General features: G+C 37.6%; 1 protein-coding gene across 3 annotated transcripts; it reads left to right on the top strand.

Moving 5' to 3' along the window:
• Positions 1–8,527: 8,527 nt before the first annotated feature.
• On the top strand, positions 8,528–22,457 carry LOC142523191 (uncharacterized). Of its 3 annotated transcripts, XR_012814597.1 has the most exons (3): positions 8,583–11,497; positions 12,786–12,875; positions 22,340–22,457. XR_012814597.1 is itself a non-coding variant. In XM_075626847.1 (2 exons), exon 1 carries the CDS (start codon positions 10,142–10,144, stop codon positions 11,489–11,491), a length of 1,350 nt encoding a protein of 449 aa, XP_075482962.1. In that variant the 5' UTR covers positions 8,584–10,141; the 3' UTR covers positions 11,492–11,497; positions 12,786–13,126. The 3 variants fall into 3 exon arrangements, 1 of the variants encoding a protein (XP_075482962.1); XR_012814596.1 differs by lacking the exon at positions 22,340–22,457 and having other exon boundaries at positions 8,528–11,497; positions 12,786–13,126; XM_075626847.1 differs by lacking the exon at positions 22,340–22,457 and having other exon boundaries at positions 8,584–11,497; positions 12,786–13,126.
• The last annotated feature ends 49,632 nt before the right edge of the window (positions 22,458–72,089 follow it).

The raw sequence follows: 72,089 nt of genomic DNA on the forward strand, positions 1-72,089 counted from the left end.
TTAGCGGTAGGAATGATGATCTGATGAGATACAGGAATGTGCCACAAAGTTTTAAGTTTTGATTCACTACCAGGAGGGATGTGGGATGACAAGTGACCGTACCATAAGTTATCCGCTTCAGATATGTTCATCTGTTGGGTCACATGGCGAACTTCCTTACCAGGACGGCTATGAGTGGTGACTTGCTCCTCATGGGAATCAAGGGTAAAGTCAGGATCAACTAGGAAAATCCTACTCTGGCTAGACTCACTAGATTCACTAGACCCCTTGGACCTCTAGGAACCACTCGAATAACTAGACTCAGAATAGGAAGAAGACATAACTATTGAGGATAATCAAATAGATAGGGGAAAAACTGACCCGGAAATAGCGCGGGAGAAGACTCGCGGAATAGGACCAATAGAACAAGCCGGAGGTGGGCGAGCGTGCGGCGGGGTGGCTGGGCTCGCGCGGACGAGCGTGGCAGGCGAGCTTGGGGCGTGGCTCGGCAGGTGTGCGCGCAGTTGGGCGAGCGCTCGGCGCTTGTGTGTGCGCGGTAGGGGCGAGCTCAGGGCACGGCGAGCGTGGCAGGCGAGCTCGGGGCAGGTGCGCTCAGCTGGGCGAGGCGCTCGGGCGAGCGTGCGGCAGGAGCGCTGGGCAAGGTGCTCGGGCGAGCGTGGCTATTGGGGCACTCGGGCGAGCGTGCGGCAGGGGCGCTGGGCAAGGCGCTCGGGCGAGCGTGGCTGTTGGGGCGCTCGGGGCGCGGCAGGGGCGAGCTCGGGGCAGGGCGAGCGTGGAAGGCGAGCTCGGGGCGTGGCTCGGCAGGTGTGCGCACAGTTGGGCGAGCGTTGGGCGCTAGTGTGGGCGTGGCTCGGCAGGCGAGGGCGGTGGGCGAGCGTGGCTTGGCGAGGGAGGCGGGCTTGGCGAGGGTTGGATGGTTGGGCGAGCGTGGCTTGGCAGGCGAGGGCGGTGGTGGTAGACATCGATCCCCGTATTTCATCGATCCCCGTAATTTTCGCAGCGGTGGACATTGTTCGTTAACGGCAAACAAAATAATTTTTCTATTACGGTATGCCCTCGTCGTCGATAAACCAAGGACAACACAACTAATCGAACTTTGAACCTACGATTCAGTTCGACTCGGGAGGGGGAGACTGATGATACCCCATGGATGGGCCTAGCCCAGATGGAAGACATGGATGGACCCACTACCCTTGGTTCATTCCTAGCCCAAATGGAAAACAAGCCCATCAAGAGCCCAAGTATCCTCCTACAAATATCAGGTTTGAGTGTTCAGTTAATTCATTCACTATATTGTTTTCAGCAGCACCCTTAGCTGCTCCCCCCATATATATCCTCAGTCTCTGACTTGAGCGTCGGAGGGGCTACGCCAGGACATCCTCCTGGCCCCCTCCTAACGATCTTATTTGTGATTTCAGGCTCAGGATAATTTCAAAACCTGTGTCTGGACTAGTGAGACTTGCTGGATAAGAGAGAGATATGCGGCTGAACGTAAAATCACATGTAAAAGTCGGTTGTTTTTTTTATCACATACCCCTTCTTATCTTGTCCAGAAGACCGATGAACTATCTCTGAATGCACAAGATTTTTTTAATATTAAAATAAATGTGTGTGACCATGAAAGAATGATCATTCACGAGTCCTAATCAATTGATAATACAACACATTACAGATCATTTAATAAGTGTTGGATTGCATCAATATCCTGAACTTCGAGAATGCGTGCTAGTCCTGTGAAAAAGGCATCTTCCATTTTGATATAATATATAAATAATTTTTAAAGCAAAAAATTAAAAATAATATTGGATACTTCTAGGAATAAGAGTAACGAACCCTCTCATTTTTTAACTATCTTTTCTGATTTTGAAATTCATAATAGGAATAAAATTAACGAACCCTTCCATTTTTTTACCATCTTATTTATTTTTGAAATTCATACAGTTTATTTTTGAAAATAAATAGATGAATAAATAGGAAACTATCATTCAGAAATTTTTTTTCCCTTTTATAATTATAACTTAAAATCTTCAAATTTGGTCAATAATTAGAGGCAGAAAGATCACACTGCAGTGGAACATGTATGCACAAAATTCTGTAGAATACATGTATGTCAGGTGCAAATCTAGCAAATTAAATCAAAATTGTAAAAATCTAACTTCGATGAAGTCAAAAAATGTGTCAAAGTCGACTGTTAGTAATGGTCTCTGAAGCTAAATTCACTCACCAAAATAAAAAATAAAATAAAATGACAAAAATGACAATGGAAAACGATAAAAACAAATTCCCAACATTATTTTATTTCCATAAATCACTAGGAATTTGTAATTATAGAAAATACAACAGAACTTGTTGAAATCTAGAATTAAAAAAGATGTTATATTTCTGGAAATATACTCGAAAAACTAAAAATGATTCAATCTAGATTTTAGAGATTTTGCAGTGTTTTCAAGTATTTTTGAGTGTTGAGAAGTGTTTTTTATTCTTCCGATTGATTTTATTTTTTCAGTTCCTGGATTATTAGAAGCAGAAACTAAGTTGGGGAGAGAGACGGAAAGAAATCTCCATTATCATTTTTCCCAAATGAATTTAAGTGTGTTTACAGTATTTATATGAAAGACAAGAATAAAACTAATGCATATCAGTACAATCAAAATGAAAAATAGAAAATATACTAAAAGCGTGTTTTACAAGTACCTTTTATATAATATTCAATATGCCCCCTCAAGATGGAGCATGTATGTTGATGGTTCCCATCTTGGACAGCAGTAGTTTGAACTGAGTTGGAAGCAATGGTTTAGTGAGCAAGTCAGCAATTTGCAACGCGGACGACACATGTAGAAGCTTAATGATTTTGGCATGAAGCTTTTCTCGAATCAAATGACAGTCGATTTCAATATGCTTGGTCCGTTCGTGGAATACCGGATTGGAAGCAATATACATTGCAGATTGGCTGTCACAGAAAAGAGTGGCTGGTTCATTTTGTGCAACTCGCAGATCCTTCAGCAGTGAAATGATCCATACTATTTCACATGTAACACTAGCCATGGCTCTATATTCTGCTTCTGAAGATGATCGAGAGACCGTCTGTTGTTTCTTGGATTTCCTTGATACCAAAGAACCTCCAAGGAACACACAAAAACCGTTAACAGATCGACGAGTATCAGGGCATGCTGCCCAATCAGAATCAAAGAAGGAATTAATTCAAAGGTCATTAGAGGTGGCATAAAACAACCCTTGACCAACGGTCCCTATGATATATCGAAGAACCTTGTACACTGCATCCAAATGTGCTAGTCTCGGTTTGGCAACATATTTGCTTAATTTGTTAACAGCATATGATAAATCTGGGCGAGTGATGGTTAGATATATGAGTCTACCAATCATTCTCCGATATTGAGAAGAATCTTCAAGTAAGGCACTGTCCTCTTGGTTCAATTTAGAACCAAAATCCATAGGGGTGGAGCAAGGATTGCATCCAAGCATGCCCGAATCAGTGAGAAGTTTAAGGGCATAGTGACGCTGACAGATTGAAATGCCCTGAGCAGACCGCGCAACCTCAATGCCAAGGAAGTATTTTAGATTTCCCAAATCTTTCAGTTTGAACTGACCATCTAGTAGAACCTTTAATTGGGCAGCTTCTTCTACACAATTGGTAGCAATGACAATGTCATCAACATACACAAGTAAGGCCAGAAACACACTGCCCCAAGCTCGAACGAACAATGAGTTATCAGCAAGTGACTGAGTAAAACCAATCTGAATAAGGGTGGATGAGAATTTTTCAAACCACTAACGTGAGGCTTGCTCAAGACCATACAATTACTTTTGCAATCTACACACTGGCTTGTGGTGGTAAAGGCTCCCCCTGGCGTTGATATCCGGGAGGCAATGACATATACACTTCTTCATGTAGGTCCCCATGCAAAAAAGCATTGTTGACATCGAGTTGTATCAAAGAGCCATCCACTGGGAAGCTGCGACGGCTAGTAGAGTTTTGACTGTCACAAGTTTAGCAACAGGGGAAAATGTTTCGAAATAATCAATGCCCTCCTGTTGTGTAAACCCTTTGGCAACAAGGCGAGCCTTATAGCGTTCGAGTGAGCCATCAGCCTGAGACTTGGCCTTGTTTACCCATTTACAGCCAACTACACTTTTTTGGGGGGGAAGGGAGATAATAGGACCACAGTACCATTATGCTCAAGTGCTCGTAATTCTTTATCCATAGCCTGTCGCCACTCCAGTTGAACAACAGCTTGAGCAAAAGTTCGTGGTTCAATGATGGAAGATATGTTATTAATAAATGCCCGATGGGGGACAGACAGTCTATGTGAAGAAGGACAGAGGATAAGGAATGAGCAGTGGATGAAAAGAGGCTAGTGGAGGTGGTGGCATAACAATGGTAATCACGAAGGTGAGGTGGTGGTGTGATATGACGGCGTGAGCGAATGGACTCACGGTGAGAAGTATCAATTGGAAGGCTTCTTTGGGTGGGTAAAATGTTGTCAGAAAAGAACTAAATATCGACTGGAGTGTGGGAAACATCTTTGAAAGGGAATGATTGTTTATGGAATATGACATTCCGATAGATTTAAATTTCATTGGTGTCGATATTGAGCAATTTGTAACCCTTATATCAAGGAGGATATCCTAGAAAAACCGATCTAATAGCACGGGCATCAAATTTAGTTCGGGTATGAGGTAGAGTGGATCCAAAACAAAGGCAACCGAAGACCTTTAGGTGTGAAAAAACAAGGACTTTGTTATGAAGTAACTCAAAAGAGGTCTTGTGGGATAAAAGGGGAAAAAGGTGTCCGGTTGATGAGATATACAGCAGTGAAAATGCAGTCACTCCAATACACCAGTGGAAGATTGGATTGAAACACTAATGACCGGGCCACATTGAGGATTTGTTGGCGTTTTCGCTCAACAATAGAATTTTGTTGTGGTCGATCAACACATGAATGGTAGGAGACAATGCCTTTGGACTGGAAAAAATCAGTAAAATTCAACTCAGGAGCATTATCTGCACGGACAGACTTGATTTGTTTCCCAAATTGAGTGAGGATTAATGTGTAAAAAGTTGGAAAGATATGCAAGACATCAGATTTGGCTTTAAGCATATATACCCAAGTAAATCGAGAATGATCATCCACTATTGTAAGGAAAAACTTATATCCTTCAATACTAATTGGGTGAAATGGGCCCCAAATGTCAATGTGAACAAGATCAAATATAGATGCACGCATAGATTTATTAGAAGGAAAGGGTAATCTCTTTTTCTTGGAAAAATGACATACAAAACATAGGTGTAAGTTGTCCTTTACATGTGTAAGATGTAGTTCACGTCCTAGAACAGATAATCGGGGGAGTGATGGATGACCTAGTCTACAATGCCACAAATCAGTCTTATTGAAAGAAACATTACAGATGGTTGGAGAGTTGTATCGTTCAAGGACATAGAGATCTCCGACTCTTCTACCCATCCCAATTGTCTTCTGCATGCTTAAAGCCTGAATGTGACACAAAGAGGAGGAGAATAAGACAGAGCACTTCAAATTGGTGGTGAGGGAACTAACTGAGAGCAAATTAAAACGAAATTGGGGAACAAAGAGGACATTGTACAACACCAAATGCATTTATAAGCACACGGTTCCAATGTGTGAAACAAGTATAGTGAGGCCATTAGGTAGTGTGACATTGGAGCGAAAGACTGTATAATAACGAAAAAGAGATAATGAGCAGCAGATATGGTGTGTGGCTCCAGTGTCTAATACCTAGCTCTGCTGTGATAGCAAACCAGAATTAAGGGACAAGGAATATATATCATTGAAGCACGAAACTGAAGGCTCATTATGTTGTGGAGTCGTAGTGGATCCAGGAGTGGGCTGAAGGTGAGAGCTCAAGAGTGCAATAAGTTGTTGTGATGCGATCCCGCCCACGAGATCTTTGATTTGTCCCGATCTTTGAAACAAGTAATTGATAGATGTGATAATCGCCTCTAGATCACGCGGTCTAGCAACAATTAATCAACGTTAGAAACAATCGCGTTCAAGAGAACCTCCAAAGAACCCGTCCTTGGCAACCTTTGTGAAAATCGATAGACGAACGACAAAAGAATCCACCTTTGAAAGTTCGATTTTGAAAACACCGAAGTGTATTTGAGAGAAAATCTCACAATTTGATATCAAATCAATAATGAACAAAAGTTTTATTGTTTACATGGTATTCTAGCTTAAATATAGGTAACGAAACCCTAAATATAGAAAATTGCATATTTAAAGATAACAAATCAATAATTAATTTAGAATTTAATTAAACTAAAGAAACTAGGTTAAGAAAATAGTCTTCTGGCGGCTCAAACTTCCCACCACGCGCTAAGGCGCAAGCTTCCAATTCATCATCTACTTGATGGTGATGCAACCCGAACCCCTCGAGCCTTATTTCCAAGCTTTCATTGGTTGAATGAAGGGCAACATTCAACATCTTCAATCGTCCTCTCGGGATTGGTTCTTGGAACACATATGGCTGGCTAGATTCATATCATGTTGCATTGCTCTTGGTTTAACGAAGTCTCGCCCGTGCCAGAAGTTGAATCATTAGTGAGTCCCCGAGCCTGGTTTGCATATGCTTTGCTTGGAAACTGTTTGCTCTTGTACTTAGGATGACTAGGCGGATAACCATGTAACTTGTAGCATTTATCCAAGGTGTGTCCAACACCCTCACAATGAGAACACACAAGTTTATCATACCTGTTTCCTTTGACATTCGAGAAGGATTTAACAGCAGTAACATTCGTTGGGCGTGCCACTGGTGTATACAAATCACCTTGGAAATAAAAGCTGTCGTGTTGTATGGAGCGCTGTCTTTCCTCTTGCACAATCAGTGAGAATGTTTTCGAAATAATAGGAATAGGATCCATCATTAAGATTTGTCAACGAATTTGAGCAAATGACTCATTCAAACCCATGAGGAATTGCATGACACATTTCTGATTCTTAAAATTCATCCAATCCTTCATTGAGCCACAATTGCACACAGAAACTGGTTGGAAGTCCTTCAATTCATCCCATAGCATCCGTAACCGAGTGTAGTAAGTAGTTACATCCATCGAACCTTGCTGTAATCCACTCAGTAACTTCTTAATCTGAAAGATGCTCGGTGCATTGCTCTGGTGGAATCTGTCGCGCATGTCATTCCAGATCCCATGGGCAGTTGGAATGTACATCAAGCTATCGGCTATTTTCTTATCAACAGAGTTAAGGAATCCACGAAATCACCATCGAATTGCAGCGTAGCCACGCTCCATACAAGAGATCATCCAGAGGTGGACGTTGGATCGAATTATCTACAAAACTGAGCTTATTTTAGGCCGTCAGCGCCATGGACATTGCTCAATTCCATGTGTTGTAATTGTTTCCAGAAAGTGGATGCGAGACAAGGATCAATCCATGATTATCACCATTTTGCCAAAAAAAAGGGCTACCAGAATCGTCAATAGCAGTGCGATTCCTCGATCCAATCGTTGCGTGATTTGGAGCCTGATTTGCTTGATTTTCCTTCGCCATGAGGAGGAGGCGTGTGCACCCTTATTGCTCTGATACCATATTAGAAGCAGAGACTAAGTTGGGGAGAGAGACGGAAAGAAATCTCCATTATCATTTTTCCCAAATGAATTCAAGTGTGTTTACAGTATTTATGTGAAAGACAAGAATTAAACTAATGCATATCACTACAATCAAAATGAGAAATAGAAAATATACTAAAAGCGTGTTTTACAAGTGCCTTTTATATAATATTCAATATGGATATTTTCTTTCTCACTCCCATGCTTCCACTATCGCACAATCGTTGGCCATGATCTCCCTGTCTGCGTTGCGTCATTGACAATTTTCATAACCGATGAACTTTTCCGGTTTAACTCTATTGACAATAAAATTCTTTTTGTTCTTGGCTTTGTAAATTTTATTTTTATCACAAACAAATTCCTCAGCAAGTTTTGGCTAAAATGCATCTATTTAAATTGTTCAGCCCAATATGCTCCCAGATACTTTTAGGTACTACCGAACTATTTTGTCAAGGCTATAAATTAAACTCAAAATTTCTTGTTCATTTTCTGCTCGCCAGATTATTCTACATGTTAAAATTCCTAGCAAAATCATTAAATACATTTGACATCCTCAAATTGTTACCTTACATGATATAGTTTTTTAACATAAAAATCATATTATTCTGAAGCCATAATAAAATCTCGATTTAAAAAAGTTAAACTTCCATGTATATGATATTGTTTTTTATCATAAAAAAATATTTGTAAATGTAGATTCACACGTAATAACCACATTTGTAAAAATTAAAAATTAAAAATTAAAAATTAAAATTTTGACCATAAAATTTGACATTAATGTTGACCAAACAAAGACAATCTGGATAACTATTCATCAAACAGAAATATCACATTCTTCCCACACGCACGTTTTTTGGACTTTTTACAACTCACAACTTATACATCTCTACCAAATACAAACATATGGAAAACAAGATTTAATGCTTACAATGACATGCAATCCGAATTGGAATGAGATAAAATATCAACTACTTCCTGGACAATCACCTCAAGACCGTCCAAATTTGATTACAATAATATTTCGATCAAAATTTGAGAAATTTAAGAAAGACATTGTGGATAGAGGGGTTTTAGGTAAGGTCTGCTCTTATTCATACGTCATTGAATACCAAAAAAGAGGGCTTCCTCATGTTCATATGTTAGTGATATTTGAAAATAATGACAAGTTGTGTACTCCCGATCACTTTGACTCAATTGTGCATGCTGAAATACCTTCACAAACAGAAGAACCCAATCTACACAGAGCAGTTGTCCATCATATGATACATGGGCCATGTGGACCAATCAATCCTAATTGTCCATGCATGGTAAGTGGTAAATGTAAAAAAAACTTTCCAAAACCATTTGTAGAATACACATCTCGAGGAAATGATTCATACCCTTTTTATCGAAGACGTGGAGGTGTCCAAGTATCAATTCCCAACAATGACAATGTTTTCATTGATAATGGTTGGGTTGTCCCGTACAATCCATGGCTTTTGTTGAAATATGATTGCCATATAAATGTTGAAGTATGTGGAGGGATTAAATGTGTCAAGTACATATACAAATACATCCACAAAGGTCCTGACCGAGTCGCACTAGAGTTACGAAATAGGCTAAATTGTGATGAAATCCAACAATATGTGGATGGAAGGTGGATTTGTGCGCCCGAAGCATTATGGCGAATTTTCTCATTTGAGTTCAATAGGATGTATCCTTCAGTCATTAGGTTACAAATACATACACCAAACCAACATTTGATTTATTTCGACCCACAACAACATGTGAATGATATACTTGCAGATGATGACAACTCGAAGACTATGCTTACAGAATTTTTCAAAATAAATTGTGAACCTGACTTGACTGGAAAGTATTTATATCGAGAATTTCCACAATATTACACATGGATAAAATCTAGGAAAAAATGGATTCAACGAAGAAGCAGCAATAAAGTGGTTGGAAGAGTATATGTTGTGTCGCCATCTGAAGGTGAGAGGTTTTATCTTCGTATCCTTTTAAATCATGTTAGGGGCCCAACATCTTTTGAAAATCTGATGACTGTGAATGGGGTAACATATTCAACATTTAAGGAGTCTGCTCAAATGAGGGGGTTTCTCCAACAGGATGATTATGTAAAACAATGTCTGCAAGAAGCATGCTCTGTTAGAATGTCATTTTCATTGAGAATGTTATTTGTATCAATACTGGTGTTCTGTCAACCAACAATAGTTCGAGAACTCTGGGATGAGTTCCATCCTTACATGTGTGAAGATTATGGTAAAGAAATTTCTTCAAGTAACTTAATCATCAATAAGTTATTGCTTGAGATACGAAGGATGTTGCATCACTAAAAAAAAAAAACTTGATGATTTTGATTTGCCATTGGTAAGTGCTGAGTTTTTAGAAGACACACCGCTACCAAGAATAATTGAGGATGAACTTTCTTATCATATTTCTGATGATGATTTGAGATCTATTGAACGCTTAAATGCTCAACAAAAGATTGCATTTGACACCATCATAGAAAGTATTATGCATAACCAATCAAAACTTTTCTTCATTGATGGTCCTGGAGGTACTGGTAAGACTTTTTTATACCGCTCGATGTTGGCACATCTAAGAAAAATGGGTAAAATTATAATTGCGGTAGCAACATCTGGGATAGCTGCGACATTAATGCAAGGTGGAAGAACTGCACATTCACGTTTTCAGATTCCACTTAGACCAACTGCATCAACACTTTGCAAAATAAAAAAACAAACCGAACTTGCAGAACTAATAAGGCGTGCATCAGCTATAGTATGGGACGAGGCTCCAATGGCAAATCGCTACGCTTTTGAATCCGTCAGTAAGAGTTTCCAAGATATTATGGAAAATCAAATAGCATTTGGAGGGAAGACAATGGTTTTTGGTGGTGATTTCCAACAAGTTTTACCAGTTGTTAAACGAGGGTCAAAGGCAGAACAAATTGCTGCAAGTATTTCAAGGTCAACATTTTGGCATTGCGTAAAGATAGTACATCTTCAACAGAATATGAGATCTGCTCAAGATATTGAGTTATCGCAATTTCTCTTGCACATAGGTGATGGATTGCAACATACTGTGAATCATGATTTCATTAAATTACCAGATTCAATGATCATACCATGGGAAGGTGAACAATCAATTCAGATGTTGATTGATGCTGTTTTCCCTAATATGATAAATCATGTTAACGATGAAAACTATATGGTCCATAGAGCCATCATCACACCAAAAAATTTTGATGTCGACAATATTAATCAAATGCTCATTCTCAAGTTTCCTGGAGAGGAAAAAGAGTATACATCTTGGGATAGTGTAGAAGACGACAATCACAACCTTTTTCAAGAAGAATTTTTGAATTCCCTTAGTCCAAGTGGTTTGCCACCGCATAGAATCATATTTGAAGTAGGAAGTCCGATCATGCTCTTGAGAAATGTTGCGCCCGAACTTGGTCTATGCAATGGAACAAGATTAATATCCCGCGGTCTTGGTAGAAATTTCATAGATGCCGAGATCATAACAGGTCCTCATAAGGGCACCAGATTCTTTCTACATAGAATGCCCTTGAAAAGTGAAGATAACTCTGGATTTCCATTTGAGCTGACACGTCGACAGTTTCCCATAAGGCTTAGTTTTGCTTTGACAATAAACAAATCACAAGGTCAAACAATCCAAAATATTGGCATTTTTTTGCGTAACCATGTGTTCAGTCACGGTCAGCTATATGTGGCACTTTTCAGAGGAGTCTCACAAAATTCTACAAAAATTTTGGTAAAAGACGGTAATTTACATCGTCGATCTGGTGTATTCACAAGAAATGTTGTTTTCAAAGACATCTTGCTACCTAATAGAGAATGATAAAGTGTAAGTAAATCAACTCTCTTTATTGTAAATTTTAAAAATGCATTACGAACAAATTGTTACATTAATCGTTAAATACATGCTATATGTGGCACCCTGTATTCTATACGTGGTTTTAACTTTGCCAATGTTTATCTATTTCTCATCCTCTATCTTATCACGCCTTTCGAATAACCATTTTTTGCATGGGTATTACACTATCTATATTTTTTTACGCAAATTTGAACATTACTTTCTTAGTGCTTAATTGATAAACATATTATTTGTGTTTTTTTTTTAAATTGATTTTCTTTGTTGTTTTCGAATTTTCATTGCGTTTTTTTCTCAAAAGCTAAAAGAAACATGTTGCAAACAAAGTATTGGTCTTTGATAATTTACAATACATTTATTAGAGATTACTGTTAGCATAGTTACTATCTAAAAATCTGAACTTTTTCCCGACACATTTGCATCTTTACTGATCTCGTATATTTTAATATTTGCTACATCTATACTATTTAAATCTGAATATTCATACATGGTGAACACAGATGATGGAGGCAGGAGTCCGACCAATAGTATCCATAAATAGCCAACGCCATTGAATTTTAAATTCTTTGAAATAAATCATTAAACATGACCTTAACGTAGATTTGCAAAATTAAAATTTTCTTTATTCTATCTACTTAATTTGTTGATTTATATTTCAACTAAAGCAAAAAAAAGTTTGTGTATGCCATAAATGATTTAATATAGCTTAACTACTGCTAGAATTGTATTCTTCAGTTTTATCAAGTTATTTACTTACAATATTTTTCTTTTTTTTGGAAAATAACAGGAGTTTGCCAATTTCTACTTTATTTGCAATGTATTTAGCAAAATTTTTTCAGTAGTTTACATTTTTTTATTTCAATTCAATGTTTTTAAGAACGCCTTAATATATTGATCTACTTATTTTGTATATCTACTATTTTATTAAATCAAATGTGCTCATAAGAACTGCTCCAGCGGACACCAAATTTTTTTTCCCCTTTTTGCCCTTTTGCCTCACCTCCATAATATCTTTCTCTCTCAAAATCAATCCACATCTTCAACAAAACCGTTACACACACCTCTGAACGATTCTCTCATGTATGTATGGTTGGTTCACCTTCATAAACTTCACTTCCCTCTTTCAAATCTTCTCCCTCGAAAATCAATTTATCTTGGAACGCTGAAAAAGAGATTTATTTCCGTCGGGTATATTTGTAATTTTTACCAATCTTTGTTTCTTTTTATTCTTTTCATCTTCTTCACATTTTATTATATGCAGAGATTTCACAAATTGTGCAAGAAGCTCAAAAATCCGTTGGGTGGTTTCAAGAGGATAAGAAATCTCTCTCTGCCAGGAGGTTTCTTTTGTGTAAGTTCCTGTGACATGTTCGTTTCATTCTTCTTGCAATTTTGTCCATGAAATGATAAAGCATAATGGTTTGTATCATTATAGTCTGTCTTTTTATGTTGTTGAAAAAAATTTTCGTGTTACATTCTAAACAACGTATAGGTCGAAAAAATCTTTGGTTTGTATAGCCAAAATGAATATAAATGTGAAGGTTATACTTTTAACTCCCGCAGTGTCCAAATGCAGTAAATACACCGCACACCTTTTTCTCATTTTCCGGTCACGCAGTTGAGTGTATTATCTTAGATAAAAATGAGAAGGCACAGCCTTCATTTATTTTTGATTTGCTGTTGGTTTGTTTGCCTCGCAAAAAGCTCTCTATAAATCGGCTACCGTTGTTGATGCAGTAAAATCAAGACATAAAGAGGAAATTGCTCCTATAAATATGAAGCTTAGCCATGGAATTTCACAGATTTTATGCGTTGTTTTACTGATGCTATTTTGCATCCCACACGATGTGACAGCCGGTGACATCGTCCAAGATAACGAACTGACTCCCAAAATTCCCGGATGCGCGAACTATTTTGTACTGGTAAATTTCTACTTTTACTTCAATTTTTTGGTCTGGCCCAGCAGATGTTTTGGTGGTTTACGTACAGGGTTGCCATACTTTTTATATTCATTCATTAAAGATTGAATCTTGATATTTCATGTTATGGTTGTGTTTGACCTTCATTTGTTAATGAGACTTTTATTCTTTTGATTATGAAATGCTTAGATCTTTGTTTATGTCAATGAGCATTTTTTCTGGCAATTACTGATAAAGAATTTCTCCTTTAAATTTTATTAGTAACAGAGACTCTGCTTTGGTTTCCCTTTTCGGTTCATTAATTCATAAGTCTTTTTTAATTTTTGGTTTGAGTATCGATGCTTATTTTATTTCCGTGGCGCATGCGTGAGAGTGAGAGCTTGCATTGATGCTGCAATGTTCAACTTCAATGCCACAATTATGAATCTTCATCATGTCCATCTCAGGGAGAGTGATAGTTTCTTGGTGTATATCTAAGTGATTTGGTTAAGAACTGATTTGAAATTTCGTTAACTGATTAAATTGGTATCATATTCAACTACTTTTCTATTTCTCTCATGTGTGCATGTAAAGGTGGTCGTCGTGATAATATACAAATTAAAAAAAAATATTTACATGTTACAGTTCTTTGGCACCTAAATTTTTAGATGTAAACTACATGGGCATTAGTTTTGTAAAAGGGCCTAAAATCCTTACTTGGAAATTTGCGGAAAATTTAAAATTTTTCTTTTTAAATAATTAAAATTGTCTTCTTCATAAATGAACTTATAAATAAAGTTTGATGTTCAATGTGGCAGCGGTAGAATTAACATTTTTGAAATAACAGTAAAAAGTTTTTCCAACAATAATTAAAACGTTTGAGCCATCAATTAAAAATAAATGCTGAACTGAGGTCCTCGGGTCCTACTACTGCCGACTCGAGCCTGCTCACTGGTCCCCGCCCTCGGCCCCGGCATCATCAGAACCTACAACAATCAAGTCTAGTGAGTCTAAAGACTCAACATGCATATATCGTAAATAACGAGTAAATACTATAGTAAAATTTCATGGAATAAAAATGTCGTATCATGAGGCATAATGAAAAAGTGTCGTGTCATGATTAATTATAATACGTGCATAACTGAACTGAAAATATCATGGTAAAAATGTTTGCTCCTTGGACCCCTGTACTGAAAATAGCCTGTAATAATTTTCCTGGTGAGGTTATGGTATACGCAAGTGGCCCCTGCACTGAAACTGACCGGTAACTGGCGACCGGATAATAAAATGCTCTCATGACCGGTAACTGACGACCGGATAAAATAGTAAACGTCTGATCAGACTGTAGCCACAGTATACTGGGTGAAACAAACTCAACTGACCGGTAACTGGCGACCGGACCGGTAACTGGCGACCGGATTTAGCAATAATCACATGATAGTGTAATGGCCATAAGCAATATCGCATAATCTCAAAAATGAACATTTTAAATATTTATGCACGTAATATAATTAAATGGCACAATTAAATATCCTGTAATAATTTAGTTCTTGGATTGAATCGCTCCCAGGCTCGCTGCAACCTAAATATATCATGAAAAATATGCAATAGATTTATGGGACCAAACTATGCACTAACATTCTAAAATGTGACAATTACGCCTACCGACTTCGTATTTAATCATGACTCCGAACCAACCCGAACCAACACTGAACCGTCATGTAGTCATGATTAAAATACGCCTAAAAATGATAAAATAATGCTCCTAAAATGGTAAGGGCCGAAATCTAGGTGAATGGAGGCCAAAACAAGAAACGCTCTTTCGAGAGTCAATTTGGCACATCGCACCGTAAATTCTCGTACGACCTCAAAAATGAACCGAATGACAAACGGTCGAAAACATGACCTTCCTAACTCAATGAGACACTGTCCAGTCCAAGGCCATAGCCTAAAAGCAGAACGAGAACTCGAACGAGCCACTGAACCGTCACAGCAAGTTGCTGTCCAAAAATACAGCAGCTGTGCTTTGGTTTGCTTGCGTCGTTTGCGAGGCTAATGGCCATTCGGGCTTGAACCACCGACCAGAACCTCTTATCAACGTCCCAAGGAATGATTTGAACCATGGCTAAGGGCTGTAAACCAGCCACAATTCGGAATATTCCAGCAACAATCGAAAAGATTCACCCGAGAGCACCTTTGCATGCGCGTGTGGTGTTTAGCTTTGCTTGCTATCTCGTGTCGTTCCAGTGGCCATTTGATTGACCATGGCACGACCTAGACATCTAGGGGTATAGTATGAACCATGGCTAAGGCCCATAAGCCAACCAAGATCCACACCATCCACAAGAATTCGAACCATACATGCTGTAAAATGAAGAGGGGCGAAAGGGTGCAGAGCTGTTCTTGGAGTTTTATTTAAAAACCGATTAACCATGGACCAACCCACCAAAAGGGCGACTTTGTCACGTCATAGATATGCTAGGGAAGTGATCTAACCATGGCTATAGGCCCTTAGGGCAGCCAAGATCAGATCCTTTCCCTTGACAGCAAAACCGAATTTTTCGAAAACTAAAAGGGCCAAGATTGAAGAGTTGCTGTCAAATTCGAATTCTATCATGCATGGGACTTGTTTGAATGGACCAACATGGTCTTGACACAGCCTAGTATGTGTCTAGATGTAGCCTAGTGAGCCTGGAGTCGAGCCATCCAACTGAAACATCAAAACAAGAGAACCCGTGAAGAGCATCATGAAAATCGAAAATTCTGCATTCTTATTTTCTGAAAAATTCTGGATGTATTTCGGTTTTTGCTTAATAAAACATGATCATGTAATGAAAATAAATGGTATTAGGACTTGATTGAAGAGTCAAGGAAGAATATATGCATGCCTGGTATCGTTTTGAAAGAAAACGAAAGAACGAGACGATCCGGCGCGGAGGAGGTGGAGCGCTTTCTATTCTACCTTGCTTCTTACTCGATTTTCTCCTATCTTCCTAGCTATGGAACCCACGGTTTTTCTTCTCAATTTCACTCTGAATTTCGAGATTAGGGAGAGGAGAATGATGGTTGGAAAGGTGAGGGGGAAGATCCACTAATAAAGGGATTTAAAATGCAAGACCAAGTCTACCTCTTATTCAAATTTTAAATTTGTTTGAACAAGTCTTCTTGGAGTTGCATGGCCGATTCTCTCATGCAAATCTAGACTAGGATAAAGCTTAATAATTAATTATTTAAGGTTGATTAATAATTAAAAAGATTATCATAAAAAAAATGACAAAGAATGGGTCCAAGATGATGAGTTGGCAAGGCAATACACAATCCACTAGAGCCGAAATTCTCACAAATAAATGGAGGGGAATTCTTTTCTAACTAGTAAATTTATAACCCTTAAAAGCCTCACTAATCCTTTAATTAATTTAGTGAATTAATCCTTTAATTATTGGAACTTAAGTGAACTTATTTCCTACTCACCTCAAGTAAATAAATTAAATCCTCAAACCTCCTTTTTAACTTAAATGAACTTACTTGCTATCTAAAATAAATTCCGGAACTGATTTCTGAATCTTAAATTTTATCTCTAAACTCCAACTCCAGTCTGGCCTCACTGAAATAACTGAAAGAATAAAATTAAAACTATTGAATTGAAATAATTAACTTTAAAGAAAGGCACTTTAAATACTCATGCAATAAAATCAATTTACTTTAAAATACTAGAATTATGCATGGCTTATACGTAGTCTAAGTTACGGGTTCTACAATCCTTCCCCCCTTAAAAAAAATTTCGTCCTCGAAATTCGCTTATCCTTGATAACCAAAAAGTTTAGACTCTTACTTCTAGAATCCTAATAATCCACGCTTCCGATGCGCTACTCTGATAAGATAAGTGTTAACTCGTCCTTACGTCTCCCCAATCCAAATTAAATTTGCCTACCAAAATTCTCGTTTGCGGATCTCAACTTAAAACGATCCATGGTGACTTAGTTCTATTTTTCTATAACCTCGAATTGTGGAATTTTGACTTTACTCACAATTCCTCCTTCTAGAAATGGATGTCCAAACTTATCGCACCTTACTTTTCTTATACTATACTCGTAACCTTAATCGACCTAATATATCAGCATTTATGCAGTTCGACTAAAAAAACCTTTGTACCAGAATTTACTGATCGACTTCTATTCTCAGTAGAACGCTTAGAGGTTATACCTTATTTCAACCTCATAGTAGTATTAGCCTAAAATCCTTGAATCGAATCTTTATCTTACGGCACCAAACTTACGTAACTTATTATTTAGAAGTGCATCCCGGGTGTGAAATCGTTGTAAATCTTAAACCTCGAATAACGTTAATCCATAAAATTCAATTATACAACATCGACCTCGTACCTTAATAATAACACTACTCGCATCAATTACTTGCTCAAAGTATCCTCTCCCCAATTACAATCTACTTGAGGCCTAGGACTCTGAACTTCCTCATTGGAACAAGTGTCGCATTCTTATGTATCCTTAATGTTACTTAATTCTAGCATATAAACTTAATAAGTCAGCCCATGGTAGCATTAGACTAACTTTAATAAATCAATTTCACTTATAACCCATAGAATTCTAGAATCTCCATATCAAGATTTTAGATTTCTTACTTGGCAGAAATCTTAATATTCATCAATTGATAACTTATATTGAACCGAACTAATTACCCTTTTGTCTTTATTTCACCCAAAAATTTTCGTATGAACGCATATCCCCTAAATTTGAAATTCAAACTTACGCAACCCAAATAGTGTTGGATAACATAATTCCAACACACATATTCACTTATTCTCAAGTTTCTTCATGATTTACAAAAACTCCTCAAGACAAGGTGTCTACCTCAATTCTTACATGTCTCTATCAAATAACCTAATCATCAATCATACCCAACTTTCTAGAAAATCAAATTCCAACATAGTTATAAGTTTAACTCTTAAGATCATGATTAAAACTTATGATACACCAAAATTAAGTTCCAAAAATTTTGTTAGCTCAATGTCTAATCTTATAACTTAACTGACTGATCAACTTCATCTTAAATTGTCATCACTTCAAATTCTTAATTTGCCACAAAATTATTTCACTAACGCTTAAATTTTCACGCCTAAGATTGATTCATCCTACAATGTCCTTGGTTACCATTCATTATAACATTATAACCCAAATATCTAAATATTTTATATCTCCTTCGAGCCTAAATAACCGAAAATTCCTATCATTTGAACCGTTAATAATTTCTTAGAAATTCTACAAGTCTCAAAAGCATTCATAATTTTCAAGATTAACTTATAACCCATAAGGAGGATATCAACACTACTGACCTAAAAATTAATATAATCAAATCATTTTCAACCTCTCCTAAAGCCCAATATTCGAATTCTTAGACATGTCCAATTCCAAACGTACCCAACATGCATAATTCCATAATTTATTTAAATTTAAATACTGAGAAATAAAAATCTGGGCGAAAAAAATATCTCATGAAATCATGCTGTTGAAAATAATTCATGCTTTAAATGAAATGCGTAAGTGTAAAACTTACAGACCGAAAACGTGACTTCATGAGCTTCTCGAGATCAGTAGTAGTAAAACCCTATACAGAACCACCGCTCTGATACCATCTGTAAAGGGGCCTAAAATCCTTACTTGGAAATTTGCGGAAAATTTAAAATTTTTCTTTTTAAATAATTAAAATTGCCTCCTTCATAAATTAACTTATAAATAAAGTTTGATGTTCAATGTGGCAGCGGAAGAATTAACATTTTTGAAATAACAGTAAAAAGTTTTTCCAACAATAATTAAAACGTTTGAGCCATCAATTAAAAATAAATGCTGAACTGAGGTCCTCGGGTCCTACTACTGCCGACTCGAGCCTGCTCACTGGTCCCCGCCCTCGGCCCCGGCATCATCAGAACCTACAACAATCAAGTCTAGTGAGTCTAAAGACTCAACATGCATATATCGTAAATAACGAGTAAATACTATAGTAAAATCTCATGGAATAAAAATGTCGTATCATGAGGCATAATGAAAAAGTGTCGTGTCATGATTAATTATAATACGTGCATAACTGAACTGAAAATATCATGGTAAAAATGTTTGCTCCTTGGAGCCCTGTACTGAAAATAGCCTGTAATAATTTTTCTGGTGAGATTATGGTATACGTAAGTGGCCCCTGCACTGAAACTGACCTGGTAACTGGCGACCGGATAATAAAATGCTCCCATGATCGGTAACTGGCGACCGGATAAAATAGTAAACGTCTGATCAGACTGTAGCCACAGTATACTAGGGTGAAACAAACTCAACTGACTGGTAACTGGCGACCGGACCGGTAACTGGCGACCGGATTTAGCAATAATCCCATGATAGTGTAATGGCCACAAGCAATATCGCATAATCTCAAAAATGAACATTTTAAATATTTATGCACGTAATATAATTAAATGGCACAATTAAATATCCTGTAATAATTTAGTGCTTGGATTGGATCGCTCCCAGGCTCGCTGCAACCTAAATATATCATGAAAAATATGCAATAGATTTATGGGACCAAACTATGCACTACATTCTAAAATGTGACAATTACGCCTACCGACTTCGTATTTAATCATGACTCCGAACCAACCCGAACCAACACTGAACCGTCATGTAGTCATGATTAAAATACGCCTAAAAATGATAAAATAATGCTCCTAAAATGGTGAGGGCCGAAATCTATGTGAATGGAGGCCAAAACAAGAAACGCTCTTTCGAGAGTCAATTTGGCACATCGCACCGTAAATTCTCGTACGACCTCAAAAATGAACCGAATGAGAAACAGGTCAAAAACATGACCTTCCTAACTCAATGAGACACTGTCCAGTCCAAGGCCATAGGCTAAAAGCCGAACGAGAACTCGAACGAGCCACTGAACCGTCACAGCAAGTTGCTGTCCAAAAATACAGCAGCTGTGCTTTGGTTTGCTTGCGTCGTTTGCGTGGCTAATGGCCATTGGGGCTTGAACCACCGACCAGAACCTCTTACCAACATCCCAAGGAATGATTCGAACCATGGCTAAGGGCCTTAAACCAGCCACAATTCGGAATATTCCAGCAACAATCGAAAAGATTCACCCGAGAGCACCTTTGCATGCGCGTGTGGTGTTTAGCTTTGCTTGCTGTCTCGTGTTGTTCCAGAGGCCATTTGATTGACCATGGCATGACCTAGACATCTAGGGATATGGTATGAACCGTGGCTAAGGGCCATAGGCCAACCAAGATCCACACCATCCACAAGAATTCGAACCATACATGCTGTAAAATGAAGAGGGGCGAAAGGGTGCAGGGCTGTTCTTGGAGTTTTATTTAAAAACCGATTAACCATGGACCAAGCCACCAAAATGGCGACTTAGTCACGTCATAGACATGCTAGGGAAGTGATCTGACCATGGCTATAGGCCCTTAGGGCAGCCAAGATCAGATCCTTTCCCCTTGACAGCAAAACCGAATTTTTCGAAAACTAAAAGGGCCAAGATTGAAGAGTTGCTGTCAAATTCGAATTCTATCATGCATGGGGCTTGTTTGAATGGACCAACATGGTCTTGACACACCCTAGTATGTGTCTAGATGTAGCCTAGTGAGCCTGGAGTCGAGCCATCCACCTGAAACATCAAAACAAGAGAACCCGTGAAGAGCATCATGAAAATCGAAAATTCTGCATTCTTATTTTCTGAAAAATTCTTGATGTATTTCGGTTTTTGCTTAATAAAACATGATCATGTAATGAAAATAAATGGTATTAGGACTTGATTGAAGAGTCAAGGAAGAATATATGCATGCCTGGTTTCGTTTTGAAAGAAAACGAAAGAACGAGACGATCCAGCGCGGAGGAGGTGGAGCGCTTTCTATTCTACCTTGCTTCTTACTCGATATTCTCCTATCTTCCTAGCTATGGAACCCATGGTTTTTCTTCTCAATTTCACTCTGATTTTCGAGATTAGGGAGAGGAGAATGATGGTTGGAAAGGTGAGGGGGAAGATCCACTAATAAAGGGATTTAAAATGCAAGACCAAGTCTACCTCTCATTCAAATTTTAAATTTGTTTGAACAAGTCTTCTTGGAGTTGCATGGCCGATTCTCTCATGCAAATCTAGACTAGGATAAAGTTTAATAATTAATTAATTAAGGTTGATTAATAATTAAAAAGATTATCATAAAAAAAAATGACAAAGAATGGGTCCAAGATGATGAGTTGGCAAGGCAATACACAATCCACTAGGGCCGAAATTCTCACAAATAAATGGAGGGGAATTCTTTTCTAACTAGTAAATTTATAATCCTTTAAAAGCCTCACTAATCCTTTAATTAATTTAGTGAATTAATCCTTTAATTATTGGAACTTAAGTGAACTTATTTCCTACTCACCTCAAGTAAATAAATTAAATCCTCAAACCTCCTTTTTAACTTAAATGAACTTACTTGCTAGCTAAAATAAATTCCGGAACTGATTTCTGAATCTTAAATTTTACCTCTAAACTTCAACTCCAGTCCGGCCTCACTGAAATAACTGAAAGAATAAAATTAAAACTATTGAAATGAAATAATTAACTTTAAAGAAAGGCACTTTAAATACTCATGTAATAAAATCAATTTACTTTAAAATACTTGAATTATGCATGGCTTATACGTAGTCTAAGTTACGAGTTCTACAAGTTTGATGCGTCACATATGGTTTTTTGTCCTTTTATTGTAATTTTTTAAGTTTTTTACTGGCTTCAAATTTTTAAATGTGATTCGGGGTAGTTTTACGAATAAATTTCAAAAAAATATTAGTATGATTTTAGCATGATTTCATGAATTCGACGTATAATTTGTGTAATTTTCTGTATTTCTATTTTTATTTTATAGGTTTTTTATGGCTTGAACCATTCGGATGTGACATGTATTTGGTAATTTTGATGAAATTGATTTGCTAATGCATATTTTAAATTTACAGTTTCTTCTTTAGATTAAACATGGTTTCAAGAGTTTAAAGTGTAATTACTATAATTTTCTGTCTTTATATTTTTATTTTTGAGGGTTTTTATGGCTTGAAGGCTTTGGATGTGACATGTTTTTAGTAATTTTTAGAACATTGCTTTGCTAATGCATGTTTTAAACATACAATTTTTACTTTAGAATAAACTTAGTTTCATGAGTTTAGCGTATTATTCGTGTAATTTTTTGTCTTTTTATTTTAATTTTATGATTTTTATATGGCTTGCAAGCTTTGGATATGACATGTTTTTGGTAAGTTTTATGACATTGATTTTCTAATACATATTTTAAATGTACAATTTTTAATTTTAAATATATATTCATGATACAAAAAATTACGGTGTCATTGTATTATAATATCATAAATGTTTAATATATTAGGCTCATATATTCATGACACACCCAACGCGTGTGCCTCAGGTTGCTATTTTATATGAAAGACAAGAATTAAACTAATGCATATCAGTACAATCAAAATGAGAAATTGAAAATATACTAAAAGCGTGTTTTACATGTGCCTTTTATATAATAATCAATATGGATATTTTCTTTCTCACTCCCATGCTTCCACTATCGCACAATCGTTGGCCATGATCTCCCTGTCTGCGTTGCGTCATTGACAATTTTCATAACCGAAGAACTTTTTCCGGTTTAACTCTATTGACAATAAAATTCTTTTTGTTCTTGGCTTTGTAAATTTTATTTTTATCACAAACAAATTCTTCAGCAAGTTTTGGGTAAAATGCATCTATTTAAATTGTTCAGCCCAATATGCTCCAGATACTTTTAGGTACTACCGAACTATTTTGTCAAGGCTATAAATTAAACTCAAAATTTCTTGTTCATTTTCTGCTCGCCAGATTATTCTACATGTTAAAATTCCTAGCAAAATCATTGAATCTTCCAATTCCTTTGCCTGCAATCATAAATTTACAGAATCTCAATAACAATCGATAATTTTTTATTCACCAACAACTCAATTCATGTCCGACTGATAACTGCTGCAACGATTTCGCCACCTACGAGACCGATGTCGTACCAGTTTGTATAAGCCATCATCTCTCTTTTCCGATCTTTGTCACTTCTCACAACACAAGCTCTCGCACTCCTCCCCAGCCATGGCCACGCATGCCCTTCTTGGGTAGTCCACCCTACTGCCATCTTGATCCACAATCTCTCGGTCCACTCTCGATTCCTTCTCACATCACCAATCCCCCCGATCTCCTTCTTCTTTTCGTAGATAAACTCCTCTCATGCGATCTCGAGCCACTTATTTGCTTGTCCAAACATCTTTATGGTGTTTGTTAATTTGCAAATGAAATCCACAAATATTTTCTAGGCCCAAATGTTTTCTAATTATCCATACAGTTGTCGCCCCTACTCTTGATATGCACGCAGCCCATGCAACTCCCTATGACCTATCATTCCCATGACCACGGGTAGTTCTCTTATTTTCTTTTTAAAATTTTGCGTACTCATGCTCAACTTACATATATGTAGATTCATGTATTGCATTATTTGAATTCGTTGGAGAGTGGAATTGGTACTTGAAGTTTGGTTATTGTCAGGATTGAAGGAGTCTTTCATTCCTGTTCTTGTGTGGATTTCTTAATGTTCTTTGACTTTCCTTCATGACATATATACGAGAATGACATAGACCGTGTTTCTGATTGCGTTGCTTCAAATGGGATTTTGGCTTATACTCATCAGTATCCACCCCATGTTTGCATTTTGAGATATTCATGTGCACTCCATATCTTCTTTTCCATCTTGCCTTGACCATTGTCATGTTATATTATCTTTTGATGTGATTTGATTCACCTTTCACCTTTACTGAGTTCTCGTCAATCCCTTGGGCCAGAATCTCCTATAGATGCTACCATTTTGCATAGTATAGAAAAGGTATAATAAAATCTCCACCATCTAGTTTCCTCTTTACTTAGAGTTGTTTTCATCACAACTCTTTACTGTTTAGTTCACATGCACTGTGAATTTCTTTTTATTCAATTTTATATGCATTGCATTCTTTTCCTTGTTTTTGGCTCTTGCAGGAGTCTGACTCCATGATGATATTTGGACATTCATTGGCCAGATTGTGAAGTGGTTTGATAGCCTTGATTAAATTGTGAAGTCTCTTTGACTTGGGGTTGCTCTTTTTTAGAATTATCTTTGGTTCTGGCGTTTGTCCTAAACCTCGAAACCACTCTCATGTGCAGTAGTTATAAAATGCTACTTGTTTTGTTCTGGACAATTATGGCTCGTAGGGGAGTTGCTTGTGTTCGATCTCGGTTTTCTACATGCCCAAACGCAGCGGAAGTTTTAAAAATTTTTAGATCTTGACTTTCAAGATCTTTTTGGACACTCATATAGTTTTTACAATTAAATATTCATAGAAGTAAATCATTATACTTTTGGTGAATAAATCACTAGGCTCCAACTATTCCGTGGTTAGCGGAGATAGCTCTTGATGAATTCCCTACGAACTTTCTTCAGATCTCCTTTATGTATTCTTCTAATCAGGTCCACGACCAGATGATTTGTTCCTCTTCAAAATTGCACTAGAAAATTTGGAAGAAGTTTTAACGTTGGAGAGCAAAGTTTGAGAGACGGCTCAAACTTTTCCTCAATATGAAGTTGCCGAAATTCTTATGTGAGAGAGAAGAGTATTTTCGAAAATTGGTGACTTGTGGTGGCTAGGGTATGGCTTGATTACTCCTATTTATAATTAAGTCATAACCTAATAACCATAATTAACATTAACGGGCTTGATTAATTAATTGGGCTAATCCAACTAGTTTAATTAATTAATCAAAGTTCATTAAGAACTTTAATTATTTAGTATGTTGGACTTGTACTCCTACAAGCCCATTAAACATACTTCCCACTATATTTAATTTAATATTTAATAAACTCAACTTTTGAGCTTAATAAATTAAATCCATTATGAATTCAACATTTGAATTTAATATTTAAATAATAAATTTAACTACTTGAATTTATCACCTTCAAAATTTAATATTTAATAAACTCAACTTTTGAGTTTAATAAATTAAATTTTCAAAATTAATTCAACTCCTTGAATTTATTTTCTCCAAATTTTATAGATTCATAAATTCAGCTTCTTGAATTTACTATCTCATAAATTAACTCCTTGAATTTATTTTCTCAAAATATAATTATCATAAATTCAATTCCTTGAATTTAATATATCATAATATAAATTCAACTTCTTGAATTTATTTTCTCAACGGGAACAAACGATCCAGTACTTGTGTGACCCTCAATGGTTCAGTGATACAGCTTGTCGTGGGGGTTCACAACTCTTTGTGATTCAGAATAACATTTATTCTTATTCGGGCATACCCTAGTTAGCCTCATTCTTTTCATCAAGACCTTGATCAAGAATGTCAAAACTCATTTCTGATTGCACCAATCGGATCATGGTAAGAGCGTCTAGTAACATCGCCCCATGATCCCCTAGGTATCACTGATAGTGCCTGCAAGAACCAGTCAATTATGATTAACGTACAGTACGGTCCATTCAGCTCATATATATCGATCGAATCTGCAACCATTGGTTCATCGAGGGTTGCATATTGATTCGATAACTATGTGATAACTATAAATAGTGGCATCGCATGTACGGTTGGAGAACTCCTTCTCTAACGTACATCTCATACTCTGGCCAGAGATTTTACGCACTATTATTTCATCAGATCACATAGGATATCCACACCCATAGTTGAGCGGTGAATCCTCGACTACAATGCACTAGCTCCTATATGTGTCGCAACTGTACCCAACCTCGCCACCTGATGACTGTCCTGGAGCCGGTAAAAGAGTCAAAGCACAGCCCTAGCATATAGAGCCTCAGTGTTGTTCCGGGTCATAAGGACTAATGGTGTACAATTATAACCACGGACTTATCCTCTCGATGAATGATAACCACTTGGAAAGTCTGAGGGAGGGTTGTTCGGTATAATCATCATGACTATCCATCTGCATGTTTGGACATCTATATGCCCTTACCAAGATACGCAGTACACAACATCACAGATGCTAGTCTCAAGCTCGAGCGAACTTTATCCATGTTTTAGGTGGCTGAATCGACTAGGAACAAATTTAGATCATACAGTGTTTACAAATGAGTTTCAACATCGAATTACGATTCATTTGTATTAAATTATAATCCAGGACTTTATCTATGCTGATTACATGGGTATACAGATAAAGCAAAACAAGACCATGAAAAGTTAAATTATATTAAAATAAAAATTGTTTATTACACTTGACTCAATAAATTTCCTAGCCAACCGTTGGCTTGCAGGGCATCTACTCTAACAATCTCCAACTTGCCCTAGAGCCAACTACCCATAACTTTAATCCCATTGCTTCGCGATGCTTCTCAAACCATGGTCATGGCAAGGGCTTTGTAAGTGGATCAGCAACATTATCTGCATAGGAGACTCTGTGGGGCCCTTAGCTCCTAATCGTTATTACAACACAATCTGATTAGGGTTAATTAATTACAGCGGAAAACGAGTTTAAAATTTCTTTACAATGAGCCCAAAATATTTCTTCTGTAATTTAAATTGTAACGCCCCGAAAATTTTAAAGTCCGCGCAAATTACGTGCATGCAATTATTAAATTCTTTTTAATTTTAATTAAATATTTTAATTGCATGAATTAATTATGTTTTGCATACTTGCATATTTAAAATATATTTTTCTATATGATTGCATAAAAATTGTATTTTTTAAGGAATATTGTAATGCCCGAGATTTTGATTCTGTTAATATGAGATTATTGATTATGAATTGATATAAGTATAGACGGGCTATTACGAGACCAGATTGGCCAAAACATACGAAGGGTGCAATTTTTAGACAGAACTATTGGCGCTCGAGCGGTAGAAAATAACCGCCCGAGCGCCAATGTTCAATAGGAGCATGTTTTGGGCAGAGGATGCGGCGTCCGAGCGGTAGTTTGTGACCGCCCGAGCGCCAATGCATCGCAAGATTGGAGTTTGGGCAGAAAGTCTGGCGCCCGAGCGGCAATCTTTAACCGCCCGAGCGCCAGTGTTTAACAAAGATATGTATCATGCAGAAGGCTCCGCGCCCGAGCGGTAACTTGCGACCGCCCGAGCGCCGACTGAAAATCATAAAGAATGATGACACGTATCATTAACATGCAGCTGATATATATATACGTATCACGCCTTCAGAATTTGGCAAGAAAACCAAGAAAAGGGTCAGGGGAAAGTTATAGAAAATCCTTACGCCTTTTGTGAGAAATTCGTCCGTCCGATTTTAAATCCGACTTCAGTACTGTGTTCCTATTGACGTAGGCTACAACTGGACGTAAGTTTTACTACGTTTTGATATGTTTTGAAATTATGATGTTGTCAGAATTGAATGGAATTCATATATGATGTTCTTGACATGTTAGACATCATAGAATCGAAGTCAGATTAAGAAACGGACTGATTATGTAATTGTTATGAATTTTGGGGTCGATTTGACTGAGATTCGATATCAGATTTGTATTATCATTGAAATTATGAGTTATACCGGTATTGATTATGAGTTCTGGTATTATTTCTGAGATGTTGGGATTGACGGGGTTATCGAGACTGTATTGTTATGTCGTCGAAACCTCAGTAGATTGATATTGATCAGATTTACGATTGACTGAGATTGTATTGTTGTACTGTATGTCGATTGACATTGATCAGCTAGTATGTTGATTTGAGTATTGATTAGAACATGTTCTGAATTGAGTTATATATTGATATTGTGTCTGTTCGGTATTGTTATTACCAGATTGAGAATGGACAGAGTTGAATTCAGGATTTTGTCTTCGTCAGAGCGAGAAGATAAAGGTATAAATTAATGTTGAGTTGGGATTGCACAACTCGAGTGAGGTTTGGCTCGAGTTTCCCTAAATCACATACTTTACCTTATTGTATTGATTTGATTGATATACTTGTTCTCTTGATTGATAGATAGCAGGTATTAGACAAGAATCTTGTGACAGAAGTGCCTGATAGTGGTGGGATCGCCACGGGCACATTGCACGATGTTACAGGATAGTGTAGACATCTTGGGACGGAAGTGCCTGACAGTGGCGGGATCGCCACGGGCACATTGCACGATGTCTCAAGATGGGATATTAGCGATAGAGCTACAGTCCATGACGGATAGGTCAGGACATCGGATGTTGGTTATATCGAGTAATAGGATTGGAATTCTTCTATTACGGAATTCGATATAGGAACACCATATTTGGTTATATCGAGTAATAGGAATAGAGTTCCTTCTATTACGGAATTCGATATAGGAATACCACATTTGGAAACCGGGATCCCTAGACTAGGATTGAGTCTAGTCTTAAATGTGACGTCATGAGTCTAATTGACAGTTATATTGATTCATGTTGATTATGTTCCTGAGTATGGTACATATTGATTTATGTTCCTGATGATGGTACATGTTTAGAATAGGATTTATTCTTGATATGGATTTATATTCTGATTTGAATACATGTTAGACATATCTGTTATATGCGGTTACATTGTTTTCATGATTGCATGTATACATGATTTATACTGAGAATGTAATTCTCACCGGAGTTATCCGGCTGTTGTCTTGTTTGTATGTGTGCATGGCAACAGGTGGGATAGGATCAGGGTCAAGAAGAGAACGAGGCTGGACTAGATAGCGTGGAGATCCGGGCTTCGAAGCAACTTAGGATTCAGCACTGATATATAGTTGAACCTAGTTGAATTCTTGTAGATAGTACAAGATTTATATTTTTATGTTTAATATGTAATTTGAATTGAATTACATTACGTTTCCGCTCTGTATTTTAAAAAAAAATTTAGGCCCTGTTTATTATAAATGTTTGAATTATTCCTAAAGACGATTAAGGAATGAATTAGCGTCCGGGTCCCCACAAATATTCATGTGACAATCGAGGAACGGGGACCGAGGGCTGAAAAATAGAAAATGTTTTTATTAAATAATTTTTTTTAATTATTTAAAATATGGGTGTTGCTTTTTAGTATTTTTGAAAATAGGGGGTTTAGAGGTGATTTTATACGCCGGGACGTAAATTTTATCGGTGTTGGTTTTTCAACTAAAATACGAACTTTTTGGCAACCCGGCTAATAAATTCACATATTTGCTAAAAGAAAAACTTTGTTAATATTTTAATTATGTCCTAATTAGACTAATGGGCCCTATTAGATGGATTAATAGGCATAATAAGCCTTGTAGGTGATTAAGTAGTATTTAAAGTATTAAAATATACTAAACCCTATTCTAGAACGTAAAATAATCGGCCACCACTCAATTTTATTTTCTTAAAACACTCCCCACCCCCTTGCACGGCACTACATACAATTTGGAGAGGGTTTTCGAAAGGGCAAGCAAGATCAAGCCATCGTCGCGTCCCGTTCTTCGTCGTCAACGGATATTCGAGCGTATATAACGCAAAGGCACGACATACATCTCATTCTCTCATCCATCATATCATAATATTGTTTAAATACTGTATGCATAAAGAACATGATTTATTTTTTTGTATTTTCGGCATATTGCTCTCATAAATTTCGAATTCATGATGTTTTTTAATGTAATAAATTGTTCATGCATGAAAGGGGGCTGCCATGATAGTAAGTGATGATCAAGCAAATATTTTATGTGTATCAGAGTCTCACACCACCCCAAAACTCACGACAGAAACATGGGATCAAGCAACCGCAAGTTGCTGTCAAGTGGGGAGGGCACGGGTTTCATACATACGGGGGAGGGCTGGCCTTGGCTTGGGTTCAGGGCTGGCTAGGGACTTGGTTAAGTGTAGACTAGAGTCCTAGCCAAGCTAGGACTCGGGTTTGAGGGTTGGGAGGAGTCCTGATACACAAGGACTCCTACCCGCACGCATGTACAGATTTTGTGCAGGGGGTGCGCTGCTTGCTGGGATGGAAGGGCTCGGTCCTAGGGCTCAGGGGCTGGGCTAGGACGAGTCTTTAGGGTCCTAGGTAGGTTTCCTAGAGGTTGGTTCAGGGTTTTGAGCGCCGGCTAGGTCCACAAGTCCCAAAACATGGAGTCAATGCACAAGTAAAACTCTCGGCCAGCTTAGGGGGTTAGTGGGGGCTCACGTTTTGTGGTTTAGGAGGGGTTCCTTAGTGGTCTAAGGGTCCAGTAGGGTACTTTAGGATGTTGGTCAAGTTTTGGATCAACATGGTTCGGGGGTAACTCGTGAAAATCGGAAGTTGGCTCGGGCTCGAAGTTTAGGTGTCAAATAGGGCGTGTTAAGTAAAGAAAAAATTGGAAAACGGCTCGCGGGGGTCGAGTCGTGGTCCTTAAGGGCTAAAATAATATAAAAAGACTAAATTTAGAATTTAGGAATTTTATATTAAAGTTTGGGATTTTTCGGGATTAAAACACCGTCAAAACAATTAATTAAAGATGAATGAAAAAGTGTAATATTTAAGCTAAATAAAATTACGAAAAAAATTCATGTAGGCTTAAATAATTATTTGGGACATGTTAGAGTCATGAAATCAGGATAAAAGTCGAAAACGTAAAATGTCGAGTCTATGGGTAAAACGGTCTTTTTACACCTAGAAATTAGTAAAGGTCATGGCAGTGCCCTAAATGCTATTTTTATGATATTATGGTTATTTTTAAATGTTTATGAAATGTTCATGATTAAATTATGATTTTTAAATGTCTAAGAGATTTTTATGATTTAAGGAAGACAGTTAAAAGACATGTTGCATGCTTGGTTTCAAAAACAAAATGTTATGTTATGTATGATTTTTATAAAGTGGTGAGAATGTAAATGTTGAAGGAAGTGAAGTGATTGTGACTAATTCGTTAATGATGGTGATGTCGTGAGGGTGACGGTCCCAGTGGGAGTCCGACGATCGTGTTTCCATCATTGCGAATATGTGGTAACGGTTTTGTGGTAACGGAAGAATGGGAATATCGTGAGGGGAAAAGGCCCCAGAGGGAACCCATTTATGGAAAAAGGCCCCGAGGGAACCTCGACGATCGTATTTCTATTCAATCATGATAGACCAGGGCCCAGTTGACCGGTGAGAGTGTTGCTGGTGTGCCCCGCCGCCCAGTACTGCGGTTTCACATAGATGGATCCATCGATTTTCATGTCATGTCATGTCAGGAAAGTCACAATTAACGATCTGAATTCAACAAAAAGGGAAAAAAATTGTTTATGATCATGTTAAAAAGGTTTTATGTCATGTCATGTTGAGGAAAAAGGAAAAGGTTAAGGTTTATGTTATACATGTCATGAAAATGTTTATACTTAAAGTTGACGCATCATTATGAAAATGTTCCTATTTAAAGTTCATACATCATAAAAGTTCACGAAAATGTTCATGTTTGAAGTTTATGCATCTTCATGAAAACGATATTTTAAGTACAAATATTTTTCACTAGTTTTATATTGACTGTATTACGTATTACTTGCTATAAAGATGATGGTGTGTTGAGTCTTTAGATTCACTAGGTGTGATGGATGCAGGTGAGTTTGAGGGAGGACTTGACTGGTGATTTGACTGGACTGAAGGCGCACACAACCCGAGGACCAGCGCTTCTACTTTTTCCGCATTATGACTTTTGACTCATGCTTTATGATTAAAGATTTTTAAGATTATTTATTTATGCATTTGAGAGATTTTTGAGAGGTTTAGTATGAGCTATTCTTTTCAAATTATTGCTTTTTAGGTTTGGTAAAATATGCGACGATTTCATTTTATCACTATTGTACTTGGTTTTTAAAATGCTAGTTGGTTAATGTTTAATTTTAAAGGGGAAAATATTTTATATTTTCATGTGAGAAAGGTACATGGCCGAAAATTGAGTGTTAAAAAAAAAATTTCTAGTACTTTTAAAGCAATAAAAAGGACAGGACGTTTCAGTTGGTATCATAGCAATGGTTCCTGTAAAGGGTTGTGCCACCATCAGCGCCACAAAGATCAGTCGTCAAGCCTCAAAGTTGTAAGTTTTACATGCTTTATATGATTTATGTGATGGTACCTACATGTTTACATGATCTAAATGTTTAAGCTACATGTGCATACACATTTTGGAGTTGATTGACGTTATGTTTAAGGTTGCATGGCAAACGATTTTTACCCTGCATGGTTGCATGACTTTGTTATGCTAAAAGATTAGATGCTTCATGATTTTTATACATGATACGATATGAAATAAGAAATTATTTGATTTCAAGGCATGTTGGCTTTGTGGTGGAATTGGACGACGATGATTTTTGGGTTTTAGTATTGACATTTTACTTTTTAGGCTATAAGTTAATCATGAATATTATGAATGCTTTGGGACACGTAGATTTTCTAAGAAAATATTTATGATTCATGGTTACTAGTTGAATTAATTTTTGGGATATTAGAACTAAGCCTAAACTTTGGGTTATCTAGGATAAGTGAATTTCGAGGACGGAATTCAATTTAAGGGGGGAAGATTGTAACGCCCCGAAAATTTTAAAGTCCACGTAAATCACGTGCATGCAATTATTAAATTCTTTTTTATTTTAATTAAATGTTTTAATTGCATGAATTAATTATATTTTGCATACTTGCATATTTAAAATATATTTTTCTACATGATTGCATAAAAATTGTATTTTTTAAGGAATATTCAAGTGACGATCGAGGAACGGGGACCGAGGGCTGAAAAATAGAAATTTTTTTTATTAAATAATTATTTTTAATTATTTAAAATATGGGTGTTGCTTTTTAGTATTTTTGAAAATAGGGGGTTTAGAGGTGATTTTATACGCTGGGACGTAAATTTTATCGGTGTTGGTTTTTCAACTAAAATACGAACTTTTTGGCAACCCGGCTAATAAATTCACATATTTGCTAAAAGAAAAACTTTGTTAATATTTTAATTATGTCCTAATTAGAATAATGGACCCTATTAGATGGCTTAATAGGCCTAATAAGCCTTAAAGGTGATTTAGTAGTATTTAAAGTATTAAAATATACTAAACCCTATTCTAGAACGTAAAATAATCGGCCACCACTCAATTTTATTTTCTTAAAACACTCCCCACCCCCTTGCACGGCACTACATACAATTTGGAGAGGGTGTTCGAAAGGGCAAGCAAGATCAAGCCATCGTCGCGTCCCGTTCTTCGTCGTCAACGGATATTCGAGCGTATATAACGCAAAGGCACGCCATACATCTCCTTTTCTCATCCATCATATGATAATATTATTTAAATATTGTATACATAAAGAACATGATTTATTTTTTTGTATTTTCGGCATATTGCTCTCATAAGTTTCGAATTCATGATGTTTTTGATGCAATAAATTGTTCATGCATGAAAGGGGGCTGCCATGATAGTAAGTGATGATCAAGCAAATATTTTATGTGTATCAGAGTCTCACACCACCCCAAAACTCACGACAGAAACATGGGATCAAGCAACCGCGAGTTGCTGTCAAGTGGGGAGGGCACGGGTTTCATACATACGGGGGAGGGCTGGCCTTGGCTTGGGTTCAGGGCTGGCTAGGGACTTGGTTAAGTGTAGACTAGAGTCCTAGCCAAGCTAGGACTCGGGTTTGAGGGTTGGGAGGAGTCCTGATACACAAATACTCCTACCCGCGCGCACGCACAGATTTTGTGCAGGGGGTGCGCTGCTTGCTGGGAGGGAAGGGCTCGGTCCAGGGCTCAGGGGCTGGGTGAGGACGAGTCCTTAGGGTCCTAGGTAGGTGTCCTAGAGGTTGGTTCAGGGTTTGGAGCGCCGGCTAGGTCCACAAGTCCGCAAACATGGAGTCCATGCACAAGTAAAACTCTCGGCCAGCTTAGGGGGTTAGTGGGGGCTCACGTTTTGTGGTTTAGGAGGGGTTCCTTAGTGGTCTAAGGGTCCAGTAGGGTACTTTAGGATGTTGGTCAAGTTTTGGATCAACATGGTTCGGGGGTAACTCGTGAAAATCAGAAGTTGGCTCGGGGTCGAAGTTTAGGTGTCAAATAGGGTGTTTTAAGTAAAGAAAAAATTGGAAAACGGCTCGCGGGGGTCGAGTTGTGGTCCATAAGGGCTAAAATAATATAAAAAGACTAAATTTAGAATTTAGAAATTTTATATTAAAGTTTGGGATTTTTCGGGATTAAAACACCGTCAAAACAATTAATTAAAGATAAATGAAAAAGTCTAATATTAAGCTAAATAAAATTACGAAAAAAATTCATGCAGGCTTAAATAATTATTTGGGACATGTTAGAGTCATGAAATCAGGATAAAATTCGAAAACGTAAAATGTCGAGTCTATGGGTAAAACGGTCTTTTTACACCTAAAAATTAGTAAAGGTCATGGCAGTGCCCTAAATGCTATTTTTATGATATTATGATTATTTTTAAATGTTTATGAAATGTTCATGATTAAATTATGATTTTTAAATGTCTAAGAGATTTTTATGATTTAAGGAAGACAGTTAAAAGACATGTTGCATGCTTGGTTTCAAAAACAAAATGTTATGTTATGTATGATTTTTATAAAGTGGTGAGAATGTAAATGTTGAAGGAAGTGAAGTGATTGTGACTAATTCGTTAATGATGGTGATGTCGTGAGGGTGACGGTCCCAGTGGGAGTCCGACGATCGTGTTTCCATCATTGCGAATATGTGGTACGGTTTTGTGGTAACGGAAGAATGAGAATATCGTGAGGGGAAAAGGCCCCAGAGGGAACCCATTTATGGGAAAAGGCCCCCGAGGGAACATCGACGATCGTATTTCTATTCAATCATGATAGACCAGGGCCCAGTTGACCGGTGAGAGTGTTGCTGGTGTGCCCCGCCGCCCAGTACTGCGGTTTCACATAGATGGATCCATCGATTTTCATGTCATGTCATGTCAGGAAAGTCACAATTAACGATCTGAATTCAACAAAAAGGGAAAAAAAAATGTTTATGATCATGTTAAAAAGGTTTTATGTCATGTCATGTTGAGGAAAAAGGAAAAGGTTAAGGTTTATGTTATACATGTTATGAAAATGTTTATACTTAAAGTTGACGCATCATTATGAAAATGTTCCTATTTAAAGTTCATGCATCATAAAAGTTCACGAAAATGTTCATGTTTGAAGTTTATGCATTTTCATGAAAACGATATTTTAAGTACAAATATTTTTGCACTGTTTTATGTTGACTGTATTACGTATTACTTGCTATAAAGATGATGGTGTGTTGAGTCTTTAGATTCACTAGGTGTGATGGATGCAGATGAGTTTGAGGGAGGACTTGACTGGTGATTTGACTGGACTGAAGGCGCACACAACCCGAGGACCAGCGCTTCTACTTTTTCCGCATTATGACTTTTGACTCATGCTTTATGATTAAAGATTTTTAAGATTATTTATTTATGCATTTGAGAGATTTTTGAGAGGTTTAGTATGAGCTATTCTTTTCAAATTATTGCTTTTTAGGTTTGGTAAAATATGCGACGATTTCATTTTATCACTATTGTACTTGGTTTTTAAAATGCTAGTTGGTTAATATTTAATTTTAAAGGGTAAAATATTTTATAAAAATATTTTAATATGAGAAAGGTACATGGCCGAAAATTGAGTGTTAAAAAAAAATTTCTAGTACTTTTAAAGCAATAAAAAGGACAGGACGTTTCAGTTGGTATCATAGCAATGGTTCCTGTAAAGGGTTGTGCCACCATCAGCGCCAGAAAGATCAGACGTCAAGCCTCAAAGTTGTAAGTTTTACATGCTTTATATGATTTATGTGATGGTACCTACATGTTTACATGATCTAAATGTTTAAGCTACATGTGCATACACATTTTGGAGTTGATTGACGTTATGTTTAAGGTTGCATGGCAAACGATTTTTACCCTGCATGACTTTGTTATGCTAAAAGATTAGATGCTTCATGATTTTTATACATGATACGATATGAAATAAGAAATTATTTGATTTCAAGGCATGTTGGCTTTGTGGTGGAATTGGACGACGATGATTTTTGGGTTTTAGTATTGACATTTTACTTTTTGGGCTATAAGTTAATCATGAATATTATGAATGCTTTGGGACACGTAGATTTTCTAAGAAAATATTTATGATTCATGGTTACTAGTCGAATTAATTTTTGGGATATTAGAACTAAGCCTAAACTTTGGGTTATCTAGGATAAGTGAATTTCGAGGACGGAATTCAGTTTAAGGGGGGAAGATTGTAACGCCCCGAAAATTTTAAAGTCCACGTAAATCACGTGCATGCAATTATTAAATTCTTTTGTATTTTAATTAAATGTTTTAATTGCATGAATTAATTATGTTTTGCATACTTGCATATTTAAAATATATTTTTCTCCATGATTGCATAAAAATTGTATTTTTTAAGGAATATTCAAGTGACGATCGAGGAACGGGGACCGAGGGCTGAAAAATAGAAATTTTTTTTATTAAATAATTATTTTTAATTATTTAAAATATGGGTGTTGCTTTTTAGTATTTTTGAAAATAGGGGGTTTAGAGGTGATTTTATACGCTGGGACGTAAATTTTATCGGTGTTGGTTTTTCAACTAAAATATGAACTTTTTGGCAACCCGGCTAATAAATTCACATATTTGCTAAAAGAAAAACTTTGTTAATATTTTAATTATGTCCTAATTAGAATAATGGACCCTATTAGATGGCTTAATAGGACTAATAAGTCTTAAAGGTGATTTAGTAGTATTTAAAGTATTAAAATATACTAAACCCTATTCTAGAACGTAAAATAATCGGCCACCACTCAATTTTATTTTCTTAAAACACTCCCCACCCCCTTGCACGGCACTACATACAATTTGGAGAGGGTGTTCGAAAGGGCAAGCAAGATCAAGCCATCGTCGCGTCCCGTTCTTCGTCGTCAACGGATATTCGAGCGTATATAACGCAAAGGCACGCCATACATCTCCTTTTCTCATCCATCATATCATAATATTATTTAAATATTGTATGCATAAAGAACATGATTTATTTTTTTGTATTTTCGGCATATTGCTCTCATAAGTTTCGAATTCATGATGTTTTTGATGCAATAAATTGTTCATGCATGAAAGGGGCTGCCATGATAGTAAGTGAATATCAAGCAAATATTTTATGTGTATCAGAGTCTCACACCACCCCAAAACTCACGACAGAAACATGGGATCAAGCAACCGCGAGTTGCTGTCAAGTGGGGAGGGCACGGGTTTCATACATACGGGGGAGGGCTGGCCTTGGCTTGGGTTCAGGGCTGGCTAGGGACTTGGTTAAGTGTAGACTAGAGTCCTAGCCAAGCTAGGACTCGGGTTTGAGGGTTGGGAGGAGTCCTGATACACAAATACTCCTACCCGCGCGCACGCACAGATTTTGTGCAGGGGGTGCGCTGCTTGCTGGGAGGGAAGGGCTCGGTCCAGGGCTCAGGGGCTGGGTGAGGACGAGTCCTTAGGGTCCTAGGTAGGTGTCCTAGAGGTTGGTTCAGGGTTTGGAGCGCCGGCTAGGTCCACAAGTCCGCAAACATGGAGTCCATGCACAAGTAAAACTCTCGGCCAGCTTAGGGGGTTAGTGGGGGCTCACGTTTTGTGGTTTAGGAGGGGTTCCTTAGTGGTCTAAGGGTCCAGTAGGGTACTTTAGGATGTTGGTCAAGTTTTGGATCAACATGGTTCGGGGGTAACTCGTGAAAATCAGAAGTTGGCTCGGGGTCGAAGTTTAGGTGTCAAATAGGGTGTTTTAAGTAAAGAAAAAATTGGAAAACGGCTCGCGGGGGTCGAGTCGTGGTCCATAAGGGCTAAAATAATATAAAAAGACTAAATTTAGAGTTTAGGAATTTTATATTAATGTTTGGGATTTTTCGGGATTAAAACACCGTCAAAACAATTAATTAAAGATGAATGAAAAAGTGTAATATTTATGCTAAATAAAATTACGAAAAAAATTCATGTAGGCTTAAATAATTATTTGGGACATGTTAGAGTCATGAAATCAGGATAAAAGTCGAAAACGTAAATGTCGAGTCTATGGGTAAAACGGTCTTTTTACACCTAGAAATTAGTAAAGGTCATGGCAGTGCCCTAAATGCTATTTTTATGATATTATGGTTATTTTTAAATGTTTATGAAATGTTCATGATTAAATTATGATTTTTAAATGTCTAAGAGATTTTTATGATTTAAGGAAGACAGTTAAAAGACATGTTGCATGCTTGGTTTCAAAAACAAAATGTTATGTTATGTATGATTTTTATAAAGTGGTGAGAATGTAAATGTTGAAGGAAGTGAAGTGATTGTGACTAATTCGTTAATGATTGTGATGTCGTGAGGGTGACGGTCCCAGTGGGAGCCCGACGATCGTGTTTCCATCATTGCGAATATGTGGTAACGGTTTTGTGGTAACGGAAGAATGAGAATATCGTGAGGGGAAAAGGCCCTAGATGGAATCCATTTATGGGAAAAGGCCCCCGAGGGAACCTCGACGATCGTATTTCTATTCAATCATGATAGACCAGGGCCCAGTTGACCGGTGAGAGTGTTGCTGGTGTGCCCCGCCGCCCAGTACTGCGGTTTCACATAGATGGATCCATCGATTTTCATGTCATGTCATGTCAGGAACGTCACAATTAACGATATGAATTCAACAAAAAGGGAAAAGAAAATGTTTATGATCATGTTAAAAAGGTTTTATGTCATGTCATGTTGAGGAAAAAAGAAAAGGTTAGGTTTATGTTATACATGTCATGAAAATGTTTATACTTAAAGTTGACGCATCATTATGAAAATGTTCCTATTTAAAGTTCATGCATCATAAAAGGTTCACGAAAATGTTCATGTTTGAAGTTTATGCATCTTCATGAAAACGATATTTTAAGTACAAATATTTTTCACTGTTATATGTTGACTGTATTACGTATTACTTGCTATAAAGATGATGGTGTTTTGAGTCTTTAGACTCACTAGGTATGATGGATGCAGGTGAGTTTGAGGGAGGACTTGACGGGTGATTTGACTGGACTGAAGGCGCACACAACCCGAGGACCAGCGCTTCTACTTTTTCCGCATGATGACTTTTGACTCATACTTTATGATTAAAGATTTTTAAGATTACTTATTTATGCATTTGAGAGATTTTTGAGAGGTTTAGTATGGGCTATTCTTTTCAAATTATTGCTTTTTAGGTTTGGTAAAATATGCGACAATTTAATTTTATCACTATTGTACTTGGTTTTTAAAATTCTAGTTGGTTAATATTTAATTTTAAAGGGTAAAATATTTTATAAAAATATTTTCATGTGAGAAAGGTACATGGCCGAAAATTGAGTGTTAAAAAAAAAAATTTCTAGTACTTTTAAAGCAATAAAAAGGACAGGACGTTTCGTAAATACTAAAAATAGTATTAATCTCACATCATAAACATGCCCGCACGTAATCAAAACCAATCATATACAAATAACTCATATACTCGGGACATGCCCCGGTATAAAAATACATATATATATACTGGGAACAAAATATAAACCTCAACTCAAACTGTGACTCCCTCCAGAAGTACCCTCTCCGGTCTCCTGATACCCTGGAGTACCTGCCATTGTCCACACACAAAGACAACAACAGCCCCCCTTGTGGGTGAGCAAAGCTCCGTATGGAACAACCATCATATATACCACAGATATCTAAACAATGATATATGGTATGCAATGCATGTATGTCGTGGAGGTATCAGGTCAAATGCCCATCCAATGAGCACATGTCAGAATCAAACGAATCGCTATCAAATCAATGCTCGAGCTGGCACACCGGCCTCAATAAGGGATACTCGTATGATAGCGTCGATGAAGCGCCATCAAATCCCAAATCCCATATCAATCGTCGGGGCCACAAATGTCTATGTTTTAAGGGTCATATAATACCAAACATATCATTGTGTTCACAAACCCCAGAATCCAATCAAATCATATCAGGGTATCCAAGGATCATAGCTCAACGTGCATGTCATGTATCGATGTATGCATCAAACGATGTGTGTTAACAAAACATTTATTTTATACATCGATATTCAAATCACAATGTCATGTATGCCACATAAACTCAACAAATAAGGCATATAGACATGTATTCTCATTTCAATCAATCAAACCAATCCAACATATATCATATAATACAGATACATGTCGTATGTTACCCGGTCGCAACAAACCTCAATTCTTTGTTTCCAGTTGATGTAGCCTGAAGATATCTGTAAAATACTTTATCTACATCAATAAAATACTTATTCCAATCAATAACATAATCCAAAGTCATTAATATGGGTTTCAAAAATCATTTGAAACTTCAACAATTCATATCAAATCCAAAAAATATCATAATTCAATTCCGACTTCGAATATGAGTTTATTGTCAGTTATTCTACTATATATAGGAATTTCAACTTCAAATACACGCTATTCCAGCACTTTGATATTTAGATCTGCTGGAACCAGAAAAAAATTACCTCAGTCAGAAGCCCTCGACGCGAATATCACAAATATATAATTTGTTTCGTGTTTAGACAGCTTTTCGAAGTCGATTCGGACGAAAGAAAATCAAAATCTCTCGTGTCTCTCGAAGTTACTGAAAATAAATGAAGGAGGAAAGAAAGAAAAGAACTTATTCTTATCCCATCGCCTTCGGCGCTCGGGCGGTAGAATTCTCGCGCCCGAGCGCGAGACATTCTGTCCCTGATTACAATTGCACCGCGCTCGGGCGGTCACAAATTACCGCTCGGGCGCGGCATGTTCTGTCCGAGAACATACCTTATTCAACACTGGCGCTCGGGCGGTCATTTTCTACCGTCCAGGCGCCACATGTTCTGTACCAAATGTTGGTTTTGGTATTATGTTGGCGTCCGGCTTCTCCACTCGAGCTCTTACAACGTCAATTCATATTAACTATTCATTTTCTCAATTCCATTGTCATAATATACATCAAATACATAATCACATGACAATTTCATAAATTATCGATAATCAACATAAGATTTACGATAATACGATACACGGTCCTTACATTTCTCCCCCACTTAAAAGATTTCATCCTCGAAATCTCAAACACTTCTATATACATAACATTGGCAAACATACATATGTCACCAGTTATAGTACATATCAAAACTAAAATCAGTAAACGGATCAGTATACATTGAATACAATGGAACAGATGACATAGAATCAAATAAATGCGGATATGATTCTTGCATCTTACTTTCCAATTCCCACGTCGATTCCTCCACCCCATGTCGTGTCCATTGTACTCGAACAAACGGAATCGATTTATTTCGCAATATCTTTTCCTTTCGATTCATAATGCAAACAGGTTGTTCAACATAGGAAAGAGAAGGATCAAGTTCAACCTCATCAGGTGCAAGTACATGTGATGGATCTGGTTCATATTTTCTCAGCATAGAAACATGAAATACATCGTGAATGGCAGATAAAGATGATGGCAATGCCAGTCGATAAGCAAGATCCCCAACTCGATCAAGAATCTCGTATGGACCAACATATCGAGGAGATAATTTACCTCGCATGCCAAATCGAACAGTGCCTCTAAAGGGAGATATTTTCAAAAATACTCTGTCACCTTTCTGAAATTCCAAGGGTCATCTACATTTGTTCGCATAACTCGTTTGACGATCCTGAGCAGCTTTCATCCGCTGCCGAATCAACTGAACCTTATCGTTCATTTCCTGTATCATTTCAGGTCCAGTCAATTGCCTTTCACCAATTTCATCCCAGAATAACGGTGATCTACATCGTCTCCCATACAAGGCTTCAAATGGTGCCATATCAATACTCGTTTGGAAGCTATTATTATAAGAAAATTCAACCAATGGTAAGACATCTTGCCATTCCATTCTGAAATCCATCACTATCGCACGTAACATATCTTCTAACGTTTGAATCGTACGCTCAGTCTGGCCATCAGTTTGAGGATGAAAAGCAGTACTCATAGCCAAACGCGTACCCATCGATTCCTGAAAACTACCCCAGAATTTAGAAGCAAATCTGGGATCACGATCAGATACAATCGAGACTGGCACACCGTGCAGTCTCACCACATTCTCGATGTATAAACGGACCATTCTCTTATAAGGATAAGTTCGCTCATACGGAATAAAATGTGCAGATTTCGAAAGCCGGTCAATAATAACCCAAATAGCATCACAGCCCTTGGGCGAACGAGGTAAATGAGTCACGAAATCCATAGCAATATGTTCCCAATTCCATTTCGGGATTTCAAGACTATGGAGTAATCCTCCAGGTTTCATTCTCTCGGCTTTCACTTGCTGGCAAACAAGACATTTCGAAATAAATTCAGCAATGTCCTTCTTCATACGTTTCCACCAGAATTGAGGTCTCAATGTCAAATACATCTTTCGACCTCCAGGGTGAATACTGTATTTGCTACAATGTGCTTCTCGAAAAAGGGCAGATTTCAAATCAGAATCATCAGGAACTACCAGCCGACCATTAAGTCGTAAAGAACCATCAGAAGAAATTTGAAATCCAGACTGATGTCCAGTAGATACAAGTTCTTTCGAATTTTGGATCTGAGCATCGCTTCGTTCGGCCTTTCGTATTTTCGATATCAAATTCGGCTCAATTTGCAATGCTGAGACAGTGATAGAATTCCAATTCGAGTGAAAAGTCCAACCAGAAGTACATATATCCTCGTGTACTTTGGCGACATTGACAGAAGCTAACACAAAATCATGAACTTTACGACTAAGGGCATCCGCAGTAACATTCACCGATCCAGGGTGATATTGAATCTCACAATCAAAATCCTTCAGGAGATCCATCCACCTACGTTGACTCATATTCAAATCAGATTGAGAAAAGAGATATTTCAGACTTTTATGGTCCGAATATATAACAAACTTTTCTCCATACAAGTAATGGCGCCAAATTTTCAAAGCAAACACAATGGCGGCCAATTCAAGATCATGAACATGATAACGAATTTAATGAGATTTCAATTGACGGGACGCATAAGCAACCACATTGCCATGTTGCATCAGAACATAGCCCAACCCTTTACCAGACGCATCTGTACACGCCACAAATCCTCCGGTACCTGAGGGAATAGTAAGCACAGGTGCTGTGGTCAATCTCGTCTTCAATTCAAGAAAACTAGCTTCACATTCATCTGACCAAATGTATCGCTGATTCTTCTGTGTCAGTTGAGTAATAGGTTTAGCTATTTTCGAAAATCCTTCAATAAAGCGACGATAATATCCAGCTAAACCATGAAGCTACGGATCTCAGGAACATTCGTAGGTCTTGGCCAATTCAATACAGCTTCGACCTTCGCAGGATCAACAGATATGCCATGTCTCGAAATGACGTGGCCTAAAAATATCACTTTGTCCATCCAGAATTCGCATTTGGACAATTTAGCATACAAATGACTGTTACGAAGAGTTTGAAGTACCAGTCTCAAATGTTCAGCATGCACCTTTTTCGATTTCGAATAAACAAGAATATCATCAATAAACACATTACCGAATCGGTCAAGATAATCTCGGAAGACACGATTCATTAAGTCAATAAAAACAGCAGGAGCATTCGTGAGACCAAAAGGCATAACCAAAAACTCATAGTGGCCATACCTCGTACGAAAAGCAGTTTTAGGCACATCTTCGTCTCTAACTCGTACTTGATGATATCAAGAACGAAGATCAATATTAGAGTATACAGAAGTACCCTGAAGCTGATCAAATAAGTCATCAATACGAGGAAGTGGGTACTTGTTTTTCACAAGAGCCCGATTTGTCATCAAGATATCCATGCCAACAATACAATCAAAGTCGTGCATCAGGAGGACAATCAAATTCAGAAATACCACATTATCCTCATATATCAATACATAATTATGCACAACTTTCTTAGACAAAATAATCTTCCCTGCTGACATGGCTATCGAGAAAGTATCATACAACGGGGTACACTCAATATCGTGAGATGCAACAAATGCATGAGATATGAATGAATGAGATGCTTCTGTATCAAATAAAACACGTGCAGGATAATCGCAAAGCGTGCAAATACCTGCAATCACGCCACCAGGAGCTTCTCTCGCCTGATCCTTGGTCATGGCGTACACTCTCACTTGAGGAGGAACTTGGGCACTCTGACCACCCGGTCCTTGATATCATGGGATACTCGACTGCTGAAAAGAAGGAACAAGAACAGCAGGTCTCATCATACTAGGGCCACCTCTAATTCCTGGCTGGGGTTGGGAAGAAGTCATACCCCTGTTCGGAGATACTCGAGAGAAATGGCCTTCCTGCCCACACTGATAACAAGTGCCAAACATACCTCGACACTGCTCAATAGTATGTTTGCCCCCACAATGACTACAATAAGGAGCAATCACAGGACTCCCTCTCTGGGATCCACTAGAACTCGAAGAAGACGAAGAAACAGTACCAGTCTTCTTGAACTTCTTACCTCTCGGCCGCAAAGTAGGCTGCTGAGATGACACTGGAGGTGGAGGAGTATACTGTGGACCTCCTCGCCTAAGTCCAACCTCGGCTGCCTTGGCTCGTTCAACTGCCTCTGCGTAGCTGGTAGGCAATCCAGAAACAATATAAGTATTTATAGCAGGATGCAATCCATTCACAAACCTGTTATATTTTGCCTTCGCATTCCCAGCTACCTGAGGTGCATACTTCAACAGAGTAGAAAATTTCGAAGCATATTCTGCAACAGTTATCGTTCCCTGCTGCAGATTATTAAATTCATTCTCCTGAGCAGTATAATAGGATGGAGGGGAATACGGCTCCAAAAACTGGGCCTTGAAGACATCCCATGTGACTTCAATCCCGGCCTCTTTCAATCCATTCTCAGCGGCTTCCTACCAAGATTTAGCTCGGTCTTTCAACTGATAGAGAGCAAGTTTCAGTCTCCGAGTTTTGAAATATTCAACAATATTAAACAAATGCTCAATATCCTTCAACCAAGCCTCTGCTCTTTCAGCACTCTCAGTGCCAAAGAACCTCGGTGGTTTCAGATCCTGGAATCGAGCCATCACTACATCCATGGACAATCCTTCAAATTATCCAACTATCCACTCAGTACTGCTACTCGCAGTTTCATTTGTGGGATCCATCTACAAATCACAGGATAAATATCACAAATCAATATCAATTTCACATCATTATCATCTCATATCATCAATCTCATCAGATACTTACTCGAATCAAATCATGTAAGAGCAAGTAATACAAATAGATCAAACACAAGCGCACAATTCATTTGTGCCTATTCAAGTGTACACAAGACTCAATCGAGCATTCCCAGCTATGCTCTGATACCACTATGTGTGGGGCCCTTAGCTCCTAATCGTTATTACAACACAATCTGATTAGGGTTAATTAATTACAGCGGAACACGAGTTCAAAATTTCTTTAAAATGAGCCCAAAATATTTTTTCTGTAAATTAAATACTAAAAATAGTATTTAATCTCACATCATAAACATGCCCACACGTAATCAGAACCAATCATATACAAACAACTCATATCCTCGGGACATGTCCCGGTATAAAAATACATATACATATATACTGGGAACAAAATATAAACCTCAACTCAAACTGTGACTCCCTCCAGAAGTACCATCTCCGGTCTCCTGATATCTTGGAGTACCTGCCATTGTCCACACACAAAGACAACAACAGCCCCCCTTGGGGGTGAGCAAAGCTCCGTATGGAACAACCATCATATAAACCACAGATATCTAAACAATGATATATGGTATGCAATGCATGTATGTCGTGGAGGTATCAGGTCAAATGCCCATCCACTGATCACATGTCAGAATCAAACGAATCGCTATCAAATCAATGCTCGAGCTGGCACACCGGCCTCAATAAGGGATACTCGTATGATAGCGTTGACGAAGCGCCATCAAATCCCAAATCTCATATCAATCGTCGGGACCACAAATGTCTATGTTTTAAGGGTCATATAATACCAAACATAGCATTGTGTTCACAAACCCCTAGAATCCAATCAAATCATATCAGGGTATTCAAGGATCATAGCTCAACGTGCATGTCATGTATCTATGTATGCATCAAACGATGTGTGTTAACAAAACATTTATTTTATACATCGATATTCAAATCACAATGTCATGTATGCCACATAAACTCAACAAATAAGGCATATAGACATGTATTCTCATTCCAATCAATCAAACCAATCCAACATATATCATATAATACAGATACATGTCCTATGTTACCCGGTCGCAACATACCTCAATTCTTCGTTTCCAGTTGATGTAGCCTGAAGATATCGGTAAAATACTTTATCTACATCAATAACATACTTATTCCAATCAATAACATAATCTAAAGTCATTAATATGAGTTTCAAATATCATTTGAAACTTCAAAAATTCATATCAAATCCAAATCATATCATAATTCAATTCCGACTTCGAATATGAGTTTATTGTCGGTTATTCTACTATATATAGGAATTTCAACTTCAAATACACGCTATTCCAGCACTTTGATATTTAGATCTGCTGGAACCAGAAGAAAATTACCTCAGTAAGAAGCCCTCGACGCGAACGGTCATTTTCTACCGTCCGGGCGCCACACGTTCTGTACCAAATGTTGGTTTTGGTATTATGTTGGCAGTCCGGCTTCTCCACTCGAGCTCTTACAACGTCAATTCATATTCACTATTCATTTTCTCAATTCCATTGTCATAATATACATCAAATACATAATCACATGACAATTTCATAAATTATCGATAATCAACATAAGATTTACGATAATACGATACACGGTCCTTGCAGACTCTTTGGACTGATATGTCTCCTCTTCCCACAATCTCCCTTATGATGTTGAACTTCCTCAGTACATGTTTGGATCGCTGATGAGACCTTGGTTCCTTTGCCTGTGCAATGGCACCAGTGTTGTCCTAGAACAACGGGACTGGATCAATCCAATCTACCGCTTTTGTTGCAGCAGATGCAACAATGTATCAACTTCAGTGGTGGAATACGCAACGGTGTCTTGCTTGGAACTTTTTCAATAGACAGCCACACCATTTAGCATGAATACAAAACCAGAGGTCGATTTCGAATCATCTACGTCACATTGGAAGCTAGAATCAGTGTAGCCTTCCAATTTTAATTCTCCACCCCCATAAACCATGAACAAGTTATTCGTCCTTCTCAAGTACTTAAGAATATCTTTCACGGTTTTCCAATGAATTGGACCAGGGTTCGCCTGATATCTGCTTGTAACACTAAGAGCATAAGCAACATCAGGATGTGTCGATATCATACCATACATGATACTACCAATGGCTGACGCATATGGAATACGTGTCATCATCTCTATCTCTTCATCAGTTTTGGGACACATAGGTTTGGATAGAGTAACACCATGACACATTGGTAAGTATCCTCTCTTGGACTCTTCCATAGATAATCTCTTCAGAATGGTATCGATATAAGTGGCTTGGGTGATCCCCAGTATCCTCTTTGATCTATCTCTATAAATTTGTATTCCCAATACATTTGATGCTTCACCCATTTCTTTCATTGAGAATTTACTTGCTAACCATACTTTAGTTGATTGTAGTAATCCTACATCATTCTCAATGAGCAGGATATCATTAACATAAAGTACTACGAATGTTACTGCACTCCCACTAACTTTCTCGTACACACATGGTTCCTCAGGATTCTTAGCAAAACCAAACTCTTTGATAGTGCTATCAAATCCTATGTTCCAACTCCTTGACGCCTGCTTTAGACCATATATTGATCTCTGAAGTTTGCATACCTTATGCTCACTTCCTACTGATGTGTATCCCTCAGGTTGAGACATATAAATTTCTTCTTTGATTCTCCATTGAGGAATGCAGTCTTTACATCCATTTGTCATATCTCATAGTCATACCATGCTGCTATGGCTAGTAGTATTCTAATGGACTTAAAATAACTGGAGAAAAAGTTTCCTCATAGTCAATTCCTTGCCTTTGAGTATAACCGTTTGCAACCAGTCTTGCTTTGAAGGTCACTACCTTTCCATCCGCCCCAAGCTTTCTTTTTTATATCCATTTGCATCCTATGGGAACGATTCTCTCAGGTGGATCCACTAATGTCCAGACTTGGTTTGAATATATAGAGTCCATTTTTGACTGCATGGCTTCAAGCCATTTGGTTTAATCAATATCAGATATTGCTTCCTTAAAGTTCATTGGATCACATCCAACACAAGACTCAACCTGGACTTGTTCACGAAGAAGCGTATATCTTGCAGGAGGTCTAATAACCCTATCAGACCTTCTAGGAGCTTGTACTTCAATTACTGGTTGTTGGGAAATGGGTTCAACTTCTATAGTTTTCGGAGTATCTTGAATTTCTTCAAGTTCTATCGTCTTGCCTTTTCTATCTAATAGAAATTTCCTTTCCAAAAAGGTGACATTTCTTGAAACAAAACTTTTGCTTCATTGGGATGATAGAAATAATATCCAACATAATTCTTTGGATATCCTACAAAGTAGCACAAAGTGGATCTACTATCCAATTTGTCTCCCACTGTCTGCTTCACGTAAGCAGGACATCCACAAATTCTCATGTAAGAATATTTGAGAGTTTTTTCCATCCATATCTCATATGGTGTTTTATCCACTGCTTTAGTATGGACATTATTCAACAACATTTTCGCAGTTTCAAGCGCAAAGCCCCAAAACGATATAGGCAATTCAGTGAATCCCATCATGGATTGAACCATGTCAATCAAGGTTCGATTTCGACGTTCAGAGACAACATTTAATTGTGGTGTTGCTGGTGGAGTCCACTGTGAGGGAATCTCATTCTCTTTTAGATAACCCAAAAATTCAGCACTCAAGTATTCTCCACCTCGATCATATCGAAGTGCCTCAATAATTCTTTCTAGTTGATTTTCTACTTCAGATCTGAATTTTGAACTTTACAAATGCTTCAGATTTGTGTTTTATCAAATAAACATACCCATACCTCGAAAGGTCATCAGTAAAGGTAATGAAGTAGGATTGTCCATATTTTGTGCTAACACTTAACGGGTCACAAACGTCTGTGTGGATCATATCTGAAAGGATCGGTTAGAAGGATGAAAAGTGTTTAGAAGGGGGGGTTGAATAAACACTTCACGAATTTTATATTCTCTTCAAAGATTTGGATTCAGTTCGGTTACAAACTGACTCTAGGTATCACGTCGTTCAATGACAATAAGTTAAACTGAAGAAAACAGTTGCGGAATATGAACTGACTGAAAGATAGAATATCTAACTGAAATATAATAACTGAAGTAAAGAACACAATTGTTTCTGGATGTTCGGAGACTTGAATAACTCCTACGTCACCCCTTCTATAACGAAGATAGGATATCCACTAAAAGACTTTGATCAAATACAAGACTTGTATTGACCCACTTCAGTTTGGACTTAACACTGCCAAAACTGAAACTCTTAGTTACAAACGCTTTTACAGTCCTTGACTGAACTTAGCACAACTTAAAAGAATTAGCAGATATTACAAAGTGCTATTAAGCTCAAATGTATAGCCTGAATGCTAGTGATATAACAAGTAAGCGAGAGCTTTCGATATTTGAATGCAAGTAAAGAATTTTGCAGCGTAACAGCAAGCTTCAAAGAGATTGGAATTTCGTTGTAGGTTCATTCTTTTTTCAGCTGCTCTCTTGAACTTTTTATAAGCTTCCATTTCAACGGTAACATTAACTGCTGTTTGAATATTATATCCGTTGATATGCCACGCCGTTATTCTTCTGACAACCGTACTCTATGACCTCTGAAATGCGGCGTCCCACTAATAGTTGCAGACTGTAGTGGTACTATCTGTCGGTTGTTAATGACGTGTTCAGCTGAATTAATCAGTTGCTGGGCAATAAACTGGTGAGGAGAATAACTGAATTGCGTTTCAGTTGCGTAGATCAGTTTATTATATTCAGTTGGTTCGCATAATCAGTTGGCAATTTGTCAAACGCCGTAATTTTGATTCCAACAATTTCCCCCTTTAAGGTGTTTGACAAAACTAAGCACAAAATAACTGAAGAACTGAACTCATCGTAGATAATATAAAAGTTTTTATATAGAATTGAGTAACTGACAATGACTCAAAGAGTGCTCTTCTTTTGTTGATCTAGCAGCTCTTTAATCTCTTCCCCCTTTTTGTCAAATAAACCCATCTGAAGAGATAATTTCCGAACATCGATTGATTAGAGATTGACAGAAGAGGATATGTTAGAGATGGTAGAGAGCATTGTGGTTTGCAACGAGTCTATTTTGCCTGTTACAAGCGTCTCCAGATTTTCAACGCGTTTACTGATAACGTCTTGAGTGATGGAGAGACTCTGAGCCAAACCTTTGTTCTTTTGAATCGCGTTCATTGACTGAGAAAGAGAGGTTAAGGCTTCTTGAATTGCTTTCAGTTTCTCTGAGTTGAATGCTTCAGAATGTTCTAGTTTCAGAGAATGTTCTAGTTGAGTATGCTGAATTTTGTACAAATCATTTATCACTCTCTGTATATTATGCTGAATGTCCTGAATCTCTTCAAGAGCAAACTCAAGATCCTTGGCAGAGTGAGGATTTGGCTGATCCGACGCTCCAGTTTCCTGAGAGAATCGATCAAAAACCACCATGGTTCTTTCAGATATCATTGTTGCAGTAATATTCGATGCTGGAACATCTGTTTCAGTTACTTCCGCTTGGACCAGAGGAGGTAAAGACTGAAGTTGATTAGCATTTGAGCTTTCCTGCTGAATATGACAGTTTGCAGGGTCTTCAACTAGAGGGTCATGAACTGATGCTTCTGCCTGATGATCACCTGAAATACGAGCTGACACAACAGTTGGAGGATTTTCAGAAGTAGTCAATAAATCCTCTAGATTCTCAGTAATGTGTTGATCTGGTGATTGAACAGACATCATAGCTTGATCATTTAGTTCAGAAATGACAGCTTGAACTGGCTCATCAGTTAAGATGGGATTCTATTCAACTGCTTGATCAGCGGAGTGATCAACTTACAAGGGCTCATTGGAGGAAGTTTCGAGAACCACTGATTGAATAATTTCATCAATATGAGCTAGTGTCAATTCAGCTTCTGAATACATCATTGGATCATCAATAGGAGGTGATGACAAGAGTGAAGGTGGAGCAATTGAAGATGAGGAGACATCTGCTTTCTGAGAAAGGGTAGCAGTAGTGTCCTTATCAGGCTCTCCAGCTGATTGTTCAGCTAGATCTTCAGTCACAATTTCTTGAGAAAATTCTGGGATGATTAGTTCTTGATCCATTTCCCACTGTTTAATTTCTGCTTGTAGTCCAATTAAATATGCTTCTAGTTGAGCATAGACTGCTTTATCATTGAATGCAGTTGGACTTGTGGGATTGAAATTTTGCCGAAACTCAGTAACAATCTGCTTCAGCTTCTTTTCTCTTGAAAGATCAAAGAAATACCTCTTCCTCTACAAAGCTTGATAAATTGAAGAAGCTTTGACCATCTTCAGCACTACTCTTTCTAGAGCAATAAATCTTTTCAGCTTAGACTTTTTGTTGAGGTCCTTGGCAAAAACCCAAACTCTGAAATTTACTCATTCTTCAAAAACTTGGAGCTTCTCTTCAGCAAATTTATTGACCTCTTGCCAAATTAGATCAATGTGAGTTTGAATGGCATTCGAAGGTCTGGGCTCTTCTTGTATTTTACCTTTGCCCTTGGATTCAGTCAAAATATGAGGAATGGTTAATCCAGACGTAGTTGCATCAATCTTTTCTCTGAGCACAACCCCTGTTGGTCTGGAAAATGGTAAAGGGGAGTAAGGAGAAATACTAATAAGTGGAGCTTTTACTCTAGCAAGTCTAGTTTTATCACTAGATGTAGTGATTATACTCGTTGGAGGAATGGTGAACAAGGGTAACTGATCCTCAGTTGAGGACTCAGTTGGAATTGCCTTTAATGGAACATCCTGGATTGGCTGTTGAGCTCCTGATTTCATCACCTTATCAGTTGGTATGACTTCAACTGTAGCAGTAGGTTTGGTTTTCAGTGTCCGTGGTTTCTTGGCAATTGGAGGAGATGGGGTCTTCTCTACATTAGAATCACTGATAAGCAGTTTGCGCTTTGAAGTCTTCTTCTGTGGTAGAGTCTTGGCAATCTTAACCGATTTGGGAGCAGCCTGCTGCGTCCCAATCTTTGTTTTGATCTTAACAAATTTTTCAGGAGAGATGTCCAACTTAGTTTTTGGTGGCAAAATATTCTTGGCATTGAACACCTTGAATTTAGATAATCTCTCGGAATCATCAGTTACTAACCCTTTGACTTTCATCAAATAGCTCAGCTGTATTGCAAAACCTTTTGACTGCTTGATGGAAGAGAACATATTTTTCAAGATGTTGAAAAGGAGGTGGTTCCAGTTTAGTCTTTGTCCAGCCATGATGACAGTAATGGCTTGAAATTTCTCCAAAGTTAAAGCTGCAAAGGATCCTGCCTTTGCCAATAGCCCCTAGGCTACAATGTCGGCCAATAACTGAACCTCATGCTTCAGCTCCTTCTTTGGATCAGAAACTTTGATTTTCCGTCCATCAGCAGAAAGTAAGGTTTGCATCTCTTCGACATCAGATGCTTTGACATCAGCAAGTTTTGCTAACCCATCAGAAGGCAGCAAAAATAATTCTCCAAGAGAATCTTCAGAAATGGTCAACAGGTGATTGTTGACAGTAGAGATGATGTTTCCATCAGAGTTGATAAATCAATTTGAGTAGAAATCTTGAAGTTCCTTTTGATAGATTTCTTGAGAGAATTGCCCTAAGAAAGTTTTCAACCCTGCTGATTCAAGCTTCAGAAAAACATTCTTCACATCGGCTTCTCCGATTGCTAGGGCTGACTCAAAATTGATAGCCATAACGTTCAATAATTGTGCAGGAATTTGATTTGCCATTTCTGAGATTTAGAAAACCTGAAATTTCACAAGACACAAGCTCGGAGTGTATGAGTTTTCTCTTGAAAGGTGATGTACACGTAAGAAGAAACTGAAGTTAAGCGGGGAAAGGTACTTATGTACGTGACTATTCAAATTCTGGACACGTGTTAGTCCATTGAAAATTTTGAATGAAAACATGTGTACGTGTGCTGTAAGCGTGTGTAAAAATTAAACGGTTAATATGCGTCCATGTTTTAAGATAAAATTCATCATGAGATAGCAGACAGCCACATCACTTGATTTGGAATATCATATGGTTAATTAGATAGCTTGTATGAGAAGATCAGTGAAATACCCAACTGAACGATCAGTTGTAAGACCGAGTCCTTTCAGTTGAGAGTTGACTAATGTTTGTCTTCTCAGCTAGCCTCTTAAAACCAATATTCCCCCTTAATAGATGCATATAAAAAATTATAAGCAAGATTACTGATAAAGATTAACAAAAAAAAAATTATGATAAATCAATTAATCCAAGTATATTGCGAAAATGAGAAAACTTAGTCTCAGCCAATGGTTTGGTGAAGATATCAGCTGCTTGCTGATCAGTTGAAACATATTCCAGTCTGATGTCCTTCTTCAAGGCATGATCTCTGATGAAGTGATGCCTGACATCTATGTGCTTGGTCCTGGAGTGAAGAACTGTTTTGTAGGTAATAGCAATCGTGCTTGTATTGTCACAAAATATGGGTGATTCTTTTGCGTCAATTCCATAATCTCTTAGTTGTTGCTGAACCCAGAGCAGTTGAGCACAGCAGCTTCCAGCAGCAAGGTATTCTGCCTCAGTTGTGGAAGTTTCTATGGATGTTTGCTTCTTGCTGAACCAAGAGATCAGTCTGTCTCCTAGAAACTGACATGATCCACTTGTACTTTTACGATCAAGTTTACATCCTGCATAATCTGCATCTGAATATCAAACTAAATTGAAAGATGAATATTTAGAATACCATAACCCAACATTTTGTGTGCCTTTGAGGTATTTTAGAATACGCTTGGCAGCTGTAAAATGTGATTGCATAGGATTTGCCTGAAATCTAGCACACATGCAAACAGCAAATACAATATCTGGACGACTAGCAGTTAGGTACAATAATGAACCTATTAAACCTCTGTAAAGCAGTCGTCTCAACTGATATTCCCCCTTGATCTGTGTCCAGTTTTACTGATGAACTCGTGGGAGTATTTGCAGCTGAACACGATTCCATGCCAAACTTCTTCGGTAATTCCTTTGTGTATTTAGTTTGACTAATGAAAGTACCCGACTCCAGTTGCTTCACTTGTAATTCAAGAAAGAATGTCAGTTCACCCATCATGCTCGTTTCAAATTTCTCCTGCATCAACTTAGCAAATTTCTCGCATAATTTGGGGTTAGTTGACCCAAAAATGATGTCATCAACATAAATTTGAACGAGTAGAATATGATCATTCTTAGAGAATTTGAACAAAGTCTTGTCAACTGATCCAACAGAAAAATCGTGATCAGTTAGAAATTTTGAAAGAGTGTCATACCAAGCTCTTGGAGCTTGCTTAAGACCATATAAGGCTTTGTTCAAATGGTAGACATGATCAGGAAGGTGATGATTGATAAAACCTGGAGGTTGTCCAACGTAGACTTCTTCCTGCAACTGACCATTCAGAAATGCACTCTTTACATCGATCTGGTAGACTTTGAAGTTTTTGAATGCAGCATAGGCAAGGAATATTCTGATTGCCTCCAGTCTTGCAACTGGTGCATATGTCTCATCGTAGTCAATTCCTTCTTCTTGCCTATAACCTTGTGCTACTAGCCTTGCTTTGTTGCGCACAACTGAACCATCTTCGTTCAGTTTGTTCCTGAAAACCCATTTTGTACCTATAACAGTTTTTGAAACTGGTCTTGGAACTAGGTTCCAGACATTGTTATGGATAAACTGATTTAGCTCTTCTTGCATTGCATTTATCCAATTTGGATAAGCAAGAGCTTCTTCAGCTTTCTTTGGTTCCAGTTGTGATAAAAAAGCTGAGTGAATGAATAGATTGAGCATCTGATTCTTGTTCTCACTGGATCAGATGGATTACCTATCACCAATTCTGGAGGATGTGATTTCTTCCATCTGAGTTCAGCGTTTATTGCTTCTGAGTCAGCAACTGCTTCTGTGGGCAACTGAATGTTTTCAGTTTCAGTTGGAGCGGTTTCAGTTGATAACTGAATATCATTTGTTTGCTCTATCAACTGATCGTTAGGAACAGCTTCTGGTTCAGCTGGTTGATCTAATACTTCTGGTTCAGGTGTTTGGAGGTTGTTTTGATTGATATGATTGTCTTCTTCATCATCATCCTCCAAACTGATATCTGTAAATCTATCCACTAGGCTCAACTGGATTAGTTGGCTTATCAGTTAGTACAGTTTCTTCAAAAACAACATGGATAGATTCTTCAACATTCAAAGAGTTTTTATTAAAAACTCTATAGGCTTTGCTCACCGAAGAATACCCAAGAAATATTTCCTCTGCAGATTTAGCATCAAAATTTTTTAAAATAATTTTTTCCATTGTCAAGAATGAAGCATTTGCAGCCGAATATTTTGAAATATGAAACCACACTTTTTCTTCCATGCCAGATCTCATAAGGTGTTTTCATATGATTCTTATTAATCATTGATCTGTTCTGAGTATAACACGCAGTGTTTACTGCCTCTGCCCAAAATCTTTGAGAAATAACCGAATCAACAAGCATTGTTCTAGCAGCTTCTTTAAGGGTCCGATTTCTCCTCTTAGCTACACCATTTTGCTGAGAAGTTCTAGCTGCTGAGAGCTCATGCTTAATTCCAGTATTTTCTAAAAAATTTGAAAGAATTTGATTGATGAATTCAGTTTCTCGATCGGATCTGATTCTATCAATACCAACTGATTTTTCATTTAATAATCTTTTGAAAAGTTTGATCAGTTGTGCAGCAGTTTGGTCTTTTGTCTTGAGAAAAATAACCCAAGTAAATCTTGAAAAATCATCTACAACCACCAAGGTGTATTTCATTCCCCCTAAGCTCATGACCGGTATTAGACCAAATAGATCCATGTGCAACAGCTCTAAGCATCGGGAGGAGGATTTACGGCCTTTGTTTTTAAAAGAAGATTTTACTTGTTTACCAAACTGACATGCTGGAAAAATTTTGTCTTTGATAAAATCCATTTTGGGCAAACCAGTGACAAGATCGTGGTTACTCAGATATGCAATAGATTTGAAATTCAGGTGGTTTAATCTCTTATGCCACAACCAGTTTTGAGAAAGTTTTGAAGCAACTAAACATACTGGTGCATAAGGTTGATCATTCCAACTAACTTTGTATGTATTTCCACACCGTTTGCCAGTTAGGATGATCTCATTATTTGAGCATTTGACTGAACAAGAATGTTTGTCAAACTGAACTGAGAATCCATTATCGCATAATTGACTGATGCTAATCAGATTATACTTGAGATTCTCAACTAATAAAACATCATTAATGATAAAGTTACCATGGATAAGCTTACCATTACCAACAGTTTTACCTTTGGAATTATCTCCAAAACTGATGTTTGGTCCAGTGTACTTAACCAGTTGAGATAACAAGTTTGACTCTCCTGTCATGTGTCGTGAGCATCCACTATCCAAGTACCATATTGATTCAATGCTTGTACCTGTTACCTGCAATCACACATAAGATAAGATTCTGGTACCCTTTTCTATTTCGGTCCAAAATTGAATAGTCCTTTAGGAATCCAGACTTGGATCAGTCTAACTGACCGTCCAGTTGTTGTATTCCAGATTGTCTTTCCCGATCTGTGTGTGCTTGGTGTATAGTGTGCAGAAGATACAACATGTGATTTATCCTTTTTCAACTGATTGTTCAGCCAGTATCTTTTCTGAATTGGCTTCCTGTTATAGTAATTGGAGTAGCCATTTGAATAATTTTTTCTAAAGCTTTTTGGTGGCTGACTGCGTGAATCAGTTACCACTTTTGGGCTATAACCAATACCACATCTTTTGCCCTTGTTCATACTTTCAGTTGGCTGTTCAACCTGTTTACTTGGCTCCGGTTGTTCTTGTACCATAACTGATTTGACAAAGTGAATGTATTTCCCTTTATTCATATTCAGTTTTGGTCGAGTATCTTTGGGAGACATTTCATCTTGGTTACTGAACCCTAAACCAGTTTTATCAGTAACAGATTTCTGTGAGTTCTGTATATCAGTCAATGCAACAGATGATTTGTTCCAAGCCTGAATAAGCTCAGTTTGCTTTGATTTTCTTTTAGACATGATTTACAAGTAGGTAGAGAATTTATGTCTGACAACTCAAACATGCCTTCTCCCACTAGTTTGTGCATCATTCTTTGGGAAATGTGACATAGTCTAGCGTGCTATATTTGTGTAGAATTTGGATCATCTGACTTTCTTTTGTTTGTTGTTAAAATCATGTTTACTTGGACATTCACTTATCATTTTCAGAACATTTATGGCGCATATAATTTCTTATGTCCGGACTTCTTGCAGTGAAATAAATATGTTCTGACTTATTGAGCTTTGTAGGCCTTTTAAGTGTCATTTAGAATTTGCCTCTTATTGGGTTTGTTTTTCTTGTGAGGGCAGAACATTTCTTTCCCTTACTTTGTGGGCCATTTTTCGTCTGACGAGAGGCCTATTAGAAAAACAACATTTTTCTCTTTTATGGTGATCTCATAAGTCATAACCTTATTGACTAGCTCTTTAAGGCTATCATATATCTTATTAAAATTGAAGTTCACTATAATCTCGTCAAATGAGGAAGAGAAAAACAACAAATGGATGTTATCTAGTAACTTGTTAGGAATCACATATTCCAGGCCCACCACATTCCCAGTCATATGTACTCCACGCTCGTGCGCCAAAAAACTCATCTTGCATGCGTGTAGTCATGATCTCCTTCAAAATGGTATGAATCATTTTATGAGTTTCATACACCATGCAACTCTTGCACGTGCATTCGAATGTCAGCAGCCTTCAATATTCCCTCAAACTGTCCCTACAGTTCATTTGACATAGAAGCGAGCATGTTACACTTTAGCTTGCATACTATGGTCCTACCATCTTGCACGCTTTGTCAGTTCAGCACGACTGACATTAGTGTGTATGCCACTTTCTCCGAATTCAGAACAATTTTCCCAACCAGTCTTGAAAATTAGATTCGGTTAGCTTGTTAATAACAAAAATGGATTACGTGACGAAGTCGAAAATATACTGATACGGAAACAGAATAATGGTTGCTGATTATTTTAAAATAATTTTAAGATATAAAATATGGATTTTTATTTTATAAATTTCCCTCCCACTATTTAGACGTTTCCATCACCCTCTAATGAAAAAGGGAAATCGTATTTTCTTAGTGGGCACGTAGAGTCCAATTAACCAATTATAATCCCGAATAATATCAGCCAATTATAATTTCTAAAAGGTAGAATCCAATTGCATCCCTATGCAACCTCCGCGTGTTTTGCCTCATGTTTAATAAAGACCCACTAAAATGACGCTGTTTATTTTCGCGTGTCAAACTGACTTATCAATATTGAATTGTAGTAGACGGTCGCCATGAGTTCCCCCAATAATATAAGCCGAAGTCATGGGAGTTCCACTCAATTCACATCATATGTCCAGTGGAAGTCACAGCTTTCTGGCGTCCAGGCCTCCCCAATAATATGAGTCAGACACTGTCCGCGGGTAGCGATCAACATGCAACCACGGTTGATGGAAGACAAGGAAAAATTAAACTCTTTTAATTTTTACTTTTTTGGTTTGATATAAATTTTGAATCATATTCAAAATAAAGGAATTTTAATTTTAAAATTTTCTCATCATTTTAATTTAAAAATCGCGTACCATGTTTGTATGTTTGTCGGATTCATGCAACTATATTATTTAATAATATACATACATGCATGATACTCTATATCGCATATATCATAATATGACATTCAACAATAAATAAAGATGATCGATCGTCAACACTATTAGATCCATGTGAGCCATACATGGATCCAGGTCTAAAACCTAGGTGAATGCAGGGATGCAAATGCAACTATTACAAGAGCTTCCAATATTTTACATGTCTTCATCTCGTTCATCGGGCCCACCATCTTTCAGTCTTGATCTCCCACTATTTCTAATGATTACATTTAAATTGCCATGGCACATAAGGGACACATATCATGGGGGTGGGAACGGGCCATAAACAAGGCCCTCTTTAATAATATCAAATATTAACAAAACGAATAAAACAGTAAAATATCCTAACATACACCTAACACATTGGTCTAGGCTCTCGATCATCCTTCATGCATTTAATATCAAATATTAAAATCAATTAATTAAACAAATTTAATAAACTGATAAATCATATATTTAATAATTTTATAATCACCACAATTATTATAAAATTTAATCAATTAAATAAACACCTTTATTTAATTTTCAATTAAATCAATAATAATTGATTTCTTGTAAAAATCATTTTTACAATAAATAATTAAAATCTTATTCAAATTATTTATTATACAAGAAAATTATTAATTTTCCAAAAATTAATTTCCAAAATAAAAATTGAACCAAATTTCAAAAATATTAATTTTACCCAAAAATTTAAAAAACCAGAAAATTGCATCTTAGGCCCAAAAAATTCAAGTCCATCATCCAGCACGGTTCCCGAGACACTTCCAGGCAGCCGCCCACCCGCTGTCCGAACGTTTCGGGCAGCAACAAGGGCCCTGTGCAAGCAGGGCGCGCCCAGGCGCTCGGCGCGCGCAGCCGCCTCACGCTGTGCGGACGCTCTCACAGCTTGCGCGCGTGCAGCCGCGCGCTGTGCGGAGAGCGCCCGCTACGCGCGCGGCACTGTGCATGCAGGCGTGCACAGTGCACGGCCCGGAACAGTTCCGGGCAGCCCCATATTTTTTTATTTTTGGAAAAATAAAAGTTTTAACTGTGCATCAATTTTCTAAAAAATTTTCTTGTGTGGTTAGAAATAAATTATTCAATATGATTTAAAATCATACGATTTAGAAAGCCTGGCTCTGATACAACTGTTGGATCTCAGTTTTCTACGTGCCCAAACGCAGCGGAAGTTTTAAAAATTTTTAGATCTTGACTTTCAAGATCCTTTTGGACACTCATATGGATTTTACAATTAAACATTCATAGGAAGTAAATCATTATACCTTTGGTGAATAGATTACTAGGCTTCAACTATTCCGGGGTTAGCGGAGATTGTTATTGATGAATTCCCTACGAACTTTCTTCAGATCTCCTTTATGTATTCTTCTAATCAGGTCCACGACCAGATGATTTGTTCTTCTTCAGAATTGCACTAGAAAATTTGGAAGAAGTTTTAACGTTGAAGAGCAAAGTTTAAGAGACGGCTCAAACTTTTCCTCAAGATGAAGTGGCCGAAAATCTTTGGTGAGAGAGGAGTATTTTCGAAAATTGGTGACTTGTGGTGGCTAGGGTTATGGCTTGATTACTCTTATATATAATTAAGTCATAACCTAATAACCATAATTAATATTAATAGGCTTGATTAATTAATTGGGCTAGTCCAACTAGTTTAATTAATTAATCAAAGTCCATTAAGAACTTTAGTTTTTTAGTATGTTGGACTTGTACTCGTACAAGCCCATTAAACATACTTCCCACTATATTTAACTTAATATTTAATAAACTCAACTTTTGAGCATAATAAATTAGATCCATTATAAATTCAACATTTGAATTTAATATTTAAATTATAAATTTAACTCCTTGAATTTATCACCTCCAAAATTTAATATTTAATAAACTCAACTTTTGAGTTTAATAAATTAAATTCTCAAATTTTATAAATTCAACTCCTTGAATTTATTCTCTCCAAATTTTATAGATTCAAAAATTCAACTTCTTGAATTTACTATCTAATAAATTCAACTCCTTGAATTTATTTTCTCAAAATTTAATTATCATAAATTCAACTCCTTAAATTTACTATACTATAATATAAATTCAACTTCTTGAATTTATTCTCTCAACGGGAACAAACGATCCATTACTTGTTTGACCCTCAATGGTTCAGGGATATAGCTAGCCGTGGGTTCACAACTCTTTGTGATTCAGAATAACATTTATTCTTATTCGGGCTTATCCTAGTTAGCCCCATTCTTTTCATCAATACCTTGATCAAGAATGTCATAACTCATTTCTGATTGCACCCATCGGATCATGGTAAGAGCGTCTAGTAGCATCGTCCCATGATCCCCTAGGTATCACTGATAGTGCCTGAAAGAACCAGTCGATTATGATTAACGTACAGTACGGTCCCTGCAGCACATATATCCCGATCGAATCTACAACCATTGGTTCACCGAGGGTTGCATATTGATTCGATAACTATGTGATAACTATAAATAGTGGCATCACATGTACGGTTGGAGAACTCCTTCTCTAACGTACATCTCATACTCTGGCTAGAGATTCCACGCACTATTATTTTATCAGATCACAAAGGATATCCAAACTCATAGGTGAGCGGTGAATCCCCGACTACAATGCACTAGCTCCTATATGTGTCGCAATTGTACCCAACCTCGCCACCTGATGACTCTCCTGGAGCCGGTAAACGAGTCAAAGCACATCCCAAGCATATAGAGCCTCAGTGTTGTCCCGGGTCGTGAGGAACAATGGTGTACAATCATAACCACAGACTTATCCTCTCGATTAATGATAACCACTTAAAAAGTCCGAGGGAGGGTTGTTCGATATAATCGTCATATGACTACCCATCTGCATGTTTGGACATCTCTATGACCTTACCAAGAAACACAGTACACAACATCATAGATGCTAGTCTCGAGCTCAAGAGACCTTTATCCATGTTTTAGGTGGCTGAATCGACTAAGAACGAATTTAGATTATACTGTGTTTACAAATGAGTTTCAGCATTGAATTACGATTCATTTGTATTAAAGTATAATCAAAGACTTTATCTATGCTGATTGCATGGGTATACAGATAAAATAAAACAAGAGCATGAAAAGTTAAATTATATTAAAATAAAGATTTTTTTTTATTTGAGTCAATAAATTCCTTAGCCAACCGTTGGCTTGCAGGGCATCTACTCTAACAGCTTGATCATAATTTTGCATTCTCTGGTTCATAGGTCTTCACTGGGTTACTTCCATATCCCAAGTTGTTGGAGCATCATCAACTACACAATTAAATAATTCCCCTTTGTCTGTGGCTGCCACCACTCCTTTGGCTTATCCCGATGATACTGCTACCATGCTGGTCTATGTCTTATCTACTCCACTTGTCCATTTTTCTACACCTACTGTGATAGGTATATCCCTGGCTTCGCCATCTTGTTCACTTTGTGTATGTATGTATTTGAATATTGATGTCTATTGGTTGGTATTCCTATAGCTTTAGTTAAGTTTTTCCCGACCGAAGAGTTTGATGTATTATTATATTGTTGCAGATACTTCGATCTATGGATCATCCAACAAATCCAGGAACTCGTCAACCAGTTGATAAAATATTTCTTAACATCGGGAAATCATTGAAAACATCACTACCACAATCAAGCAAGAATTATATGCCCTTGTCCCAAGGCTTTTTGTCCTTAAGAATGAATAATAATCTTGAGCAAACAAATTTAAGAGTCTAGAAAAGTCACTCCAAAAGATGGTAGCGACTTCATGGTCTTTTTCATTGATGTTTGTGAGAACAAGTACATTTTTGCCTTCACTTGGACCCCTTTCCCACAAATATTTCTATGCATTATAATTATCCTACAACTATTCTTCTTTATATGTACACTTGCAGGTTTTGATGTCAAATGTGATAACCACGATTTTTGGGCATGTAATTATTTATTTAAATATAGAAATGTATAAAAATATATTTTCGAATTATGGTATTGTTGTAAAAATAAAAAATTCAAAAATATTAAATAATATTTGGTATTCGAATTTTCAATAAATACAAGAAATTCAAAAATCCATTACAATATATTCTAGAATTTTGAAATATAAGTATAGGGTATGAATCAAATTTGGAAGAAAATATTACATGCAAGACAATTTTTGCACAACAAGGAAGCTAAATAATTCAATTGATTCTAGGTACATCATGAACCTGTACAAGAAAGTAGTCTACATTCAACCATCCAGTCAAATATAAATTTGGAAAATTGCATATACTTGGGACCAAGTTTTCAAAATTTGGTAAGGTGATATGTATGAAAAAATTATCTCATAATTAGAGAAGAAATATCAACCGAATTATGGTAAGATTTCTACCTCACCATATATAATTACCTCCACAATATTCTTAAAAATTACACCTTCAAAATAAATATATGCTTCAAAAATCCTCTCCCGAGTGCTGCAGCATTTTCAAAGATTTTTCAATGCGAAGTTCTGTATAATTTTGAGTGTCACGCTCAAGCCAAATTTTTGTAAAATCCGATCTTTACCATTCAGAATACAATATCGAATGTTATGAATACCGTATCCAAAATTCAGCAAAATCCATTGGTTTGTTTTTTGTATATAGCATTCGCAAGAAAACTGATCAGATTCTAGGCAAGAATAATATACCAATGGTTTTTTTTCCTTAATCAGGTTAAAAATACTTTCCAACCCCATATTACCATTCATAATTTATTTGACTTACTTGTGAGCGTAGTATCTAAATTTAGTTATGATCTAACGGTGCAATAAGCTACAATGAATTCTGCAAGACGGTTTATTTTTTGGCCTAAGTGTGGCAACGTTTTCGAAGTGTCGTTTGCATGATTCTTTTTGCATGATTCTTTTGTGGTATTAGAATTCTTCAAACAATAATAAGGTTAATGTGCTTGTTTTAAATATATAAAAAATTTTAGGACTTAGTTTGTTTCAGAAAATTTTGTTCGAGTATTATTCTTCTTCTTCCCTTTTTTGTGATACGATAACTTATGTTTGGTCACTGTGAGGATTCAACTGGATATGGGTGGGAATCCCAATGTGCGATAATTTTATGGCCCTTACACGGCAAGATTGTAACTGTTATATGGTCTCACCCCCTTATAAGAGTAAAAATTAGGGACTAGTATCAGTGAACCATGGAAAGTAGAGGAATCTCAATGCATAGGCCAAATTATGCTTACGTTTATGCTTATGATATATTTTATACGAAATATGCTATATGCATGATATGCTTTTTGAAGCTCATGTGTATTTGTTATGTATGTACTCGAACGACCCTCTCTTGCTGAGTAACGACCATATCATTCACCCCTTACTCTACCCTTCTTTGAAAGTGGCTATCCTTTATCCTTAATCATTTATCCTCTTGTCAACTGATCAGTCTATATGCACCAAGTACCTGGAGGCGGGGGCCGTCAACAACTCTCATAACTGGGCCATGGACAAATATTGAAATACGATTGTCGGGCACCCTCTGGGGCCTTCTTCCTTAAACGGGCTCCCTCTGGGGTCTTTTCCCTCACGATATTCCAATTTTATCCTCTATGTCACAGTCAATTTACATCCTTCAAAATATTTGTCCTTTCATTTTATTATAAAATATCGTTTCCTAAAAAATCATAAAATAGCATTTTCTAGGAAAATCGTTCAGGCTCAGCATATATCATAAAAATATCATATTTTCATCATATACCTTTTAAAATATCATTTAGCATGCATTATGATTCTTCGAGACACTGCCAGACCTGTATAACTACCCGGGACATAAAATTGTCATTTTACCCCTAGACCTCAAACTTCCTAATTTTGAATTTTTCTTACTTTTCTTGACTCGAACCTATCCTGAACTGTAATGTCTAGGAAATTCGGGCTACGTAACCTGACTGCATGCAATCTAGGGTTTTACTAAGATATGTGTTTAAATATTTTATTGCATGATTATTGCATAGATATATGGTTTAGTTCATGGTTTATCTAAAGTTTCATGCATTAGAGTTTCATGTTGTATTTCGCGCTCGAAAGAGGAAAAGAGACCGGGATAATTAGGAAATTTTTTTATTAAATATTTAATTTATATTGTAATTAAGTGTGACTTTCAAAAACGGGCATTGATTGGGTATTTATACTTGTCGGGTCATATTTTTATCCGGTATGCAAATTTTTGTGAGTCGGAGGACATTTTGAGGGTTCAGACAATATTTTCAAAAACATATGAAAATGAAATATTTTTCGGGAATTGTTTTGGGTTTTGTGGGCCTACTTTAAGTTATATTGGGCCTAAACTCCTTAAAATCCTTATTACTTTAATTAATGTGCCCAATATACATCTATATTATAACTTAAAACCCTACACCTAAACCCTAAACCTAATTCTCCATATTCGACTGCCTCTCTCCTTCGTTCAGCAGTTCTTTGAAACTTTCCAGCAGCTTTTGGTTGACCTTTTTGCAGGAAAACTCGATAGAAACGTTACCCCGTCCCGCGGTGTTCGTCCCTTGCTCAGTTGGTCATCATTCGGCGTATGTTTTTGCATTAAGACACGTCCTATACCTTGTTTTTCTCATCAATGACACTACGATATGTATGATGAATGTTTTTGCATGATATTCCATCGATCTATCTTTATGCACCGAATTTCATGGCTTTGCATGAAATTTATGCGTTTACTTCACCTGCTTCTAACAGTTTTTCTTGGTTCGAAGGACTGCCAGGTTCTCATCGTTAGAGGCTCGTTTTGCAGTAAATTTGGAAGATATCTAAGCATTAGGTCAGTAATCGACTCGGTGTTGTGGGAGAAGACCGATAGGATTGTGTATTGGAGGAGTTTGGGACTTCGGTTAGTTAGGGTGAAGGGGCGGCGATGCATGGGCGCACTCCAGGTGTTAGTTCAGGTCCTAGTGTGTCTGAGTCAAACCTTGAGTGGCCCAAGGGCTGCTGGTAGCAAGGGTTAGGGCGGCGATTTAGGGGCAAAGTCGAGTGGACCGAGGGTGGGATCATGCGGCGGTCTTGTTGCGTTCCTGCGGGTCTAGCTAACGTCGGGTGGTCTAGGCAGGTGCTCATGGGTCTCGTCTTGGTCCGAGGTTGGGTGGTTAGGGCCTGGACTTGATGGCTTGGAGTTGGGGCCGAGAATTAGAGCTTAGGAGCAAGCTAGGGTTTTCGCCGCCGTGTGTAACATGTTTCAGCAGCTGTCCCGTTGTTTTTGAGAGTCTGAAATTTATGGTTTAAGGGCTGGTCATGCGTGTTTAAGTCATGGTATAGGTTGGAATAAGTTTGGTTGAGTTTCGGATAATTCGGATTAAAACCGGGGCCCTTGTCCATGTTTTAAAACGAATTAATGAAATTAATGCATGGGCTCGAGTTTACGTCTAGAAAATGATTATAAATATGTTTTGAAGTGTTTTAAGGAGTTTGGTTGGCTTCAGGCTGAAATTTTGAGGTCAAGGGGTAAAACGGTCAGTTAGGGTTTCCAGGGGAAAATAATCATTTTGCACCCGCTTCAAGTTACCAGTCCGGGCAACGCCTTGAACATTTAATTGCATGTTTAAATTTTATATGATATTATGAACATGACCTTTTATGAAAATATGAAAAATACGCTGCATGATTGATTTTAAGGAAATTTACGTATATGCATGATTTTTATAAGTGATGAATACGATGTCATGTTTTTTATGGATGAGAGTTTGTTGTGACTAATACGATGATCCGATTATGCGATGACATGTAAGGCCAAGGCCCAGTGGATGCTAATACTGTCACTGATGTCCTCGTCATTGTGTACCGCGGTTATATGTAGATGGATCTATTGCCTAATACGATGATACAAAAGTCACAACTAATGATCTGAATTCAAATAAGAAAATGAATACATATATGTGGATATGATGAGACATCTTTTGGACACCTTATGCTTTGTTACGATATGCTTAAATTCCCGCTTGTAAAATCATGAAGTTATTTTAATTACAATATTTTTCACTGTTGCATGATATGTATATATATTTGTTATAACTGTAAGGTCCAAAATTAAGACAACGTAATCCAACTGCATGCGAATCTAGGAAATTATGAAAATTGAGTAATTAACCGATTTTAGTGGCTAATTAATTATGTGACATACTTGTTTATATGCTAAATTAGATTTTTATTGTCATCATGCATAAAATTGTATTTTTAGGAATATTCAAGGGAAGATCGAGGAACGGGGACCGAGGGCTGGAAAAAATGCAAAATTTTTTTAAATGATTATTTTATCATTATTTAAAATATAGTCGATGCTTTTTAGTATTTTTGAAAATAAGGGTTTTGAGGTGATTTTATATGCCGGGACGAAATTTTTATCGGCGTTGGATTTTCAACTAAAATATGAGCATTTAAGCAGTCTGACTACTTAATTCACGAACTTATTTTTATCAAAACCATTTTTATGATTTATTTAAATCCTAATTAACACTAGTGGGCTTAGTTAGGGGCTTAATAGGCCTGATGTCTACCTAATTGATTAATAGGTATTTAAAACCCACTAAAAACCCTAGGCTTGGCACCAAAAAAACTCACGCCTCTCAAGTCTACCAAATCAGAAAACACTCCCTCGGCACAGCAAACTCACGGCACACTTGCACGGCTTAGGGAAGCAGCTTTTTCTTCGAAGGTTTAAGGGAAGCTAGTCTTGGTTCCTTCCGTTCTTCGTCGTTTTCGGTTTTTCGTGCGTATATAACGCAAAGGCACGCCTAATCTTCCTTTTCTCATCCATCATATCATATTATGATTTGTATTAGTGCATGCATAAAGAAACATGAAATATTTTCAGGAATTTTCGTAATATGGCATTTATGCATGAAGTATGATGGCTTTTGATTCAAATAATTTGTTCTTTGCATGTTAAGGGGCTGCCATGATGCTATAATATGTTTAAGAAAAGTTTTCAATTAAATCGAAGCCCCACACACGCACTCAGGATTGGCAGAAACCAAAAGAAACAAGAAAACTAAAGTCTGTAGGTTGCTGTCATGGGTTATGGGATCGGTTTCCATGAGGGAAGGCTGGGCTCGGCCTGGGATGGGGCCAGGGCTTGGCCAGGGACTGTTCAGGGTCTAGGGAGAGTCCTAGCCAAGCTAGGACCCAAGATCGAAAGGCAGGAAGGAGTCCTTGCAGGCAAGGACTCCTTACCCGAGAAGTGACAATAAGGGGTGCAGGCTTCGGGTGGCTTGCAGGGCTTAAGGTCTCGGTCCAGGGCTCAGGGGCTGGGTTAGGACGAGGCTTTGGAGTCTTAGGAAGATGCGAGGGCAAGTGGTTTGGGGCCTAGGGCTCAACGGCTAGGCCCTGGAAGCAAAAAATAAAATAAAAAAAATTCTAGCACTTTTAAAGCAAAAAGGGCAGACGTTTCAGTTGGTATCAGAGCAAAGGTCCTTTAAAGGGTTGTGCCACCGTCAGCGCCGGGAAGATCAGTCGTCAAGCCTCAAAGTTGTAAGTTTTATATGCTTTATATGATTTAGTATGTTATTACTTGCTTGATGTTATGAATATCATGATTATGCTACATGACTATTAGCTTTTTGAGTATTTCTGCTATGCATGCTTAAATTGCTAATTAAGTTAAGATATGTCACATGACTAGAGAACATAGATTTAAATGCATGTTGGTTACGTTAGAATTTAGAAAACGTTCAGATATAATGCCTCCTAGGCGTGCGCCCGTTCAGGAGAATCAAGCCGAGAACAGTGTTAATCGTCGAGGAAATACTCAAGGGAATGGACCTCCACCACCACCACCACCGGGGGATGCTGCTACCCGTGCTCTTGAGGGGATGGCACGTCTATTCGAACAGCAGTTACAGCAACAGAAGTTGCAGCAGCAGCAGCTACAGATACAGTTGCAGCAGTTACAGCAGCAGCAGCAGGCACAGCAGGCACCTAGGCCACCACAGGACATCTATGATCAATTCAGGAGGCTAGGGCCGAAGGAATTTTCAGGCACCACTGATCCATTTGCTGCTGAGAGCTGGATACGTTCTCTTGAGGTACACTTCCGTTATCTGAATATGGGAGATGCTGACCGTGTGAGGTGTACCACTTACCTGCTTAGGGATGACGCTTCACTATGGTGGGAAGGGGTCGAGCATGGTGTTAACCTTGCTACTATCACTTGGCCTCAATTCAAGGAGATTTTCTATGAGAAGTACTTTACTGCGGATGTCAGAGGCCGACTAAAGAGAGAGTTTATGAGCCTCCGTCAGGGAGACTTGCCTGTTGCCGATTTTGTGAAGAAATTCGATAGGGGTTGCCACTTTGTACCCCTTATTGCTAGAGACTTTGCAGAAAAACTTAGGCACTTTATGGATGGTTTACGCCCTTCTCTACGCAACAATGTCATGATGATGCATCCATTAGATTATGCTACTGCCACTACTTGTGCCTTCAAGTCTGAACAGGCTTTGAGGGATATTGATTTTGAAATTCAGCGTAAAAGGCCACAACATCATAATAACAGTCAGCCAAGCAAGAAGCAGAATACGGGTCCACCAAGACCTCAAGGGCCTCAAAAAACCCAAGGTCAAAACAAGAAGCAAGGGCAGCAGAGGCCACAGAATCAAGGAGCACCACCGCCTGCTGAGAGGCAACCCTGCAAAGAATGTAATCGCCCGCATCTTGGCAAGTGTGAATGGGGGACCTACAAGTGTTTCTAGTGCAAGGAAAATGGGCACAAAGCTGCTGATTGCCCAAAGAGAAAGGCAGCTACGGTAGGACGAGCTTATGTTATGAATGCTGAGGAAGAAGAGGAAGAAGCAGACACTACTCTTATCACAGGAAGGATTATCATTCTAGGTGTAGCCACCTATGCATTGCTAGATTCAGGAGCTACACATTCCTTCATATCTGAAACCTTCGTCAAAAGACTGAATATTACTCCTCAAGATATGGGTGTGGGTTTCAAGGTTTCGATTCCATCCGGTGATCAAATGCTCACGACTAAGATTGTCAAGAATCTGGAGCTTCGTTTAATTAAAGATGTTGTCCGGGCAGATCTTATTGTCCTTCCTATGCCCAAATTCGATATTATAATTGGGATGGATTGGTTATCAGCGAATGGAGCTTCGATTGATTTTCGTCAGCGATCAGTATCTATTAGGCCACCCAATGGTAAATCTTTTGTCTTCGAGGCGGCGAGAAACAAGCAAATGCCGCACATTATCTCTTGTTTATGTGCGCGGAAGCTTATTAAACGTGGATGCCAAGCTTATCTAGCATGTTTCACCACTGCACATGAGTCTATCAGTCAGAAGTTGGAAGATGTTGACATTGCGATAAAATTTCCTAGCGTCTTTCCCGAAGACGTTTCTGGCATTCCACCCGACCGTGAAGTGGAATTTTCTATTAATCTAATGCCGAGCACTGTTCCTATATCAAAAGCATCTTATCGTCTAGCACCCGCTGAAATGAAAGAATTGAAAGATCAAATTCAAGAATTGCTAGACAAGGGTTTCATTCGCCCTAGTTACTCTCCATGGGGCGCTCCGGTGTTATTTGTGAAAAAGAAAGATGGTAGCATGCGTCTTTGCATCGATTATCGGGACCTTAATCGGGTTACTGTCAAAAATAAGTATCCACTGCAAAGAATTGAAGATTTGTTTGATCAGTTGCAAGGAGCATCGATATTTTCTAAGATCGATCTGCGATCGGGATACCATCAATTGAAAGTCAAAGAGTCTGATGTTCACAAGACAGCAGTTTCGCACGAGTTATGGGCACTATGAGTTTTTGGTCATGCCATTCGGGTTGACCAATGCGCCAGCGATCTTCATGGATCTCATGAATCGCGTATTTCAGCCGTATCTGGATCAGTTTATTATTGTCTTCATTGATGACATATTGATCTATTCCAAGAGCAGAGAGGAGCATAGTCGCCATTTGAGGACATCACTACAAGTACTACAAGACAGAAAGCTTTATGCGAAGTTCAGTAAGTGCGAGTTTTGGCTTGATAGAGTGGCATTCTTAGGCCACATTATTTCCAGTAGTGGAGTGGAAGTTGATCCAAAGAAAGTGGAAGCAGTGAAAGAGTGGCCAGTACCAAAAAGCGTCACCGAGATTCGAAGTTTCTTGGGACTAGCTGGCTATTATCGCAAGTTCATTCAGGGGTTCTCATTTATAGCGGTACCCATGACCGCCTTGACAAAGAAAAATGCAAAATTTATTTGGGGACCCGAGTGTCAAGACAGTTTTGACAAGTTGAAGCAAGCCTTGATATCAGCACCAGTATTATCTATGCCATCGAGGCAAGGGGAGTATGTTCTTTATACCGAAGCCTCTAAACTTGGTTTGGGCGCAGTTCTTATGCAAAACGACCGAGTTATCGCCTATGCGTCAAGACAGTTGAAAATTCATGAAAAGAACTACCCTACTCATGATCTTGAGCTTGCAGCAGTGGTATTCGCACAAAAAATTTTGAGACATTACCTTTATGGGGAGAATTGCAAAATATTCGCCGATCATAAAAGTCTGAAATATTTCTTCACCCAAAAGGAGTTGAATATGAGGCAGCGCAGATGGCTTGAATTAGTGAAGGA

This window comes from Primulina tabacum, chromosome 13 (assembly GCF_025594145.1).
Source record: "Primulina tabacum isolate GXHZ01 chromosome 13, ASM2559414v2, whole genome shotgun sequence".
In the NCBI taxonomy this organism is placed as follows: Eukaryota; Viridiplantae; Streptophyta; class Magnoliopsida; order Lamiales; family Gesneriaceae; genus Primulina; species Primulina tabacum.

Coding starts and splice junctions, on each gene's coding strand:
- LOC142523191 (XM_075626847.1), top strand. CDS start 10,142: ATGCATAACCAATCAAAACTTTTCTTCATTGATGGTCCTGGAGGTACT.